Source organism: Giraffa tippelskirchi, chromosome X (genome assembly GCF_054371585.1).
Source record: "Giraffa tippelskirchi isolate mGirTip1 chromosome X, T2T-mGirTip1v1.2.pri, whole genome shotgun sequence".
Taxonomy (NCBI): domain Eukaryota; kingdom Metazoa; phylum Chordata; class Mammalia; order Artiodactyla; family Giraffidae; genus Giraffa; species Giraffa tippelskirchi.
Window position 1 is genome coordinate 33,594,313 of NC_137289.1, and position 55,262 is coordinate 33,649,574.

At 42.9% G+C, this 55,262-nt stretch overlaps 4 protein-coding genes and 1 pseudogene across 12 annotated transcripts; 2 read left to right on the top strand and 3 right to left on the bottom strand.

Annotated features, from left to right (window-relative positions):
- Positions 1–854: 854 nt before the first annotated feature.
- LOC145536767 (NF-kappa-B-activating protein) lies at positions 855–18,729 on the top strand. 4 transcript variants are annotated; one of them, XM_081566568.1, is made up of 9 exons: positions 855–1,375; positions 3,956–4,036; positions 6,013–6,083; positions 6,392–6,532; positions 8,284–8,347; positions 9,753–9,862; positions 9,961–10,036; positions 11,104–11,253; positions 14,404–18,729. In XM_081566568.1, exons 1-9 carry the CDS (start codon positions 990–992, stop codon positions 14,576–14,578), a joined length of 1,254 nt encoding a protein of 417 aa, XP_081422694.1. In that variant the 5' UTR covers positions 855–989; the 3' UTR covers positions 14,579–18,729. The 4 variants fall into 4 exon arrangements, with proteins under 4 accessions (XP_081422694.1, XP_081422696.1, XP_081422695.1 ...); XM_081566570.1 differs by having other exon boundaries at positions 17,601–18,729; XM_081566569.1 differs by having other exon boundaries at positions 6,395–6,532.
- AKAP14 (A-kinase anchoring protein 14) lies at positions 18,568–34,399 on the bottom strand. 6 transcript variants are annotated; one of them, XM_081566572.1, is made up of 7 exons: positions 30,303–30,377; positions 29,878–29,951; positions 28,030–28,196; positions 27,854–27,945; positions 22,042–22,221; positions 19,525–19,577; positions 18,568–18,773 (listed from the first exon to the last, which is right to left on the bottom strand). In XM_081566572.1, the coding sequence occupies exons 1-7, from the start codon at positions 30,315–30,317 to the stop codon at positions 18,644–18,646; spliced, it is 711 nt and encodes a 236-aa protein (XP_081422698.1). In that variant the 5' UTR covers positions 30,318–30,377; the 3' UTR covers positions 18,568–18,643. The 6 variants fall into 6 exon arrangements, with proteins under 6 accessions (XP_081422698.1, XP_081422700.1, XP_081422699.1 ...); XM_081566574.1 differs by lacking the exons at positions 29,878–29,951; positions 30,303–30,377 and adding an exon at positions 34,148–34,399; XM_081566573.1 differs by lacking the exons at positions 29,878–29,951; positions 30,303–30,377 and adding an exon at positions 31,105–31,401.
- A 5,796-nt stretch (positions 34,400–40,195) lies between these two features.
- NDUFA1 (NADH:ubiquinone oxidoreductase subunit A1) lies at positions 40,196–43,684 on the bottom strand. Its single transcript, XM_081566579.1, has 3 exons — positions 43,501–43,684; positions 42,088–42,177; positions 40,196–40,798 (listed from the first exon to the last, which is right to left on the bottom strand). The coding sequence occupies exons 1-3, from the start codon at positions 43,600–43,602 to the stop codon at positions 40,778–40,780; spliced, it is 213 nt and encodes a 70-aa protein (XP_081422705.1). The 5' UTR covers positions 43,603–43,684; the 3' UTR covers positions 40,196–40,777.
- A 147-nt stretch (positions 43,685–43,831) lies between these two features.
- RNF113A (ring finger protein 113A) lies at positions 43,832–44,983 on the top strand. Its single transcript, XM_081566578.1, has one exon. It carries the CDS (start codon positions 43,904–43,906, stop codon positions 44,930–44,932), a length of 1,029 nt encoding a protein of 342 aa, XP_081422704.1. The 5' UTR covers positions 43,832–43,903; the 3' UTR covers positions 44,933–44,983.
- Positions 44,984–51,092: 6,109 nt separating this feature from the next.
- LOC145536759 (oxysterol-binding protein-related protein 1 pseudogene) lies at positions 51,093–52,474 on the bottom strand (annotated as a pseudogene).
- Positions 52,475–55,262: the final 2,788 nt, after the last annotated feature.

Here is a 55,262-nt window from a genome sequence, read left to right on the forward strand (position 1 = left end):
CCCTGGTGGCTCAGAGGTTAAAGCGTCTGCCTCCAATGCGAGAGACCTGGGTTCGATCCCTGGGTCGGGAAGATCCCCTGGAGAAGGAAATGGCAAACCACTCCAGTATTCTTGCCTGGAGAATCCCATGGACGGAGGAGCCTGGTAGGCTACAGTCCACGGGGTCGCAAAGAGTCGGACACGACTGAGCGACTTCTCTTTCCTTTCTCTTTCAAGGCAAGAATACTGAAGTGGTTTGCCATTCCCTTTTCCAGTGGACCACATTTTGTCAATTTAGATAAATCCCCTTTAATTTGCTTGGAATTGGAAAGAAAAAAAACGGTGTGTGTGTTTGTGCCTTCTAAATCACTTCAGTCGTTTCCGACTCTTTGCGACACTATGGCCTGTAGCACGCCAGGTTCCTCTGTCTGTGGCATTCTCCAGGCAAGAATACTGGTGTGGGTTGCCATGCCCTCCAGGGGATCTTCCTGACCCAGGGATGGAACCCACGTCTCTTATGTCTCCTGCACTGGCAGGTGGGTTCTTTACCACTAGCGCCACCTGGGAACTCATACTTACATGCATACATACATAGACATACAATTGCTTATTTACTTAGTTATGCAGTACTTATTGTTCATACAGCTGTTCAGTGACACGTGTCCTGTGGTCTGTCGTCCTTCCCTTAAGGTCTTTCAACTCAAAGATGAAAAAAGTACAGTCTCATGTAGACCTTAGAATTGAGCGGCCTCATTCGGAACCCGAAGGATGAGGGAACCTTGTTGCCCCACCGGCTTCTTTACACGGCTACACACATCCCGTCCCTGCGTCAGTAGGGCCGCCTAGGTCTGGGGAAGGAATTTGCCGACGTACCCGGAACTGTTTCCAAGGTTTCCTCGGGTTCTGGCGGTGGTACGGCTGCCGCTTCTGGGAGCCAAGGCAACGGAGAATTTTCCCAGGCTCGCGCGAGCGCCCCCTTCACGTACGGATTCAGGGACCCAGCAATAGCGATGGCTCCGGTGTCTGGCTCCCGCAGCCCGGAGTGGGAGGCCTCGAGCTCCGGGGGGAAGCGTCGCAGTTCTTCGAAGAGCCCTAAGCCTAGCAAATCTTCTCGCTCCCCGCGCGGCCGCCGCTCTCGCTCGCGCTCTTGTTCTCGGTCCGGGGACCGGAATGGCCTCAGCCATCAGCTGAGTGGCTCCAGCCAAGGCTCCCGAAACCAGTCCTACCGTTCGCGCTCGCGGTCACGCTCTCGAGAGCGGCCCTCTGCACCGCGCGGCGCCCCTTTCGCTTCTGCCTCCTCGTCCGCCTATTATGGCGGCTACTCACGCCCCTACGGGAGCGACAAGCCGTGGCCTAGCCTCCTGGACAAGGAGAGGGAGGAGAGCTTGCGGCAGAAGTGAGTGATACGGACGCACGTTTTTTCGCAAGCCCACCAGCCTTTAGAGTCCGATTTATTGTTCATTCCGCTGCCGACTATTCGCATTTCGCTCTGTCTTCCTGACTTGCGTGTATTTTCATCTCTTCCTTCAGTCCACCCACGATAACGCCTTATTCATCCCTTTCCATCGTTAGGTTTTTCGCTCATCCTCTGGCCCCTTCATCTAATGCCTGGTCTCCTTCCCGCTACCCCTTCCAGCCTCCTGGCTTGTTGCCCGCATGGCCAAGAGCCTTGGACCTGCCGGAATTACAGCATTTACTTGGTTGTGTCGTTGTCGTTAGTGATCGTGTTTTCATTCCCCAGTAGACTGAGCCCCCGGAAGAGCCCAGTTTATTGACCACAAAATTTACAGTGCAGAGCACTTTGTAGGTGCGCAACCATTGCTTGTTGAATGATCAAACAGGTTTGAGACAATAGGATAAGTGAGTGGAGTTGTTTTGCAGCGACTTGGGAAGGGTTGAGATTTAATGTTTAAATTGGAGGGTAGGAGAACCTCTGAAACAAGATGTTTGACTAAATGTAGGAAAAATGATCTGCTAAACTGTAACGTTGGACTACATTGAGAAAGATCTTAAGCGGTCTCAATCTTGACCATGAAAAATGAAGTCAGATTGAGATCAGATCTCCTTTAATGACAGTGAGTGTTGGAGAGGAAAATGAATAGTTTAAGGAGAAAGGAAAAGAATTATAATTACTATTTTGTAAGTTTTAATTTTTTTTTACTTTAAAAAATCGAAGTATAGTAGATATACAGTGTTTTTAAGTTACCGGTGTACAATAATATAGTGATTCACTATTTTTAAAGGTTATACTTCATTTATAGCAATCATATGCTTTGTAAGTCTTAATATCTAATGATTATTGAATGTTAAATTGTGTGTCAGGCACTGTACTGATCATACTGTATGTGTTTAAAAATACAAGCAATTAAAAAGTGTAACAGGCATTGAGGGGCAGGTTAAGGTTTCAACAGTTGGGAGATAGCCTGAGTCTTTTTCTTCCAAAAGTGGGAGGCACTAAAGCCTATTGATTAAGAGGACAGGCTCCAGAATCAGACTGCCTGAGTCTGAAGCCCTCCTTTGTTACTTAATAGTTGTGTGACCTTGGGCAAGTTGCTTAACCTCTCTGAGTTTCATTTATTCACCATGTAAAAGGGAATAAAATTAGCACAAAAGCTTTTTAGAGCTGTAATGATTTAATGCCTGGAACACAATAAATTTTGTGCATGGGAACAGAAACAGTAAAAACAGTCCTGAGTTAGGTTGGAGACCGACTTCTCCAAATTAAAATTTCCAGAAAGTTACCCCCAGGCTGCGTCCATCAAAAAGCATCCAGTTTCCATACTAGACATTCCTCACCAAAAGATTTCAGAATTTCTTGGATGAAATTTTCATTTGTACATTTAGGAGATAAATAATTTTAAAGTATCCATGAAGTCGGTGGCAGGAGGGATAAGAACTTAACTGCTTGGTCTTTTTAGCCTGTCAAGCATTCTTCATCCTGTGTGTATGTATTCCAAGTTTAGCTATAGGTATGTCCTCTATTAGATTTTATGTTACTTCGAGTAGGAAACCTGAGTCTGACTCTGAACGATTTTACCTTTTCCCCTAAATAAGGAAGAAAAAAATAATTTGTTTTAAAAAATCAAAAGGATTTTATTTCTTTAGTAAGGTTCTTTTTTTAAACAAGTGGAGTCACAGCAGCTGAAGTTTGAAGAAGTAAACCTTAGATTTTGTTGTGTATTGTTTGTGTGTTTGTAAGGAATATCAAAAATTAAGAAATCACAAACATAAAATAATTTTGTCTTCCAAGGGTAGTAGAGAATTTACTCCTTTTTGAAAAAAGAATTAGGGGAAAAACAGAAAACAAACACTATATCTCATTGAGTAAAGTTTTTGTCAAAACTTTTCTTTTACTTTCAGAGCTCCCTTTATTTTCTACTTCTAATGCTTCATTTTTATTTTCTTCATTAATTCCTGACTTTTTGAAAATGAAGGTTTAACCTTGTCAGAAGTAGAGAATTCTCTTTACTTTCATAAGGATACACAAACAAATGAAGTTATTTCCAAATGTAAGACCATTTTTGTCACATATTGCAGAAGATGAAATGAGCAATTGGGAACTGTGTGATGCATGTACTGGAAACGACACACTGGACAGCCTCCCAGGCTGAATCTCTGGCCAGGCCTATCGGGCTGTCTGCAGTTTGTACTGTTTGATAGAACATCAGATACATCAGAACATTAGATCCTAATGTTGAGTTAGATCCTAATGTTGAGTTTACTTTTTAAAAAAAAAAAAATTTTGGCCACCTCTTGTGGCATGTGGGATCTTAGTACCTGAACCAGGGATCAAACCTGTATCACCTGCAGTGGTGGCACAGTGTCTTAACCACTGGACTGGCAGGGAAGTTCCTGAGTTTAAACCAAGTTTTTATTAGTTTAAAGTTTAAAATGTAGAGGGAAAACAGGACTTAACTGGACCCCTTTGAATCTTATAATACATTTAGGAAACATTTTACCTGCCTATCTCTTCTAGGAGACTAAGTGAGAGAGAGAGGATTGGAGAATTGGGAGCTCCTGAAGTATGGGGACTTTCTCCAAAGAATCCAGAACCAGAGTAAGTGATTAAAAAATATATCTTTTATATGGCAGAAACCAACACAATATTGTAAAGCAATTATCCTTCAATTAATAAAAATAAAATTTAAATATATATATATTTTTTAAATGCAACATTTGTTTAAATCCAGAGTCTGTGGTCAAAATTCTTGTTAAGTGAAGAACTTTAACTACAGCTCTTTTTTTTCTCCTCTTTCTTGTGATTTATGCTATTCTATGCCTTGAGTTTTAAAAACATTAAACATACCTTAGGATTAAAATATGCTCCTAGTGGATTTTAGCATGCTAATTGTTCCCTTTAAATTGTAATTCATGGGATGCTAATTTCCTATTCATAGAAGGGTTCATTGTTGAAACAAATTCACTTATATTATTTTGAATTATTTTTTCTCAATCCAGTAACTGATTAAATGTCAGACATTAGCATTACAAAAAGTTTTTAAAAATGGATATACTGAGTCTGTTTAGTTTCCTGTATTCAGTATTATTAAAGGCCTAATGCATTTTCCTTTTTCTTATTTTTTTTCCTCTGTGGTGGTGGTGTTCAGTCGTGTCCAACTCTTTGTGACCCTATGGACTGCGGCTTTTCTCTCTTAGGTGCCATTCAGAAGCTGCATCTACCCTCTTCTCTATTTCTGTGTTTTCTTTAGAGTTGAGACAAGGTGCTTGACAGGTAGACCTGTAATTTGCGACAGGGTGATAAAGCATTATTATCTGAAAGTTCTTTTTTCTTCTTAAAAAATTATTATTTTTTCCCACCCCCTATTATTTTTTGAGGTATATTTGACATACAATATTAGTTTCAGGCATACAACATGATGATTCAATATTTGTATATATTGCAAAATGATCACCATAGTACGTCTAGTTAGCATCCATCACCATATATAGTTATAAAAGTTTTTTCTTGTGATGAGAACTTCTAAGATTTACTTTCTATCAACTGTCAGCTATGCAATACAGCATTATTAACTGCAGTTGCCATGCTGTACATCACATCCCCATGACTTACTTATTTTATAACTGGAAGTTTGTACTTCTTGATCCCCATGATGTGTTTTACCCATGCCCTGCCCCCACCTTCTGCGCTCTGGCAACCATCAGTCTGTTCTCTGTATCTGTGGTGTGGTGGTTTTTTGTTTTTTAGATTTCACATATAAGTGAGATCATGTGTTATCTTTCTCTGTTTGACATTTCATTTAGCAAATGCCCTCACAGGCTGTCCATGTTGTTGAAAATGGCAAGCTTCATTCTTTTTTAAAGATAAATAATATTCTTCTGTAGGGTATGCATGTGTGTTTCTCATAGTTCCTTTATCCATTCATACATTCATGGATATTTGGTTGTTTTAACATTTTGGCTATTGTAAGTAATGCTGCAGTGAGCATGAGAGTCCAGATATCTCTTTGAGATATTGATTTCAGTTCCGTCAGATATATATCCAGAAATGAGATTGTTAGGTGATATGGAAGTTCAATTTTTAATTTCTTGAAGAACCTCCATTCTGGATTCTATAATAGCTATACCATTTTATATTCTCACTAACAGAGTATAAGTGTTCCCTCTTTTCCATATTCTCACCAACAGTTGTTATCTTTTGTCTTTTTGATAATATTCATCCAAACAGGTGTGAAGTGATATCTCATTGTGGTTTTGATTTGCATTTCCCCAATGATTAATGATGTTGACATCTCTTCATTACCTACTGGCCATCTGTGTGTCTTCTTTGAAAAAATGTCTATTCAGATCCTCTGCCTATTTGTAAAATCACATCGTTTTTTGGTTTTTGGGGTTTTTTTTTAATATTAATCCCTTCTCGGATATGATTTGCAAATAGTTTCTCTCATTCAGTCCATGCTGCAGTCCCCAGGGTTGCAAAGAGTCAGACACAACTGAGTGACTGAACAACAACAACATTCAGTAGGTTGCCTTTAACACTCTTCTGATTCTTACTACCATTTTCTTTAAATTCAGCTCTGATGAACATACACCAGTAGAGGATGAAGAGCCAAAGAAAAGCACCAGTTCAGCTTCTACTTCAGAAGGTATTTTTTTAACTGAGAGCTTTTTTATTGAGAAATTTTTAAAAATATGTTTATAAATAGTTGAACATTAGACTTTACTTTTACTCAAATTGCCTGTCATCATTTCCTTTTCAGTATTTCAAATGAAATAAAATTGATACTCAGAAATACTTCTGATACTTGTATGTGTATGGCTGAGTCCCTTTGCTGTTCACCTGAAACTATCACAGCATTGTCAATTGGCTATACCCCAGTACAAAATAAGTTTTTTTAAAAAATTTAAAAAGAAATACTTCTTTAGAAGTAATTTTTATTTGTATTTTATGCAGAAGAAAAGAAGAAGAAGAAAAAGTCTAGTCATTCAAAAGAAAGATCCAAGAAAAGGAGGAAGAAAAAATCATCTAAAAGAAAGCACAAAAAGTATTCTGATGATAGTGATAGCGACTCTGATTCTGACACAGACTGCAGTGGTAAGAAAGCTAATATCATTCTGCCCATCTTACTTCAAAACTAGTTCTACTTCTTAAAGTTTATTTTACTTTTATTTATTTTTGGCTGTGTTGGATCTTCGTTCCTACGCGGGGGCTTTCTCTAGTTGTGGCAAGTGGAGGCTATTGTTCGTTGCGGTACACAGGCTTCTCATTGCAGTGGCTTCTCTTGTTGTGGAGCTCAGGCTCTAGAGTGTGCAGGCTTAGTGGTTGTGGTGCACGGACTTAGTTGTTCCCTGGCACGTGGGATTTTCCCAGACCAGGGACTGAACCTTTGTCCCCTACATTGGCAGGCGGATTCTTAACCGCTGGACCACCAAGGAAGTCCAAAGCTTATGCTAGAAAAAGGTTCTTTAAAACAATAATAACCAAGAGTTTTGAACATGCACTGACTTTGTGTCGGGCACCTTGCTAAGTGCCTGATAGGCATTATTGCTGTTTAATCCACACAGTCACTGTTGGACACATCTTAGAGTTGGGGAGACAGAGGGCCCGAGCAGGTTATAAGTACTGCTAGTACCCAAGGTCACACAGTTGGGATTAAGAGCTAAATGGTGTGACTCCAGAGTGGTGGTGTGTAGCTGCACAAGGTGTGTGGCACCCAACCAAGTTGGGGTCAGTCTGTGAGACGTGTGGTGCCAAACCAGGCCATAGGGGGCTGCATCAGCTCAGTGGAGCGGCTCTTTTGAGAGATTGTCACATTCAGTGGGCTGCTTTGTACGATTTTCCAAGAGGCACAACATAGGGGACACTTCAGGCCAGCAGCTGACTTCTGGAAGACACTTCCTATGGGTCAGTGCATCACAACAAAGCCGTCTTTTGGTGCCCTCCCCTGGCTGGTGATTGACAGAGGGTGCCTCTTCTGGGGACACATTTCTGTGGATTTCTCATCACAGGTATCCTATCACTCTCCTGCAGTGTCCTGTGTGGCTTGAGAGTGACTTTCATCTCCACATATTGCACGTCGTTTCTCCTGACTCTGCCATGTGGTACAGTCTGGCTGCCTACAGTGCCGGTCTCTCCTTGCACATGGCTTGGCTACTCACTGCATGGATGGACGTGCATTACTTTTGTAATAAAACTGACTTTAGAAAAAACTAGCTTAAGAGTCACCTTTTCACGGTCAACCATTCCACACCCACCCTCTCCAAACCAACCTGATGGTGAGACTCCTCTGTGCACCCAGAACACCCCCCCCACTTCCCTGTCACTCAGATCTACTGACCCCCTTCCCTCTGTCTCCTCCACTAGACTGAGCTCCTGGAAAGCATCCCCTCAAACATCCAGAAAAGTGAAGGGAGTAGTGTCATTAATGCCATCTACAGTGCTTGTCACTCAGGTGTACCATCTGTTAGCAGCATTTTGACATGTTTGCTTCAAATATGGATTTTGTTGTTGTTGAGATATTCAAAGTAAATTACAAATATCACACTGCCACCCTAAATATCTTTGTGTACATCTTTAAACAATAAGGACATTTTCCTATCTAATCACAATACTATTATCTCATGCAATCAAGTTAATAATAATACCCTATAGAACCAAATGCTTAGTGCAACTTTAATTTCTATGTCCCTCATTCCTTGCACATTTCCTAACAATAAATGTTTGAATGAATTAAATTCTTTGTAACAACAAATAGAAGAGTTATAAGGTATTTATATACTCAAAAGTATTAAGGTTTTAGAGTTAAAATTTTTTTAAATTATAATATAATATGCTTTAATTTGCAGATGAAGATACAAAGAGGAGAGCAAAGAAAGCCAAGAAAAAGGAAAAGAAGAAGAAACGCAGATCGTCGGTTTTTTTCTTTAATTTTTATTATGGAAAATTTCAAAAATATATACAATTATATAAAATAGTATAATGGACTTCTATGTAACCATCACTCAGCTTGAACAATTGTCAACTTATTGACAGTCTCTGCTGTCCACCCCCACTGTTATTTTGAAACTGGTCCCAGATATCATTTCATCCATAAAGCTGCAAGTTTCTCTAAAAGATAGGCATTCTTTAAAAAAAAAAAAGTTCAATACTGTTAATCCACATAAAATATTTAATAATTATTCTTCATTCAGGTCTCAGCAGTTTTTCAAATAGTTTCCTCAAATTAGGATCTAAACAATGTACATGAATTGTATTGGTTGATAGGTCTTTTCCATCTCTTTAAATAGACAGCTTTCCCTTCCCTTTTTGTTCCTGCAGTTTAGTTGTAGAGGAAACAATATCATTTGCTCTAGAGAGTTTCCTGCAGTGTGGATTTTGCTGGTTGTATTCTTACGGTGTCCTTTTAACATGCTTTCTGTCCTTTATATTTCCTGTAGATTGATAGTTAGGTCTAGACACTTGATAAGATTCAGATTTGAGTTTTTGGTAGGAATACTTCGTAAGTAGTACTGTATACTTCCAGCAGGAGGCAGATAATGTCTGGTCATCTCTTTTTGTCATATTAACCAGCATCAATAGTCATTGTTTAGGTCTCTTACTTCATTAGGGATTGCAAAATGACTCTTCATTTATTAGGTAAAATAATTCTATATGAGAAGCCTACCCTCATTAACTATTTGGTTACCCTGAAGTATAGTTGGTATAGGAAGGGTGAAATAATTGCTTACTTGTTTTATGAGTTTTCAAAATAATGAGTTGAGGTTTTTTGAGGTTTTTATCATCATGAGGCCAAGGATTCAAACATATTTGATGTATTTTAATCCATTATACTGAAAATTACTGATGTTCAAATTGATAAGAGTTGTTTTCTTAAACTGATTTATTTCTGCTATCTTTCTACAACATGAGAACTATATTTTATTGTTCCCTTGAAAGTGAAAGTGTTTGTCGCTCAGTCTCGTCTGACTCTTTGTGACCCCATGGACTGTGGCCCGCCAGGCTCCTCTGTCCATGGAATTCTCCAGGCAAGAGTACTGGATTGGGTTGCCATTCCCTTCTCCAGGAGATCGTCCCAACCCAGGAATCAAACCTGGGTCTCCGGCATTGCAGGCAGATTCTATACCATCTGAGCCAGCTTATAATGAAACACGATTTGGTTAAATAAGTTAGATTTTTAATACAAATTCTTCTCTAACACATTTGAATAACCTGAGCATCCAAATCATTTCAATCAGTCTTTCATTGCTTAAAAAAGTAAGATGCCCTTTAGTCTGGGAATAGTAAATCAATTTATATCAAATTATAATCAATGCAGGAAGAAATATAAGAAAAAGAAGTCTAAGAAGAGCAGAAAAGATTCCAGTGACTCAAGTTCTAAAGAGTCCCAAGAAGAGTTTCTGGAGAATCCCTGGAAGGATCGATCAAGTAGGTTCTTCTGATAGACTTTGACTTCAGAACAGATAAAACACTGAATTAACTGATTAGTCGAAATGTGAATATGTTTCTGAATATCTTTCCTGCAGAGCCTGAAGAACCCTCAGATTTGATTGGCCCAGAGGCTCCCAAAACACTTGCCTCTCAAGATGATAAACCTTTGAAGTAAGTAAGAGCATGTTTATAATCTCTAAAGTGCCTTCCCAAAAGTATGGTCCTAACTTACTCTTCCAAGTATATCTTTCACTACTCCCTTATTTAGACCCAAAGTTTCTGTGGACTTGCACCTTACTTCTTCCTCCAACATGCCTTCCCTTCTTTTCCCAGTCCTGGTTTCTTTACTAACCCCAATTCCTTCCTGTTAAAATCCTTAACATTTCTCAAAGCCCTTTTCAAAAGGAGGGGCATGCACTGATTCCCAATACCTTCCCTCCACAGGTAGATGTGACTCCTACCCCTCTTTAATCCTTTAGTACTCACAGCATTTTCTTTTGTGCATTGTAATATCTATTCTACATTGTATTAGTAGTATTATATCCTTATTAATATATAAATTCCACAATAACAGATTATTTTTACTGTATATTACAAGCTTTGAGTTTAATAGATACGAAGAATTTAGTGAATTGAATGAAGGGGTGGTAGTTTTTGTTTTTTTGTTTTTAAAAAATTTTTATTCAAGTGTACTAGGTCTTAGTTGTGGCATTTGGGGTTTAGTTCCCTGACCAGGGATCGAACCTAGGCCCCCTGCACTGAAACATGGAGTCTTAGCTACTGGACCACCAGGGAAGTCCCAGGATGGTAGTTTTCAAAGTCCTCTTGAATGAACGTTAATAGGGAACTGTTACTGTATAGCATTATTATTGGCTATAAGTCTAAAAAATATGTTAATTTGAGATATATTATTTCTCTACTTTGTATTTAAAGGGAAAAGGAATTCACTGGAGGCAGAAGCAATAAAGACAACAGCTGTAGGGAAAATTGATCCATAATTGTAAACCATTAATATATGCTCACTAACATCAGTCCTTTTATTCTTCCAAAGTATCTCTGCATTTCTGGGTTAGTAATATAGGTCACAGTGCAGTGTTCCCTAATTAAATTAAGGTAATTTACATTAGGCTTCCCAGCATGTTGCCCAGCAACTGTTATTCCTACTATTTTCTGAGAGAAATGTTTTTTTGTGCTTTCTTTTATAATGAACCGTTTCTTAATTCTATATTACTTTGTAGCTATGGCCATGCTCTGTTACCCGGTGAAGGTGCAGCTATGGCTGAATATGTAAAAGCTGGAAAACGTATCCCACGAAGAGGTGAAATTGGCTTGACAAGTGAAGAAATTGCATCATTTGAATGTTCAGGTTATGTAATGAGTGGTAGCAGGTATGTTCTTGGTAATGAGGTCAGTTTCCTTTATAACTACCAAAATTATATTTTGGTGATAGAATTTCATTAAGTGCCCATTTCTAATGAAAAGTAGAGTATAAATGTTGGTTTGTTATTGGTTTTATTGATATAAATATAGTTGTCTAAAATTCCAAGTAGGTATGCAACTCAATTGTATCTCCAGCTTCAAAGAATTAGTCTTTCCAGTGTCCTTTTCTAGTTCATAGTCTGATACAGGTAGTTTATCTTCTGGAGGAGATAGTTAAATTCAGTTACTTATCAGTGCCCCATGAGCAATGGTCATTCTTGTAGTTAAGAAAGCATTTTCATAAGACAGTAAAAGTTTCTGATACTGCCTCTAGTTCTCTGTGGAGAACATGGACTCTCTAGTCCTCTGGACACTGAGAGTGAAGAGTGAAAAAGGTTATGATGGAGATCAGTTGCAGCGTGAGAAAAGGAATATAAAATGGGGAAGAAAAAGCAAAATACCAGGAAGAACAAGGAGAGTGAACTAATAGGGTTTCAATACCAAGATCAAGCTGAATTTTAAAATTTCATAAACTTTTAAAAGTGGGCAAATATTTGCAGGACCCCTGAAGCATCTTCAGAATCTTGGAATTCTGAGGACTAACATTTGAAAACATTATATCTAAGGACCAATAAGACAAGAAAAAGAAATAAGAGGCACAAGAATTGGAACAAAGGATGTAACACTGTCACTTTTTGTGAATGATAGAAAATCCTAAGGAATCCTCAGATGAATTATAAATAATAGGAATGTTTAACAAATGGTTAGATATAAAGTTAATATACAAAAATCAATTGCATTTCTATGTACCAGCAACAAACAACTAGAAAATGTAATTAAATGAAAGGAAAACATTTATAACAGTATCACCAGAGAATATGAAGGACTTAGGAGTAAATCTTAACAGAAGAAGTCTAAGATCTTTACAGGGAAAACTATAAAACATTGAGACATTTAAGAAGACCTAAATAAATTGAGAGATACCATGTTCATGAATAGGAAGGCAATACTGTAGAGTTATCAGTTCTTGCAAAATTAAAATGTTAGACTAAAGGGCCAAGAGTTTCTGAAGAAGAGCAGGAAGGTGATTTTTCCTACTGATATGAGGGCTTATTATGAAGCTTGCAGCACTTCACTTCAGAAAGAGTGGGGAAACAAATGAGCTGGTCAGTGGAATAAAATACAGAGCCTGGTAGAGTTATGCATGTATGGAACTTCATTGCATGAAAGAGCTGCTTTCTCCAGTCAGTGGGGAAAGAAGGAACTAGGCAGTAAATGGAGCAGGAAGAAAATGGTCACCTGTATGGAGAAAAATGAAAGTAGAACCCTTTATCACTATATTTAAAAGTCAGTGCAGCTAGATTGTGGACTTAAATGTCAAAAACAACTTTATTACTCTTGGTATAGAATATGAACAGATATCTATTAGATCTTGGGGTGGGGAAGTATTTCTTAAAGAAGACCGAAAAATGCACCAACCACACAATAATATATTGATAACTTTACCTGAGGTAAAAGCAAGAACTTTTGTTCATCAGAACATCTTGAAATAAGTGAAAAGACAAGTTCAAGCTGGGATAAGATCTTGTAATACACACAACTGATAAAAAGTTAGTATGAGAGTATTTAAAGAATTTCTGTAAACAAAAGGAAAGTGAGAAAATGACACAAACAGGCATTTGTCAGAAGAAAAAAATATATGGCTACACATAAAAAGATGTTCATTATCATTGGAAATGGAAATCAACATATGGATATATGGTTTTACACCCATTCGATAGACGTTCAAAGTTCTAACAACTGCAAGCATTTGATAGGATATGGGTCTATAGGATCTCTTAAGTATTGGTAACATTACATTGGTAACAACCATTCTGGAAAACAGTCTGATGTTGTCTTGGAAAGTTAAGCATTCACATATTTTATGACCCAGCAATTCCATACCTGTGTACCCAAGAGGATCTTTCCCATGTACTGGGAGATGTGTATATGGATGTTTGCTGCTGCTAAGTCGCTTCAGTCGTGTCCGACTCTATGCGACCCCATAAACGGCAGCTCACCAGGCTCCGCCGTCCCTAGGATTCTCCAGGCAAGAATACTGGAGTGGGTTGCCATTTCCTTCTCCAGTGCATGAAAGGGAAAAGTGAAAGTGAAGTCACTCAGTCGTGTCCGACTCTTAGTGACCCCATGGACTGTAGCCTACCAGGCTCCTCCGTCCATGGGATTTTCCAGGCAAGAGTACTGGAGTGGGTGCCATTGCCTTCTCCGATGTTTACTACAGCATTATTCACATAGCACTTTCTGTTCCAGATCAATTCCTCTACCCACTGTACCCTGAGCAACCTAAATACACTGTCATCTCTTTGACACCTTGACCTGCCACTCCCCTACCTTCACACTAACCTGAAATGAGTCTCCCCTCTTCGCCTTACTCAGTTTGCTGTTTTTCTAGGCATAGTTCAAGCTTCATCTGTAATTGATTGTGTAGGTTTGCGAACATACACATAAAAGCAGCAGGTTTTCGTGAAGTTTTCCTTCTAAATAAGCAGACCTTTTGAAGATGATCTAAGAGTTTCCCTCTGCTTCAGAGCCTATGCTTTCCTGATTTGGCCCTTGAAATCCCGCCTTTCTTTTCTGTGAGCTGCTACTGGATTCTAAGGAAGTTAAATCTACCCACAAAACATCCAAAGATTGAGTTGTAGGTTAAAACCTAGTTCTTTTGGTTATAGGATAAATTAGAACTCTGAAGAAATTCCACCAGCTAGATGACAACTTAAATCTTATCTGTCCTATTATCAAGGCTGCATACCACTTAAGAAGTTTAATAATTTGCCTGTTTGCTTGTCTTACTGGAAACAACAGAACTAGACTTACGCCCTTAGAATTTGAAATTAATAACTTCACTCTAAAACCTCAGAGATCATTATTTACATACTAGAAATTAATCAAAGGACATGTCAGTGGATAAAATGAATGATCCTTGGAAAATCTAACCCATTAGAGAAAGTTTCTGTTTGTCAGCATTTTAAATTGACCACTCTGTATTAGGAAAGGATTAGTAAGGAAGCACTGTGAGAATAATTACTGAGAAATAAAGCCAAAAATACAATTATCTCCAGGCATCGCCGAATGGAAGCTGTGCGTCTGCGAAAAGAGAACCAGATCTATAGTGCTGATGAGAAGAGAGCCCTTGCATCCTTTAACCAAGAAGAGAGACGAAAGAGAGAAAACAAGATCCTGGCCAGTTTTCGAGAGATGGTATACAGAAAAACTAAAGGGAAAGAGGACAAATAAGGATTTTCTGATTGTTCATCAGACGTTTTTAACAACAAAAAAGAAAGTTTGGGTTCCATATATACACACACAAAAAGATGATGATCTGAAAAAGCTTTACAGTGCTACTGTGCCTTCTATTTAATTCTTTCAGTCCTGTAAAAAAGCTGCGTATTGATATAACTTTAGCAAGCTCTTTGGGCTATTTTGGATTAACCAAAACAACTTTCTGGTTTAAAAATCCAAATTATGAGTGAAATTCTACTGTGTTGGGGGAGGAGGCATTGAGAGAAAATGCTGGTGAGATGAGGAACTGAACTTTTACATTATGGGACAGTGTTGCCACGAGCTCTACATGATGCCCACCCCAACTGAACTTGTGGGAAGTTATCATTCCTCTATGTTGAATGTCATAAAGGGACTTGATAGAAACATACAGGAGGCCGCTTTTGTTAACAGAAAGAAGGCATGGCTGAAAAAAAGCAAATCTAGAATATGAAGATTGACTTGTATATTACAATATGTTGTCCGCTCTGGAAATAATGTATTTTGATTTTAGTCCCTACCTCCACCCCAAAACCAACCAAGAAACCAAACAGCAAACTGACCCACAGACTTACTGAATTGAAAATGTGAACATTAGGTTTGAAATTCCTAACAGGTTACTTAAGAATGGCTCTTTCAAATATAAGATATTGGAAAGTCTATTGTGTAAATGTAAGTACATTATTTCCATCTGAACTGTGTTTAGATCATTATTTGAACACTGTAAATGAATAGGAATCAATAATAATCAGGAGTTTAATAAGGAAAAATATAATGAATCATTGCTTTAACTTCATTGTGTCATAAGGATGAAGATAATGTGATATTTAAAATTTTTAAAGTCTGTACTTCATGTAACATGCAGATTTCATTTTAAACATTCTTAAACTTTTCAGTTTCTTTTTTACATCTGTCATTCAGTGTAACTTCTCACTTTATCACTTTTTTTATGGCTACTATTGACTTTTGACTGCGAAAAAGGAAAAATTCTAGGACTATGAGATCATGATCTTTTTCTTCCCTCCTTTTGTTCAAGTTTAGTTGTTAAGACATGGGAGGGAAGCAGGGAGGGGATAGTAGAAGTTTTGGCTATTTTTGTTAAGATTGTTTTGAACTGCATTATTATGTGCCTAAGATAAGTTTAAATTATCTGAATTATGGGGAATTTCAGACTCTGCTGTTATAAAATGCCCTCTCTCCTTATAAGCTAACTTCCCAGATGACTCAGATGGTAAAGAGTCCACCTGCAATGCAGAAGACCTGGGTTCGATCCCTGGGTCAGGAAGATCCTCTGGAGAAGGGAATGGTAACCCACTCCAGTATAATAATTGAAAGTATTTTTTTAAGTTTTAAAACAAAGCAGTGAAAGTATACTTGATATACTTTATTAAAGTATAGATTACAGATTTATTACTTAACATATATTCTAGGAAAATGTCTACCTTTAACCCACAATTAATGAACTAAACAGCTAGTTGGCACGTGGCAGCATTTATGATGCCTGAATTTGAAGTGATTGTGATTTATCATCATTGCTGCCAACCTAATCTATTATTTCCAAAAGTTGAAAGGAAACTAGGTCCCAAATTTGTGAGTCATAATCTGTCCATTTCCCTGTGTAATAAAACATAAATTTTTATTTCCCATTTAAAATTTTTATTCTCAGGAATTCCCCAGTAGTTCAGTGGTGAGGACTCCGTGCTTTCACTGCTGAGGGCCCAAGTGCAATCCATTGTCAGGGAACTGAGATGCCACAAACTGTGCAAAAGGGGGCCACATTTTTTTTTAAATTTTGTTCTCTAAGAACATTAGTTTTTGTTACTAGTTCCTAGAGACTGAATGGGGTTGTTCTCTGATTTTCATTCAGTAGGCAAGGTAGTTTAAATGCAATGGTTGTTAAAAACTTTTTATTTTGTATTGGACTAGAGCTGATTAACAATGTCATGATAGTTTCAGGTGGACAGCAAAGGGGCTCAGCCATACATATACATGAATTCATGCTTCCCCAAATTCCCCTCCCATCCAGCCTGCCATATAACATTGAGCAGAGTTCCCTGTGCTATACAGTAGTCCTTGTTGGTTATCCATTATTAAATATAGCAGTGTATTTGTGTCAATCCCAAACTCCATAACCCTTACCCCCGTCCTTCCCCCTAAATGTAACAATTTTGTGATATGTGAATATTATGGATTTCCATTGGATTCTCCTGTCTCCTCCACAGAGTAGATACTCATTAAATGCTTATTGAGTAAATGAAAAAATATATATTAATTTATTTCAGAAATATATCATATCTTTCATCAAGATTTTTTCAGGAAAGATCTGCCAAAGAATAGCTTCGGTAGCATATTCTTTGGGAAAGCGGAGGGAAGAATAAAAGTGCTAAGAGTATTTTATTTTCAGCCCATTAGAGTTACTGCTTCAAACTGTGTTTTAGTCACCTGAGCCATAGGTCAAATAGGAGGGCTGTTGTATTTGAAATATATTTTTTGTTCTCCAAGGAGACTTACCTAGTTTTCCCACGTCCTCACCTGTTGCTCTGATAAGATTTTCCCTCCTTTTCAATTTATTTCACAAATGTAACAGTTGAAGAAGAAGAAAGAAAAATTACCCACAGTTTTACCCCATCAATTGTCTTCAGTGTTCTGTGTTCCTTTCCAGTGCTTGTCTAAATAAATACATATTCTGAAATCCAGTTCCAGTTCCAGTTCAGTCGCTCAGTCGTGTCCGACTCTTTGCGACCCCATGAATTGCAGCACGCCAGGCCTCTCTGTCCATCACCAACTCCCGGAGTCCACCCAAACCCATGTCCATCGAGTCGGTTATGCCATCCAACCATCTCATCCTCTGTCGTCCCCTTCTCCTCCCGCCCCCAATCCTACCCAGCATTAGGGTCTTTTCCAATGAGTCAACCCTTCGCATGAGGTGGCCAAAGTATTGGAGTTTCAGCTTCAACATTAGTCCTTCCAATGAACACCCAGGATTGATCTCTTTTAGGATGGATTGATTGGATCTCCTTGCAGTCCAAGGGACTCTCAAGAGTCTTCTCCAACACCACAGTTCAAAAGCATCAATTCTTCGGCACTCAGCTTTCTTCACCGTCCAACTCTCACATCCATACATGACCACTGGAAAAACCATAGCCTTGACTGACGGACTGTTTTTGGCAAAGTAATGTCTCTGCTTTTAAATATGCTATCTAGGTTGGCCATAACCTTCCTTCCAAGGAGTAAGCGTCTTTGCATGGCTGCAATCACCATCAGCAGTGATTTTGGAGCCCAAAAAGTAAAGTCTGACACTGTTTCCACTGTTACCCCATCTATTTCCCATGAAATACCTGTAAGTAATCACTCGTAATTTTGTTTTTGGTGTTTTAAAATCTTGCAGCCAGGCAAGACAGCTTCACAGGATGGTAGGAACAAATGATGATCTGGTGTGAGGATGGAAGAAGGCCAGAAATAGTAAGGGTGGTGATTGAACCTTCCCTGTTTGATCAAGCCAATCCTCAAGCCACCCTGGTGCCATCACAGTTGTGACACTGTGTTGTGGTAGGCAGCATGCCCAGTTGCCGAGTTTCAGAATGTATTGTTTAACAGTGAGGCTTAACTTGCATTAAATAAAGGGAACTGTGAGTAGGGAAACCCTTCAGACTGGTTATATTATGAGCTGTAGAACTGTTGCCATTTTTCTGTTCCCCAGTTGTGCCCATGAAAGAGGTATGTTCAGGCTGGAGACTTGGGCTCAAATGGGGGAACAAAGAGCCAAGGACCAATCTCAGTTTGGTCTGACAGGTGAATTTTATCTACTCCCTAAGCTCAGCTTTTGTATCTGTAAGACTCTGAGTGATACAGATAGTGACAGGAAAAACCTTTTAGAAAACAGAAGACAACTTAGTGGTTACTCTGCTAATGTAATAGAAGTTGCCAATTGGAAAATGAATGCAAAGAAAAACAATGCAGCTAGATTGTGTGTCACAAGTTTATTATTCAATAAATATTCTGTGGTTTGATGTACAGTATCATATTTTTAATATTCTCTGATTAGAAATCTCCTAAAATATTCTGGAAGATTCCAATACTGTTGAATTGGAAGATATTTGGATTCATTAAAACACACTTGGCCTCAATAATGTCCCTTAGCCATTTTTCTCGAAAGCGAATCACTCCTGGTCTGCAGAGGAAGAAAAACAAACACAACAAAAGCTTTTAAAGGGAAACAAAACACTGAGCCAGGGATCCGTTGATTCCCTGTTTCCTCTGTTACATTCCTAGTGAGCAAAATGCCTTTTGGGGGTGGGGGCAAAGATTGTCTCCATTCCTTAGGCCCAGTCAATAAAAGGGTGAGTTTATATGTAAAGATTCTGTAAGAGAGCTGCTGTACAAATAAAAGGAATTATTGAATATTTTTTATGAGTGAGTTCCATGTGATTGTGAAGTTTCCCATTGAAACAATAGACAGGACCTACTTTGGCCCCACCCTACTCCAGCAGCTAACCTCAAGTTGCTAATCACTGAAAAGCAGACATTACAGATAAAATCCATTTTCTAGAACAAAAGCAGAATCTTACTTTCAGCCCATCTTAATGGAGTAGGTGGTCCAAAGAAGAAAAGTGACCATTACATAAATTATCTGTTGCTGAGGGCTTCCCAAGGTGGCTCAGTGGTGAAGAATCTGCCTGAAATGCAGGAGACTCAGGTTCAATCCCTGGGTTGGGAAGATCCCTGGAGAAAGATTTCCCAGTATTCTTGCCTGGGAAATCCCAAGGACAGAGGAGTCTGAAGGGCTACACTCCATGGGGTTGCAAAAGAGTCAGACATAAGGTAGCAACTAAACAACAGCAACAACAGAACAGTCACACTGGCTTCTTGGAGTGTGATGACCTTGTCCTACTACCCTTTTAAAATCTCTTAATTTTCTTTACCTGTGAACTAATGAATGGCCCTCAAAGACATAAGAGACATCAATGGGTGTGTCCTAAGAGAAAAAGACAACTGTCAGCCAAGACCAGTCATACCAACTCATGATTCTTTCCATTGTTACATGTATCCATAAGTACACTCTTTAATTTCTAGAATTCATCTTCCCTGTGAATTGGAGATCTGTGGGTAGTAGTTCTTTGTCACTTCAAACCTGTGTTCCCCCAAAAGATCTTTTAGGCAATAAATACCTTAAGAGTCTCCACAAAATTGAAAACAAGTCAGGAGAGGCTGTGCTCTCATTACTAGGAGCATGAGGAAGTCATGTGCCTTCTTTACGAGGTCCAGTTTACTTAGCCAACAGCACCAACTTACCTTGTAGGGATAGCCTAAGAATGAAACCATATAGATGAACACGGTTCAAAGACATTTTTAAAATGTCTTTTACAGTTATAATACTGTCTCAGTGATCCCCATCCAGTGTCCCCTCCAAAATTATACTTGGAATTCTGAGCAAGAGCCTAGCTCCCAAGTCCTCTCTCTGTGTGGTCTCGTTTACCTCCAGCAGCCTCCCTTTCCAATCTTAGAGCTTGCCAGTTAGCAAGATAGCTGATATTGGACTGTATGACCAGGAGAAATGAGAACTCCTTGTAGTCTACCTCTTTAGATCACTCCAGGTTCCAAACTCTCCAAATAGGTAAGTTTGTACTAGGATAGGATGAATATAGGACATGGTTGGCTCACTATGGTGTGGTCAGCTATAAAGCCTTAGAGTCAGGAGAGTCTCAAATAGCTTATGAAAGGATGAAAGCAAAGGGGAAGTAACACTTATGTCTCCTGTATTCTAGGCATCATGGTTAGTACCACCCTGGTTCTAAGGATCCTAACCCTGGATTCATGGGTGTCATTTGGACTCCTTTCACACCAGCTGTCAACATATTTCATATTCACAGTCAACCTAGTGGCGACAAGCAGTCATTCCTTCAAATACTCAGTGCCGACTATTTGCCAGGTCTTGTTTTACAGCAGCACCAAAATCCCTGCCTTCATGGAGCTTACATTCTGGTGGGGGTGCATAGTATAACAAGGTAAGAAATTACATAGACGATCAGAAGGTGGTAAAGTATTAGGGAGGGAAGGAGGGTTCCAGTCAGAGGGACCAGCAAGTACGGAAACCCTGAGGTGGGACTCTACCTGGCTTATTTGAGGAGTAGCAGGACCAGAGTGGCTGGACCAGAGTAAGTGAAGGGGCAGGGGTAATGGGAAAGCAGAAATAACAAGGGACCAGATTACACAAGGCCTGTAGGCCCTCACTACTCAGGGTGTCGTCTGTGGATCTGCAGCATCAACAGCTCCTGGGAGCTTCTTAGTAATGCAGAAGCTCAGACTTGCTGAATCTGAATCTTCCTTTTAACAAGATCCCTGAGTAATTCACGTGCATTTTGAAGTTGGAGAAGCATGGTGGAACATTAGAGGTGTGACATAACTTAATTTTTCCAAGACTCCCTCTGGCTGGCTGAAAAGAGACAGGATGCGGGTCAAGGTGGAAGCAGAAAGACTGGCTAGAAGGCTATTGAAATAACTTTAGTGAGTGGATAATGGTGTCTTGGCCCAAGGTGGTAGAGGTGCAGTGGGAAGAGAGGCTTGGATTGAGTGCCTACTTTGAAGGTAGGGCCAACAGGATTTCCTAATGGATGTGAATGAAAAAGAGTCAAGGAAGATGCCAAGGATTTTGGCCATCAGCTGAGATGAGGAAGACATAGGTAGGTCGGACTTTGAAAGGAGAATCAGAAGTTCAGCTTTGGATATAGTAAGGGAGATGTTTAAATATCCAAGTGACAAAAGTCTGGGTTGGAGACAGAAATTTGGGAATCATAAGCTAGAGGTGGGGCTTCCCTGGTGGTCTAGTGCTTGAGAATCCTCCTGCCAATGCAGGGGACACAGGTTCGATCCCTGGTCTGGGAAGATTACACATATTGCAGAGCAGCTAAGCCCATGCACCCTAGGCCTGTGCTCCACAATGAGAAGCCTTCACACCACAATGAAGAGTAGCTCCTGCTCACCGCAACTAGAGAAAGCTCGCACACAGCAACAAAGACCCAATGTAGAAAAAATAAATGTTTAAAAAAAAATAAGCTAGAGGTAGCATTTAAACCCAGGAGACTGGATAAGATTGTACAAGAAATGAGGCTAGAGAAGAGATCCAAAGGCTGAGTTTCGAGACATGCAAACATGAAGACGTCAGTGAGAGAAGAGACCAGAGGACCAGTATGTACAAAGTGGTCAGTGAGGCAAGAGGAAAACCAGGAGAGAATGTTGTTGTTCTAGAAGCCAAATGAAACATTTCACAGAGGAGGGCGTGATCAGCGATGGCAAGTGCTACAGATGGGCTCCACCAGATTGAAGACAGAAATATGACTGTTCAGTTTCACAAAGAAGGGGCCATCAATGGCCTTGACATGCAAAGTCTGTTCTCATTGAAGTCTCACTGAAGGGAACAGGGCAGCCAAGGAAGCGCTTACCGGAGGTTTGTTTTTGTTGAACTTGATGGTGAAGTACACACTGGCAGTGATTTGGGCTATGGGTCTCCGAGCAGTTGGGATGCTCCACCGTACACGGTAGATGTAGTGGAAGCTGTGAAGCACATCTTCCTTCCTTAAAAACTCTGTGTAGTGCTCCCAGCGGCCTTGATACTCCCAATTCTATTTCACAGTAGAGGAGAAAAAGCACACAGAGGAAGAAAAGCAGACTTCTGTTCAAGTCCTCTCAGCGCACCCCAACCTTTTTGGCACTAGGGACCAGTTTCGTGAAAGACAGTTTTTCCACGGCCAGGGTGGGGGTTGAGGGGATGGTTTGGGGCTGATTCAAGTGCATTACATTTATTGGGCACTTTTATTTCTAATCTAATGCGGCTGCTGATCTGACTGGAGGTACCTACTGGTCTGTAGCCCGCAGGTTGGGGACCCCGGCGATGAAGGCAGCACACAACAGTAGGGATTATAGACCCACTTCTGGAGTCCCTTTCTAACCTTTTAGACAGGGGTTCAAACTACAGTCAACTCTCACTTATCTCCAAGGGTAGAGGAGAGAAAAGGTGGAGCTAAAATGGGAAATAAGCTAACAGTGCAGACATTGCTTGAGATTGGACTTTGGAGCGCCGGGGCGCACAGTCAGGTGTGTGTACATACACACTGCATGCATGTCCACAATGACCTCCTTCCGGACCCTTAGTTGGAAGGCAAGTTTGGTTAATTGGCAAATAATTAGAAAGTGCTTAGAACATGTGTTCTGCTCACTCCAGGAGACCTAAATGTGTGACTAGAAAGTAATGAGGCTGGGACTTCCCTGGTGGTCCAGTGGGTTAAGACTTCACCTTCCAATGCAGGGGGATGCAGGTTCAATCCTTGGTCGGGGAGCTAAGATCCCACATGCCTCATGGCCCAAAACATAAGACAGAAACAATATTGTAACAAATTCAATAAAGACTTTTTAAAAAATAAAAGGAAAGTAATGAGACTGATTTCATCACCTGTTTGGGAAAACCAGACTCACTTCATTGCAGCCATAGGTGGTAAGTAAAATAAGGTCAGAAAAGGAATAGGTAAGGATCATCCAGATGGCTTGGAGAAGCTTCCCCCTCCAAAGCACACACCTTAATAACACCTCAGGTCCACACAAGTCACGTTGCACCCTTGAATCTTAGCACCAGGCCTTGAAAGCCAGAGGTATTCATCAAGTTCAGCAAAGCCCCCTGCTCTGGCTCTTGGGGCACAAAAAGCTTCCAAATTGAAAAAGATCCTAAATTAAGATGAAGGTCCACAGAAGGACGGGAGTAGGATTCTCTAACAATCCCAGTTATATCAGGAGAGAGTTTGGGAGGAGATGGTAAAAAGACTTCAGGCCTTCCTTTAAAAAAAATAAATATTGGGACTTCCCTGGTGGTCCAGTGGTTAAGAATCCATCTCCCAATGCAAGGGACATAGGTTCGATCCTTGATTGGGGAACTAAGATGCCACATGCTGCAAGGAACCTAAAGCCTGTGCAACTGCATGCTGCAACAAAGACCCAGTGCAGACAAAATAATAATAAAAAGAAACAAAAACTGTAGGCTGGCCTTCTGCCTCAGCTGATTTTATTTCAAACTTATACCCAATTGGCTGTTAGAGTTGGCCAGAGAGGAACACCAGACTCTAAATTTCTTGAGATCAGATCTGTGTCTTCTTACATAGATCATTATTGCTTTGAATGAAGGAGTTGACAGTCAACCCTATGAGGACCATTGGAGCAGGCCTTTTATTTTCAACCTTTCTGTGTTATACTTGATATACTTTTTTAGGTATAATGTTTAATCTGTTACAGGGACTTCCCTGGTGGTCCAGTGGTGAAGACTGTACTTCCAATGCAGGGGGCGTGGGTTCGATCCCTGGTCAGGGACTAAGATCCCACATGCCTCACAGCACAGCCAAAATTTTTTAAAAAATAATCTGTCACACAGTCACAGGCTCTGTAGCATTGGAGTGGTCCCTAAAGATCATCTAACAAAGCCCCTCGTTTTGCACATGAAGATCCCAGGACCTAGAAATAGCAAAGGACAAACAAAATAGCTGGGACTGGGACCCGGGCTCCCAGGCAGCCAGCTCAGTGCTCTCTCCACCCCATCAGATATCTCAGCTCTAGGATATTCTAAAGTGGGCTTAGACACAGTAAATTCAGCTGTCTCCGTCAAGCCAATCTCTTCCCATTTTTATCTCTATGCTGTGAGTGTGTGTTATCCCATGTTTTGTCATTTTTACATAACATTGCTTTATATACTCACTTCCAGGAAAAGAGTATCTCATTGTGCTACTCTGCCATGGATGGCTTAGACAATTACATACTATTGGACACTCAAAATCAACAGGCACCTGGAAGTATATGCACAAAACTGTTATCCCTGGTAAGTGACATCTGAGGGAGTAGAACTGGATATTGTGGGGATAGAAGGGGGTTTTCATTGTCTACTTTGTGTCTTTTTGCTCACTGAGTTTTTTTTAATAACGCTATCTTAATTTTATTATGAAAATATTGTAAGTGTGTGATAGGCATGAGGGATTTTCCAGGTTTTCTTGTATAAAGAACTTCTTTGTGTATTCTTGGGACTTCTCAGTGGTCCAGTGGTTAAGACTCCATGCTGCCAATGCTGGGGGCATGGGTTCAATCCCTGGTCAGAGGACTAAGATCCCACATGCCTTGCAGTGTGGCCAAAAGATAAAAATAAATAAATAAATAAAATTTTTAAAAAGAACTGCTTTGTAGACACAGATGCATAGAACAGTCTTATGGACTCTGAGAGAGAAGGTGAGGGTGGGACGTTCTGGGAGAATAGCATTGAAACATGTATATTATCATATGTGAAACAGAACACCATTCCATGTTCGATGCATGAGACAAATGCTCAGGGCTGGGGCAATGGGATGACCCAGAGGGATGAGATGGGGAGGGAGGTGGGAGGGGGGGTCCAGGAAGGGGAACACATGTAAACCCATGGCTGATTCATGTCAATGTATGGCAAAAACGACTACAATATTGTAAAGTAATTAGCCCCCAACTAAAATAAATAAATGTATTTTAAAAAAAAAAAAGAACTGCTTTGTGTGTTCTTGTTACCACATTGCATTGCTGAAGAAAATAAACCAGTTATGCCCACTGGCAGTGTATAAGTGTACCTGTTCCCTCCCCACAAACACACAAGCCTTCTAATACCAGATTGAATCATTCTTATTCACATTGCAATACCTTAAAATCTTTTGAATTTGCATTTTTTATTGATAGTAAACTGTATTATTTTTGGCATCAAAAAGGACTCTTCCTATCATGGTGAGAAAAGTATATCAGATAGACCTACAGTCAAAACTTCATTTTGCTGATTAATCAGAAAGACTGGATAAATTGCCCAACCTCTCTGACCCTCAAGATTCATCATCTGTAAAATAGGTACACTGAGGTACCTATACCCAGGTTTGTTGTGAGGATTAAATGAGATAATGCATGTGAAGTGCTTAGTGGTGCTTGGCACATTGCAGTGCTCACTCAGTAAATGGTAATAACTCCTAATTTGCCATCCCCTGGTGTATGGTGAACTCTAAGAAATCTGCAGTAAGCTTGAGAAAGCTCTCCATTAGAAATGCCTGGCACTTAGATGGTAGACTTTACTTCTAGGGCTTGCTGCATTAGAAGGACTAGAAATGGTGGTTTTATGTCAGGAGTTACATAGAGCTTCTAGCTTTTCCATCACTTTCTACTATCTAATTTGTCTCTGTCCTCACAACAGTCCTACCAATGAATAAGACAAATACTTTCACTTAGCTTTTCATCTGTGAAGAAATAATGGCACAGAGAATAAATCTGTTCATATATTCAACACATATTTATAGAGCAGCTACCCTGGTGGCTCAGCTGGTAAAGCATCTGCTTGCAATGTGGAAGACGTGGGTTCAATCCCTGGGTTGGGAAGATCTCCTGAAGAAGGGAACGGCTACCCACTCCAGTATTCTGGCCTGGAGAATTCCATGGACGATACAGTCCATGGGGTCGCAAAGAGTCGGACGCAACTGAGCGACTTGCATTTTCACTACTATGTACCTGACTTTTCTAAGGCCTGGGGACATGACAGTGAAGAAAAATCTCTGCCCTCATGGAGTATGTGCTCTGATGGCAGATAAAAGGCAATAGGGTAAATAAAATCTAATATCCTAGATAGAGCTGAGTTCTGATGAAAAAAAAATAAATCAGAGGAGAAATGGGTGCAATTTTAAATCAGATGGCCAGGAAAGGCCTCAGTGAGCATAAGCCGTCTTAACAAAGACCTGAAGAGAGGGAAAATGTGACCCGTGAGAGTAGATCTCAGGGGAGAGGGTTCCAGCTGGAGGGAACAGCAAGTGCAGAGATCCTGAGGTGGGAGCATGCCTGTCAGTTGAACTGCAAGTACAGCTGGAGTAAGAAAGGTGACCAGGGTGGTAGGTGATGGGGTCTGAGCAGTCAGTTGGGAGGAGGCGGGGATGGAGACTCAGATCACATGGGGCCCTGTAGCTCAGGCAGGACTGACTTTTCGCCTTTTACTCGGGACCAGTAGGATCTCCAGAGGCACGTTTTCCTGCTTGTTCTCTGTCCCATTTCAGTCCGATTCATAAACCCTGGGTGCAGCAGGCAGAACCTTTGGCCCAAACCCAAATGGGAGATATTCTCCGAGTGGGAAGGCCCAAGGGGAACCAGAACTTTGCACCATTTGTCTTCATTGTGTTCCTGGTACCCTTTGCAATGGCAACAGCAGTCGTGCTGCTGGATCACAAATGGAGGGTGTGGAGTCCTGAACCCCTGACCTTTCCTCTTTCCCAACTCACTGGGGCCTTCCTGGGCCTGGGAAAGTGCCCTTAGGCCGGAAGGCTTGGATGGACTGACCAGAGGAACAGAGACAGCTGGACACTTCCAGGCTCCGGGAGTTTGACTCCACCAGTTTCAACTGGTTTCTTTTCCAAGGAAATAGAGCGAGTGGGGGTTTCAGACCAGTCTTCTTTCTCCACCCCACCAGTACTCAAAGCAACCCAGGGCCTTCTCCCCAGAGCTGCTGGGATAAGCCCCACAAGTAGGTCAGAGCCAGGACCAGGAGGAAGAAGAAAAGGAGTTAGGAGCATGTGCATCTGACTGTACAGTGAACACATTCCAGAGCTAAGTCAAAATGTGTTGTGATCTCTCTACATCCCCTCTGTTAACGTGAGAACTCTAAAGCTGGGACTACAGAACCCCTGTTTTTAGAGAGGCATCTCCCTCCTTAGAAGGGCTTCCCCAGTGGCTCGGTGGTAAAGAATCTGCCTGCCAATGCAGGAGATGCAGGTTCGATCCCTGGGTTGGGAAGATCCCCTGGAGAAGGGAATGGCAACCCACTCCCATAATCTTGCCTGGGAAATCCCATGGGCAGAGGAACCTGGTGGGCTACAGTCCACAGGGTCGCACAAGTCAGACACAACTTAACAACTAAACAACAACTCCTTCTTAGGCCATTAGGCCCCCATTTAGGGCAGCAGCATGGGAAAATTGCTTAGCTGAGAATATCTCATTTTCTTAGAGAAGTGTACGGTAAAGACAATACAAACACTGGGAAATACGATTGTGCTGTTCACCTTCAAAGACTATCCCATCTTGATTTTGAAATCCAGATGAGACAGTTTTTATTTATTCAAGTCGCCTGTGGTATCATCACTTAGGCTTTCTAGCAGGACTTCCAACTTTTCATCAAACAGGAGACTTTTTGTCATTCTTCGCCCTTGTGTGCAAAGCTGGAGTGGCCAAAGGACTTACCAAAACAAACTCCTCAACTTGCTTACGGCCCTTTTCTTCTGTGAATTCACCATGGGTGATCCAGTCAATATTTCTGACAGGGTTTTCAGCTTCTGCAAACAAAGTATGAATGTATTAGTTACCTCCTAGTGGAGCATTACCTAATGAGACCATAGACACCCAAACAGGTTTACTACCTTCCGCAGACTTGACAGCAGCAGCGATGGCATCCTTGACTAAAGTTAGAGCTATTTCTGTTAGGTCTTGAGGGTCTTCTGTAGCCATCGCCTGGCTTGTAGAACCTTTATCCTCATTTGCTTCCTTCTCAAATTTGACCTTTTTGGTCACATCCATTTTCTTTTCGCTGGAAAAAGAAACTCAAGAAGTTACTTTGTGTGTGTGTGTATGCATGCCTGTATAAACTCATCTGAAGTACAGACTATCTCTTGAAGAATCACAAGACACAGGAAGTGGTTGTTGCCTCTAGGGAGGGTATTAGGTGTTAGGGTAGGAGGGGTCTCACTGTTTACCTTCTGTGCCTGGATGCTGAGATCCACTATTCCTGAAAACCAAGGATTTTCTGATTCTCATAACCATGAAGACTTAAGTCAAGGAAGATGTAGCCAAATGATTCCTAACTTCTTATAGTTCTAACAGTATTGATTTCTAGTTGAGTCTTTATTAGAACTTCAACCCCCAGGTTTCCCTGGTGGCTCAGTGGTAAAGAATCCGCCTGCCAATGCAGGAGATGCAGATTCGATCCCTGATCTGGGAAGATCCAACATGCCACGGAGCAACTAAGCTCTTGTGCCACAACTATTGAGCCTGCACTCTAGAGCCCAGGAGCCGCAACTACTGAGCCCATGTGCTGCAACTACCTAAGGCCCTAGAGCCTGTGCTCTGCAACAAGAGAAGCCACCACAATGAGAAGCCCGTGCACTGCAACAAAGAAGAGCCCCCACTTGCAGCAACTAGAGAAAGCCTGTGCAGCAACGAAGACCCAGCACAGCCAAAAATAAATAAATAAAATTATAAAACAACAACAACTTCAACCCCTGCTTTAGGCTACTGAGGGCATGTGGCTCTTTGAAGGTAAAGTGAATTAAAAGGATATAAGGCAGTACAGTAGAGGAGGGGTTTGCTTTTCAGTTTTTTTCCTCTTGGATTTTCCAGATATGCAATTATCTGTCTTTTGCCATCTCTTTCCCTGCAATATAGAAGTGTTAGCTTTGGGTAACACTTCCAGAAAAATGGAAGGGAAACGAGACAGTGGCTTCTTTTGCTTCAGGCTTCAGGGGGTGTGCTTTTTGGTGTGGCACCAGTAAGTATGATGCTGGCTCAGAGCTTGAAATTTGTTAAGAAAATATTTGTCTGCTCCTATTTTAGTAAGATGTTTGTGCGTGTTAGTCACTCAGTCGTGTCTGACTCTTTTCGACCCCATGGACTGTAGCCCGCCAGGCTCCTCTGTCTATGGAATTCTCCAGGCAAGAACACTGGAGTGGGTTGCCATTCCCTTATCCACGGGATCTTCCCTACCCAGGGATTGAAGCCATGTCTCCTGCACTGTAGGCAGATTCTTCACCGACTGGGCCATCAGGGAAGCCCGAGATGTTTGTAAGAGATAATTAAAATGTTCCAAGTGTGTTTAACACTTGTCTAGATTCTGGAAATTAGTTATCAGGACTGTAAAGTGTTCATCACAGAGCTAGAAGTCTTTGCCCATTTTCTATCTTTTTCCCTTGAGTCTTGGAGTCTTTCTTTCCCTGCTGTGCTGAAGTCTCCTCACTGAGGAGCACTCACTTCTAGCGTAGTTATAAACCCCCTGCAGGCAATCCCTGCTTGGCCAGTGCTGCCTGAAAGTGGCTCTCTCGCTCCTAAGGGAGCTATTTATTTCTCTATAAATAGCAACTCCCAATTTGGGCGGTTTAATGTGCCTCATTCCATTTAGCTCTCAGCATGGCTGTGAGATCATGGCTGGACACCTATCTTGTGCCTTCCAGGCCCACTTTCCCCACCTCCCCTGCTCTCCAGCTGGGAATACTGACCTGCCGGGACTGTTACAGTGGGCTGTCCCGTGCCCTTTAGCTTCCAGGAGGTGCCACACAATGGGGAGATCAGGCTGAAAGAAGGAGAGTGAGCTCCAGGCAGGTATTTCCCCGGGGCTCTCTGCCTCCTGGGTCACCTCTGACTGGCTACATGGAGAAGGTGGCCACCAGTCCCAAGGCAGCTCGCTCACAACTTCTCAGTCTGGTGAGGGTAACCATCCTCTCCCCTCAACATCATGGCCCCACTGTTACCAGCCCCAAGGAGCCGTCCTCACCCTCCTTTCCCTATCCTCTGCCCATAACTTTGTAAATATTCCCTTTACTTAACCCTTCTCTCCAACTTTCTGTATGCCAGCAGTTTCCCCACTGGGGCCCTGAGTCATAAAAAAAGGGACTCTAGTTACCATGTGAACCAGGAAACCAACCTCACACCAGGTCATCCAGCTCCACAGCCCGCCTCTTCTCCACCCTGCCCTCCCCCCTCCCCTCCATGCTTCACAATGAGTGATGACCTCATCACTGTGAGCCTCTTTCAAGAAGGTCATCCTTTGTTCCCTTTCTGGACATCATCACTGGTCCCAGGCTGTGGTGGGTACTAAACTAGGCAACCCAGCTCCCCTGGGTGCAGTGGAGGGGTGGACAGGGTCATCCTTTGGGGAAAAACGGAATCTTCCCAGGCAGCCCATCCCAGAGTGAGGAGAGACTGAAGGGTGGGGGTAACGGTGTCTGGAGGCCCTTAGCCCTCGAGAACTGGCTCTCCCACCCGAAGCCCATGCCAATCTGGCCAAAGCAGTTTGTCGTAAACCCCATCCAGCGACGTGATCCTTCAGAAAATGGCCCATTTGGCTACTTGGTCATTCGGTGACTTGACTTTCAGTGAATTGCCTCTTGATGAATTGACTAGAAGCCAAATCTGTGCCCTTCAAACCCAGCAAATTAGTGGGGGCCTTGTCTATAGAAGGACCCCGGGAGCCCTGTGCTCCAGTGGGGAGCAGGGCTCAGGAGGCAGTTCCCATCTTATCCTCACATGCCTGTGGACCACAGACCCAAAGCCTCCCTCCCACCGGACTCTCCTAGCTCTTTCTCCCCCTCCCCTTCCTAATGAGAGGCCAGAAGGCAGAATGGCTATGAAGGGCCGGGGTCAAGTTTGAGGTGTGAGTGACGAATGGGGAAAACAAGTGCAGGCCCCTTTTGCAGAGCCCTCCCACCCTTCATAATCCTCAATACCTGGGTGACCACATCCTTGGATCCTGGATCGTCGTATGAAACAGCAGAGGCCCCAGGAAGCCTCAGAAAGAGTCGCTGGGCAGCCTTTCCCCAGGCTTCCTGGCTGGAATGTTTACACGTGCTACCAGGGCAACACCAATTTCAGCCAGTAGGAACCAAAGCCCAAGTGATTGACTTCTTCTGTTAGTGAGAGAGGGGGCTAGTCGGGTCACAGCAGCAATCTTACCTATGGATCAGGACTAGGCTGTCCTGTCCACGCTAGCTTCCCCCCAGCAGGTGGGCTTGCAGGGCTGCGCCAGGAGTAGTGAGCCTCGCAGCTGGTATATACTAGGAGTCCTTATTGTGTGCCAGTCACTGGGAAGTGCTACATCACAATAGCCCCAAGAAGTAGGTGTTGGTGTTTTCATTACAGTTGAGCAGGGGAACAGAGTGTATTACATGCTGCTAAGTCACTTCAGTCGTGTCCGACTCTGTGCGACCCCTAGACGGCAGCCCACCAGGCTCCTTCGTCTCTGGGATTCTCCAGGCAAGCATATTGGAGTGTGTTGCCATTTCCTTCTCCAGTGCATAAAAGTGAAAAGTGAAAGTGAAGTCACTCAGTCGTGTCTGACTCTTCGAGATCCCATGGGCTGCAGCCTACCAGGCTCCTCCGTCCATGGGGTTTCCCAGGCAAGAGTACTGGAGTGGGGTGTTGGCTAAAACTCAAACCCAGAGCTGTCCACCTTCATTGACTGAGCTTTCACTTATTTATTCCCAACTTCTGAGGTTAGGATCTCCCTTGTGTGCCTGATTGTTTTCAAAGATGTCTTTTATGAATCCAGGATGAGCTTATATTGTAATGGTTATCAGCACATACCCAGGAACAATTTACTTAACATTTCTTAGTTTGTCTATAAAATGGGGATGACAGTGCCTGCGGATAGGATTCTTAATGAGCATCAAATCACAGTTTTACAGAAAAGGCTGAGAACAGTGCTTGGTACATCAGAGCCAAGGCAGGAGGAGGGCTCGTGTGGACACTGGCATTGGGGAGTACAGAGGCTCCTGAGCTATGAAAACACTGGATGATGAGGACTGGCCTGGGTTCTGTTTGTTGCTCTGACTCCCATGTGGCCCATCGGACCAACTGCCATGAACCTTCTAGTGCCTCAGCAGGCCCTGATCCACAGCCCTTCCCTCCTCCTGAATTCCCTGGGAGAAAGAGGGGGAACTGGAAACACTGGGCCAGGTAGCAGCTGCGCTCCAAAAGGACAGAGCTCCAGCCGCCTATATGCGGCAGGGGCAGCAAGACCTAAGAAGCCCTGGGGCCATTGGTGCGTGGCCCAGGGTGAGCATGGAAGTGTAGGCAGTGGGATTCTTAACTGCCCAGAGGAGAGAGACGTGCAGTCCACCGATGAGACGCTCTTAGAAGGTAAAATTTTCTCGCGGGGGAGCCAGGAAAGCTTTCCCAGCCGATTAGAAAGGCTTTGAAGCAGAAGCTTCAAGTGGGTGGCCAGAACGTCACCTTCTACCCCCAGCCAAGCCCCTCACTGAAGCGACAAATTCTGGCCTCTGGGCCGAACAGATTAAGAGACCTTTTGAACCGTCATCAGCAATGAGGACAGAGTCTTCCAAACCATGCCCCCCTCAGATGCCTCCTCCCCGGGCGGCGCCGCAGAAGAGTGTTGAGAGGGCGGGCAGGGGGTGGGGGTTGGAGAGGGGAGCACAGATGGGAGAGAAGCAGGTGGGGCAGGAGGAGGAGCAGGAAATAAGCCTCTGGCCGCACCCCCATCCCCAAGCTCTTGCCCTGGAGAAGGGGCCGGGCCCGGGGAGAGAAGGGGCAGAGCCTGCTCCAGCCGCGTGCCCGCCTGCGCCTTCGCGAACAAGGAGCCTGTGCAAAGACATGCCCTGCGACCCCACCTCGGGGCCCTTCTAGACCCTGCGGGCGGCCTGGTGAGTGGGCGCGGTCTGCTTGCGGGAGACCTTGGACACGGGGTCACACGGGGTCAGACGGGGTCAGAAACGCGCCGTCTCCCTGGCTTCGTCCCTTGCTCCAGCCAGGGGAGGGAGAAGGGGCGGGGCCTCGCTTGCCCCGAGTGTGGAAAGTGGGGTGAATTGGTACCCAGGATGCGGTGCTCAGTGGGGGGTGTTGCTTTGGTCGCTGTCAGCTTCTTCCTGACTTGAGGACAGTTAGGGGAGGAACAAATGGGGGATGGGGGCAGAAGCGGGCAGGGAGTCCTGCAGGGGCAGTTGACATCAGCACAGGAGAAAGGACAGCCACACCCTGGGCCTTGGCTTTTCTTCCTTCCCACCTGTAACCTGTTGAGGTTTGCCCCAGGCCACAGGTGCGAGGCCTTGCACCAGGGCCACAGAATCGAAGCCGAGAACCAAGGACACCTCCCAAGCTAACTGAGCCCCTTTGTAATGGTTGCCAAAAGCACCCCCCACCCCGATCATCACTAACAAGTTCCTGACTCCCAATTAGGCCAAGGTGCCCACTGCACTAAACACCCCATAGCGCCCCAACCATCACCTAACACCAGCCTTCCAGCAGGAATTTTCTTTGCCTTGAGGCTATAAAAATTGGCTATTAACTCACAAAAACTGTCAGCTTTCCCTCCTCTGTCAGGAAGTCGTCCTGCTGCATTCACAGTGCCCACATCATCTCTGCTCTTTGTTCTTAATAAAAACTCACTCCCTTTTCAAATGCCCTGTGTCTGGAAATTCTTTTCCAACCCGGAATCAGACGGCCTCAACATAGCCCTTCAGTCATGTTCGTTCCCTCTCAGCTCCTGCCCTCACCTCTCCTGGTACCTTCATGCTCAGCCTGTCACCCCTTCCCTTGTTTATCTTCTTACTCCTACAACCCCGGCCTATGCCCCACAAGGCTGTCAGTTCTCAGAGATGAAGCTCATGCTATACGCTGACGATCCCCTGGCAAGTGATCCCAGTCAGCTAGCACGGGTCTTCTGAGTACTGCAGGCCCTGAGGTAAAGTGAAGCTGAAACAAGTTTCCCACCCTCAGTGTACCTACAGTCTATTTGGGAGGATAAACTGTGCTCACCTGAAAAGAGAAGGAGAGAGTCAAATGTAGCAAGCCACCATGGGTTTGGGCAGCTTCTCAGCAAGTGTGGCTGACTGACTTCACTTCCACCATAAAAGGCCTAACCAGGCTGTCCAGGGAAGGGAGAGGAGGTGATAGGAGCCCAGGGCCTTTCCTAAACAGAGGCCTGTTCTCCATCCATAAAGGCCACACACCCTGAGTACTGTGCCTGTCAGCCCCAGGTGGGCAGATCCCTGAGAGCTGTGATGTCACAAAGACCTCTTGCAACATTCCAGTAGTCCTTGAGCATGCAGGTCTGCCACCGGGGGAGTGCCTCATTGAACAGCTTCCTGCTCAGAATACAAGTACTATGGCAGAACTGTTCCCAGATGGCTGGCCTTTTGATGGAGATGCCTAGATGGTCATTCTCACGCTGGGCCACCCTTAACAGACACTGGATGAAAACTCCAGAGTTGCCCTAGAGACCTGACCCAGCTTGACCCAAAGACTAGGCTCTTCAAGTTAAGAGATGGGAGTGGGCTTCTGGGGGCCTACACTGTTTTCTGGCCTCTAGAAACAAAGAGTATTAAGCCTAGAAGGAAAACAATCTGTCTGCTAAGTGAAACAGACATTCTCCAGCCACGTGGTAGGTGGCACATAGGGGGACAGGCAGGTATGCCAAAGAAAATCTTAAACACACAGGAAAACTTCTTGTTTCTTGGAGGCAAGTGACACTCAGTGTTTCCATTGTCTTCCCTTTTCTCCTACTGCCTTAGGCATTATAGTTCTTTGGTGTCATAATTGAATTTGCATACTTGTTGGACTTACCTGGTGGCACAATGGATAAGAATCCCCCTGCTGGTGTAGGGGACATGGGTTTAATTCCTGGTCCAGGAAGATTCCACAGGCTACGGAGCAACTAAGCCTGCAAGCCACAACTACTGAGCCTGCATGCTGCAACTACTGAAGCCTGTGTGCCCCGGAGCCTATGCTCTACAACAAGAGAAGCCACTGCAATGAAAGCTCATGCACTTCAACTAGAGAGTAGCCCCTGCTTGCCACAACGAAGACCCATTGCAGCCAAAAATAAAAAATAAAGTTAAAAAAAAGAAATTGCATACTTGGTTGTAAGTTTTATTTCCCAACCACCCTCTAGCCCATATAATAATTGATTTCTCCATGTTTTCTGGAATTGAGGAAGACACCTGCTACGAAATAAAACAACAGATGAAACAAAATGTCTGCAAACGAATAAAGCGGCATTTACATGGGTTAACACAAGTCAGATCTGCTAGGCCATTTTCTCAATGATGCCCTGAGGAGAACAATCAGGTCTTTAGTCCTCAGTCAAGATTTGTGGAAATCCCCAAACTGGTGATTTGGCTCTTTATTGCCAAAGAGACTTTGGAGGTGGCCAACATCAGACACAGAGGACACGCAAATATACCAAAGAAACCTTTAACAATGAAAGATTATGCAAACATAGCCTTGGATTGATTCTTTCCAGAAATGTCCTCCTCTTGTCTTTTCTCAACTGTGCACCAAGCTGTGAAGGTCCTAAGAACATTCTCCTCCGCAGCTCAGACTCTACTCCAGCTTCATCTGGGAAGCATAAGAAGAGCATATCCCAAAAAGAGCATTCCCGAGTATGCGAACCTCAGAGATGAGCTATTTAGTCAGGAGTATGTGGATGTGGCGGGGGGAGGAAGGCAGCATTATACAAGCACACAGAGACTCAAATCAAGAAGTTGAATGCTAGCGTCTTTGAAAGTGAAAGTCACTCAATCATGACCAACTCTTTGCGACCCCATGGACTATACAGTCCATGGAATTCTCCAGGCCAGAATACTGGAGTGGGTAGCTGTTCCCTTCTCCAGGGGATCTTCCCAACCCAGGGATCGAACCCAGGTCTCCCACATTGCAAGCGAATGCTTTACCAGCTGAGCCACCAGGGAAGTCAATATCTTTGGACATGCAAAATCTGCATCAACACACTTGGGAAAGAAAAACCTCTATAATCGTTCCATATGTCTTGTGTGTCACAAAAGTGTGAAAGTACAAAAGTGTAGTAGAATAATTTTGAGTTCTCAGGTCACAAAAGCATCAGGGTGATGTGAAATCTTGAAAACCAAGTGATGTTTAAGTCTCCCCCCACCCCCGCCCATCCCGAAGTTTCCTGCTGAGGACGACCAGCTTCAGTCACCATCTTCCCCTGGAATAGAGCAGGCAGCGTCTACCTGAAGGGGTAAACCAGGACCTGGGTTCACACAGTGGCAGGAAATTGCATCTTTCTCTCTTTCAGAACACTTCAGAGCAATTCATGTCCTTATCAAGGTTAGTGCCATCTTTGCTGCAATGTTCTGTGAACCCCCAGGCTGTAATCACTGGTTCCAAGAGAGAAGCCAAGACTGCTGCCACTGCCTACACCTGGTTACACACTGGGTCTGAGGGTCCTCCCGACACCACATTTGGGTGCCTTTGGGGGAACTGGGGGCGGACTAGACAGCTTCCACAGGCACAATGCCGTCCAGTTACAAACTACTCCACAGACACGACGTCCTGACAGAGATACCCAGGGATGTGTGCAGAGTGCCGACTATCCTCCCTTAAAAGATGGGAGAACTGAGGCTCAGAGTAGTGAAGTGACTTGCCTGAAGTCACACAGCTGACAGGGGGCGGAGCCTCCTGATGTGCTGGTACCCTCAGTGTTCCCAGTCTCCAGCCCTTCGGAAAAGAAACGGTTTTTTCTTTGCCCTTCTTGACCTGAGATGCGTCACTCTTGGCGAGTTGGGATACACCTGTGGGAAAACAAAAGCCTCCGGGGATGGGATAAAGTTCAGGTTTACAGATGAGCGGAGGGAGAACCGGGGCTTCTCAAATGGTGCTAGTGGTAAAGAACCCATCTGCCAATGCAAGAGACGTAAAGAGGCGCAGGTGCAATCCCTGGGTGGGGAAGATCCTCTGGAGGACGGCATGGCAACCCACTCCAGTATTCTTGCCTGGAGAATCCTATGGACAGAGGAGCCTGACAGGTTACAGTCCATGGGGTTGCACAGAGTGGGACACGACAGGAGCAACTTAGCACGCACGCACGAGGAAGAATCTGGGATCTGAACTTGAATGAGAAAAGGACGAGGAACAGGAGGAAGAAGCCGTGTTGCCTGATGGAGACTTGGCAGTTTTCAGGGTTTCTCAGTCTCAGCAGTGTTGATGTCATCATGGACTTCTTAAAACAGCCCTGGGAGGGCCAGCCCCTGCGCTCAGGCTGTCGAGGAGTGTTGCCGGCCTCTATCCACTAGATGGCAGTAGCACCTCCCCAGACTCCCCGGATGATAGTGAGACCGTCTCCAAACTTTTCAAATATGTCCCTAGGGACAAAACTCGCCCTGGCTGAGAACCACGGCTTGTAGTCAGTGCTCCGCAGAGCAGCCCTGCAGACGGAGGCGGGTCCCCACCTCACTCTCCTGCCTGCCGCTCGCAGAGCTCCCAGCTGCCCCGGAGAAAGTCCAACACCCGCGGGAGACAGATCAGCCTCTCCCGTCTCTCCTCCCTCTCCTTCCTGCCTCGCCCTCTTTGCTCTAGTTCTGCACGACTTGTGGCGCTTTCTCACGCAGCCATACTAGTGTGATGTGCCCACACTCATGCTTTTTTTTTCCTCACCTCAGTTGCTTATCTCCTAAATGCTCCCCAACCTTCAAGACTTGGCTTGGTGTGGGCATCACCTGGAACTTACCTGAAGCCCTTTCCCTTCCCCCCATCAGAAGACTGAGTCAGGCCCCCACTCTGTGCTTGCAGCACCTTCTGCAGACCTGTCACAGTGCTCATCCTGTAATGGCCTTGCAGTCCTACTGACTGAGCTCCAGAAGGGCGGGGCTGTGTCTTGTTCACATCTAGGGCATAGTGCCTGGTGTGGCATTCACTCAGCAGGGTTTAGTGAAAAGAAAGTGAAAGTCGCTCAGTCGCATCCGACTCTTTGCGATCTCATGGACAATTCCTCAGGCCAGAATACTGGAGTGGGTAGCCTTTCCCTTCTCCAGGGGATCTTTCCGACCCAGGAATTATTCCCGGGTCTCCTCCTGCACTGCACGCAGATTCTTCACCAACTGAGCTATCAGGGAAGCCCAGATAAAAGGAAGGGTTTACTGAAGTGAGCCACAAAGACTAAAAGCACACTAGGTTGGGAGTCAAGACACCAGGATTCTAGTCCCTAGGTCTGCTACTAGCTAGCCAGGTGACTGATTTCCACCCCTGAACCGGTTTCCTCATCTGAAGAATCAGAATTTGGACTAAATGTCTTAAGGGTCCTTATAAGTTGGAATTGCTGATTCTAGAATGTCTTTTTTTCCATAAATATTTCACTTAAAAGTGTTTACCAAAGGGTAGGGCCATCCTCTTCCTCTCCCTTTTGAAAGTGTATGGCTTCCTCTAACCTTTTTCAAAGTCTTTTCCTAGTGACAATTTCATTTGACCCTAGAAATAATGATGGCAGCCTGGTAAATATAATTTCAAACAAGAACCATTCTTCCAAACAAGTGACAGGTAAAATATTTGTCAAGTGTTACCATCACAGAAGACAGAAGAACATGTGTTTATTTTTCTATGTGCATAGATACCCTTCAGGGTAGTGTGACAGTGGGGAAGGTGATGGGCAGGGAACTGGAACAAAGTCTTTTCACTGAATAACTTATATTGTTGGATTTTTGAGCTATGTATGGTATCTATTTTAAAAATTAAAGAATAAACCAGGGAAGCCCTAAAGAATAAAACCATATGTATAAAATCAGCTACAAGGATGCCTTGTACAGGACAAGGAACATAGCCCATATTTTATAACTATAAATGGAGTATAACCTTTAAAAATTGTGAATCACTTTGTTGTGTACGTGAAACTTATATAATATTGTATATCAACTATACTTCAATCAAAAAGGTAATAAAACCAAATGAATGGCATCATTTCCCAAGCGTCCTTTCAACTGGCCTTAAAAGCAGGTGAGTAGTGAATCTGAGATCAGTAGCCAGACCACATCTGTCAGAGCTGCTATTAAGAAAACCCTTCTGGCTAACTGCACTTTCAAAAAATCAAGAGAAACATGGGCTGCAAAGCATCACTATAGTCTTCTGGCTTCTAAGTGTTTTAATCCGGTTCACTCCCTGGCAGTAGAGTATAAAAATAAGGCTAAATTTCATACCAACTGCTACCAAAAAGGAAGTTGAAGAATTTGGATGCTAATGCTGAACCTGACCAACTGATTTCTGTCACTTTGCAGCTCCTTGCTGTGACAAGCCCTGACATTTATCTAAGGATGAATCTGCTAGTGGATGGGCCCCATCTAGAGGCCCGTGGACAGAGTACAGACCTAAAAATCAATATATTTAGTGACAGACTTAGTAATGTTGTTAAGTCTCCTGTATTACTCTCTGTACTACCTGTCCTCTCTCTTCCTTTCCAGATATTCTCGTAACAATCATAAAACGAGCCCTGTATAATAGCATTAAATAAAGACCAGAGGTTGTATTAAATTTGTAATCATGACCACAGCTTTCCTTTAATAGTTTCATCAGCACAAGGTGGCACAATATAGAGTATTCCTAAGTGTGACCACCACCTCCATCCTCTGTAAGCCCTGTCCTATAAGATGAGGTCAACAGAAGCCATACAGTGCAGGTGTGTTTAAATTCATCAGTAGATCAAATGTTAAACTGGATAAAAAAAACTGTTGTTGTTTAGTTGCTCAGTCATGTCTGACTCTTTTTCGACCCCACAAACTGTAGCCCACCAGGCCCCTCTGTCCATGGGGTTTCCCAGGCAAGAATATTGGGGTGGGTTGCCATTCCCTTCTCCAGGGGATCATTCCGACCCAGGGATTGAACCTGCATCTCCTGCATTGGCAGGTGGATTCTTTACCACCTGGGAAGCCCCTGATAAAAGATGGAGAAGAAAGGTAACTTAATTTTCTCACCTAGAGGTTCCATGGTCACCTGGGGTGTTGATCTATAGACATGGATTATCACCTTCTTCACAGTAGTTACCCCTTTTCAGATCTTAATATTATCTGGTTACCTTCAGCACTGGACATGCAATTCTTTATTTCAAACACATTCATTTTAATAAACATATAATCATTGTTGCTCTTCTACATAATAAGCTAAAATAAGAATCAACACTTAAGGGACTACTATATGTGGATACAGGATGCATGGATGATGAAGGTGCAGTCTGGAATTTTAAGCATATAGGGATTCACCCAAAAAAGGAACAAGATTAAAAAAAAGTACTAATTTTTCTGTATTCTTCTAGCTCTCTCCGAAGAAACACTGTTTTCCAATATTTTAATATCTACTACAAGAGTAGGAACTACCTTTGTGACACATTATGCGCTGGGCAGTTATTGGTGCTTGGTGAATATTACAGCTGTAATTTTACAAGCCTCGGTTGCCTTCTAGTTTTTTTTTAAATGATAAAGCTACATCAGGTAGATGTCTTGATCTTGTGTAGTACTATTTTAAAAAGAAAACCTCTGATTTTATTTATTATTTTTATTACACACTACAAAATACAATGCGTGCTACACAATATGCTGCATAATCTACTAGCAGGGATAGAAGAGCATGACTGAGTTGTTCTTCATCAACCAGGAAAACGTTTCCTTAATCAATGTTCTCCAAACCCTGAAAAAGTTTAAAAAGGAAAATGAGAGAATTCTGTTCCTCTCAAAGATGTACAATGACTTCTAGAACCTGTAACGATTCCCAGTTTTCATTTTCTGACAGTAGCAAACATATCACTTAAAACTGTTTTATAAAACAACAGCCAACATCAGGAAGAGATGATTAGCCTTATTCTAGTTTTTTACAAATGAAAAAAAATTTAAAAAAAAACAATGGAGGCTCAGCCAGGTTACAAGTCCTTTGCTTAAGTCAGTCAGGAAGTAGTAGAGTCAGAATTCAAGTTCAGGGACCACCCTCCCTTCTCCAGAACTTTTGCCCTGTAAGCATGACACTGTTTAGAAGACCATTCTATCACACTGAGTTCACAACCAAATGCTTCAGAAACTATCGAGTAAAAGTGTCATCAGTGATGACATTTCCTCCAGGTTGTTAAAATAACACAGTCCAAGTATTCTGTTTCTATTGTAGGAATAATCTTTTTAAAGAATGAGGACGAACTCCTACAACATATAAGAACATACTATTAGGCCGAATCATATGAAAATGCTACTGCTTGACCATTTTTGACCCACAAAAACAGTCGTTTCGTGATTCAATCAAATATAAATTATAGTAATTGTTTAATGTACCGGTGCATGAACTGGCAAACCAATGGAGTATAGAAGAGTACATTAGTGAAACAGGCCCATGTGTATACGGAAATTTAGTTTACTAGAGTGGTATCTGAAACAAACAAAAAAATGGACTGTTCTATAAGATAATTCTGACAACTGGCTGTTTCTTGAAAAAAAAACTAAAGTTAAACCCTTGCTTCACATTATACCCCCAAGTGACCTGTATACAGGTCAGAGTACTAACTGTAAAAAAGGGGAAAGGACTGTTAATTGTATTTGGAGAAACTGTAGAAATATTTTTTGGAATCTTGGATATGAAAGTCCTTTGTATCAATGCAAACTATGATAAACAGAACATCCAGATTAAAAATCTATCTGATGAAAGCCAGGATAAAGTAAAAAAGCAGGCAGAAAAATATTTGCCACATATAAAAGAGACAAAAGATTAACATCTGTAATGTATAATAAGAACCTCTATAAATCAAAAAGAAAAAGACAACAGAACAAGAAAGGATATAGGCAGACAATGCAGAGAATAAGATGATCAATAAGTATGTAAAAGGCACTGTGCTACTTCAATTTGCATTTTCCCAGTCTGCTGTAAGCCCTTTGGCAAAACATTAACCAGAATGCACCTCAACCCTGACAGGTGGGCTAGCATCAGAGCCATCTTACCTTTGACACATAGTAACGGTTTACTCCAGAGATGCGCCTATCTCTTTCCAGCAAATACCACTGATACGAATAATGGGCAACCCTTTTTTCCTACAATGAAAGGAAATCATTATTGCAGTTTATAAAGGTGAGTGAGCCAATAGACAGATATTAGAACTTTAATTAATAAGTGACATTCCAGAAAAATGGAATCATCTCTCATATAAAAACCAAATTAAGACAGAATCTTAAATAAAATCGGACCACTAAACTTTAGAATTAAGGTGGTAACCATGACTTCTTACACTTTCTGTTTTAACCAGCATCATTTTTTTTCTTTCCTCTTTTTTTTTTTTTTAAAGTCATGACTACTTGTTCCTTTTGGGGACGCTGAGATGAAAGAACAGCGGTAGGTCACAAGTGAAAGACAATCACAAAACCAGAAACCAGATACATTGATACTTTGTACTTTAGAGTTAAGGTAAAGAACAAGTTAGGAAAATCACAATCCTAAAGTGAAAACCAGGAGCTTGAGCTAAATTCCTAAAGGCTTGCAAGAGAAAGTGGGGGATAAAAAAAAAAAAAGGTCAAGGTAAAAACCTAATTAAGGGGAATTCCCTGGCCGTCCAGTGATTAGGACTCGGCGCTTTCATAGCCAGTTGCCCAGGTTCAATCCCTGGTCGAGGAACTGAGATTTCACAACCAGCGCGTCAAGGCCAAAAAAAAACAAACAAAAAACCAAACAAACAAAAAAACCCCTAAACAAACTAATTAAATCAAGACTAGGAAAAAGTGAAAAACGAAAAGCTACCGAGATATGGATGCGAGAAATTAAAATCAAAATCCAGCCAGAAGGGAGACTTGCGGTGGAGACAAGACTAATTGACGCCTCTCTCCTCTGCCTAGGTAGGGCTTCCCTGGTGGTTCAGATGGCAAAGAATCCGCCTGCAATGCAGGAGACCCCGGTTCGATCCCTAGGTCGGGAAGATCCCCTGGAGAAGGAAATGATAACCCACTCCAGTATTCTTGCCTGGAGAATTCTATGGACATTGGAGCCTGGCGGGCTACAGTCCATGGGATTGCAAAGAGTCGGGCACGACTGAGCGACTAATACTTTCTATTTTCTTTCTCCTCTGCCTAGGAGTTGGGACTTAACCTCTTTTAATCTGCTACCTTTCCAGCCCCCAGTTTCTACTCCACCCTCCCGCCCTGGCTTCACCCAGCAACTGGCTGATCCTTACTAAAGTGGAATACGGTTCCGGACGGGTTTCGTTCCGCAAGTCTCCGCTTTTAGGCAATAAAGACTGGCGAGGACGGATCTCAGTATTCCCCATCTCGGAGAGAGACTCCGGGTCCTAAGGGCTTCCCGACGCCACTATCCATTATGTAACGGCGGCGATGGAATCAGCCGCCGGGCCGGAGAAGCCGCCTTACCTTGCCCCCGTTACTGAACCTGTGGATGCGCGCGGTGGCCATCCCCGGGATGAACAAGCACACGCCCATGACGGCGATCCCGGGGAGAACCTCGAACCACATCGCGAAGCCGTTCCCGAGGCCAAACACTCCCTTCCAGGTCTCTTAAAGGTGACCCGCCTTCGATCTCTTCCGGGTAAGCTCTGCGGCTGCGCGCGAGCGGCGCAGGAGTCACGTAAGCCTCCAGAGGAAGCGACGGGGCGCGGCGGGGCTCAAGATGAGCGCGCGCCCGCGCTCTCGCACACTTCCTGCTCCCACAATCCTCTTCTGGCCGCAGATTTTGCCTCAGCTCGCAGTCGTGCGACCGACGTGCAGTAACGCCAGCCAGCAGATCACCGCCGCTTCGGACCTAAAGACTCTAAAAATGGCAGAGCAACTTTCCCCAGGAAAGACGACAGACCAGGTGTGCACCTTTTTTTTCAAAAAGCCTGGGCGAAAAGTGGCTGCAGGCCGCAGAAAGCGCCCGATCTGCAACCGGGAGTCCGGAGACAGCAGCAGCAGTAGTGACGAAGGGAACACTGTGGTTCGCCCGGAAAAGAAGCGAGCGGTCCACAATCCGATGATACAGAAGACCCGTGGCAGTGGTAAACAGAAGGTGGCATATGGCGACCTGAGTAGCGAGGAGGAGGAGAACAAGCCCGAGAGTCTCGGCGTGGTCTATAAGTCCACTCGCTCGGCGAAACCTGTGGGGCCAGAAGATATGGGGGCGACTGCTGTCTACGAGCTAGACACAGAGAAGGAGCGTGACGCACAAGCCATCTTTGAGCGCAGCCAGAAGATCCAGGAGGAGCTGAGGGGCAAGGAAGATGACAAGATCTATCGGGGAATCAATAATTATCAGAAATACATGAAACCCAAAGACACGTCTATGGGCAATGCTTCTTCCGGAATGGTGAGGAAGGGCCCCATTCGAGCTCCCGAGCATCTGCGTGCCACTGTGCGCTGGGATTACCAGCCCGACATTTGTAAGGACTACAAGGAGACTGGCTTTTGCGGCTTCGGAGACAGCTGCAAATTCCTCCATGACCGTTCAGATTACAAGCACGGGTGGCAGATCGAACGCGAGCTTGATGAGGGTCGCTATGGCGTCTATGAGGACGAAAACTATGAAGTGGAAAGCGACGAGGAGGAAATACCATTCAAGTGTTTCATCTGTCGCCAGACCTTCCAAAACCCAGTTGTCACCAAGTGCAGGCATTATTTCTGTGAGAGCTGCGCGCTGCAGCATTTCCGCACCACCCCGCGCTGTTATGTCTGTGACCAGCAGACCAATGGCGTCTTCAATCCAGCGAAAGAATTGATTGCTAAACTGGAGAAGCACCGAGCTGCAGAAGGGGGTGGTGCTTCACATTTCCCAGAAGACCCCGATGAGGATCCAATTCCCATTACTTAAATTTTCCCATTATTCTCAAATCTCAAAATAAATGTTTTGTTGTTTTGGAAATCTTAACTCGTGTCCTTCCTTTCTAGGGAAAGTGAGAGGAAAAGGTGGGTGGTGAAGTGGGGTCCTGGATGGATGGCTTGCAAAAGCATCAAGGTAGGTAGAATCTGGAGTTTTACCTGGCATAAATGCTGCCTGTGTGTAATAGTTACTTTTCATAACCCTTTTATGCTGGGAGCCAGCCCACGAGATCCCACCCATGACAGAGTCATGGGAAAGAGGAATGATTGAGCACGGCTTCTCAGGCCTCAGGGATTCTCGGAAGGCTGCCTCAGCGCTCACCTTAAAGATATCTGTCTTTCTGATGTTGACTATAAAAAACCTCTTCTTATTTTCTATGACTTAAGCAAAAGGCCTTTCCCGATTTCCTTCTAAAATAGATCATTCTGAAACCTCAAATCAACAAGACCCCTGAATGGTAGCACCCTAAATAAAATTATCTGGGATATAGAGTATGCTGATCTAAATTCCTTTTGCTAACATATTAGTTTGTTTAATAAATAAGCCTGTGCCTTTAGAGCTAATATACATGACTGCTCCTTAATAATAAAACAGCATTGAGAGCCTCCACACAGAAAGCCCCTATGGGCACAAAACCCTTCGCAGGAAAAAAGGCTTGTTAGGAAATATAAGAAATATTGCTTTATGAAACTGTTACTTAATCTATATTTACTCACTATGTTTTTACTCTTAACGTATTTAGCCTATATAATAAAAGCATAATAGTTAGAGATTTATATACGTAGAAGTTCAGCTTTAATACAAATAATAAGACAATTGTTGATTTAACTGATGATTCTTACTTAAAGCTGAACTTCAGCTTGCTGTTCTTTGACTTTATGGAACTGCATTCTTTTCTGTTAAGCTCAAGGCATAGAGTAAATTACTGAAAACAGGTTTTACCTTAAAACTTCCTGTTGATGAATTCTGTCCTGTTGTGCCTGATACAAAAGTGTTCTGACTGATCAACCCTTATCAATGGAAGAGTCACAAGATGTTAGCAGGCCCCCAGGCCAGAAGATGATGTAAACAAAATGAGGCTTTTGGTAACTAAAAACATGCAAATGGTTTCGATGAAGGTCAAAACTGCTGGCCTATTAAGCTGAATTGATAGGCCCATTAAGCTGAATTCATATGCCCATTAAGCTAAATTAGTATGCCCACTAAGCTGAATTGGTATGACTATACTTTACATTTGTTTCTATGTACCACAAAAAATATAAAAGCTGTCTTAAAAATAATAAAGTTGGAAGACACTTGGGAGACACTTGGAAACGCTGAGACTTGCTGTGTCTTCTCATTCGCATCGCCGACGCCGTTCCTCCTGAGGGAACCCCTGGACCTGCTGGAGCTGGACTCCGGCAAGTGGCGCCCGGGACAGGGACCTGAAGGTAATCCCCCCCAATCGTTCAGCTTTCGGGACGGATAGGCCCCCCACTGAGGGTACTGCAGACCCCCCTGCATAAGAGAGGTAGGGTAAGGATAGTGGGTAGGTCAGAACTTTGAGAAGAATTTAAGGCCTCGAGAATAATTCTCGAAGAGAGAAGTTTTGAAAATATTTTTTGAGAAGATTTTAAGGCCTCGAGAAAAATTCTCAAAGAACATTTTTGAGAAGAAAACTGAAGACTTTGGAAAGAATTTTGAGAACAAAAAAGAGATTAAGATGGGTAATAGCGAGTCAAAAAAACGACAACTTTTTATACAAGTAATCTTACAATTATTGAATAAAAGAGGAATTAAGGTGAAAAAAGCTAGCGTTCAAGAACAATGTCCTTGGTTTCCAGAAGAAGGTACTGTTAATTTAGAAACTTGGGGAAAAGTAGGAAAACAATTAAAAACTTACTATACTCTGCACGGTCCAGAAAAGGTGCCTACTGATACCTTTTCCTTATGGAACATGATTAGAGATGCCTTAGATCCCGTGCATGAATCTAAAAAAATACCTGTTAAAAAGAAAAAAAGAAAGGTATGAGATAGACATCAGAGAGAAAAAAAATACAAAAAGAGAAGCAAAAAAGGCAAATAGACATTTTAAATTTGAAGTGGAAAACTGTGAGGTTTTTGTCTGTCCAGATTCATGTGTGTCTCAGTGTGTGTCTCTGTCGTTGTACAACATTGCTGAAGCCTAATTAGTCAATGAGCTCTATTTAATTGGCCTAAAAGAAAAGTAAGCGCTTACAAATCAGACAATTCTAAACACAAGAAAAATTAACCTAACTAAATTTCAGATTCACGTGAACTGAAAAATATTCAATATTAAGTATCTAGTATTAATGTTTATTTGCTAATCTAATATAGACATGTCTAATAGTCATTAACATTAAGCATATTTTATTGTACATAGGTTTACTATAAGTTAAATATTGTTATATTGTTATATCTATCACAAGTTTGTCGGCAAGGAAGGTACCTCGAGTGAAGAAACTTAAAAAATATATATATAAATGAGATATGAACTTTTAGATAAACTCTATTAAGATTAAAAATGTCTGTCTAAAACAGTCTCTCTAAGATTTTGGTAACCTGAATTTCTAGGGTTGTGCTAAACTAAATAACAGAAGTTTATTAAATAGCTAGGGTCCATCCTGAGGGAACCCCTGGACCTGCTGGAGCTGGACTCCGGCACTTTTACATAAATGTGGGGGATGGGAGAAGTTCAACAAAAGAGCTAGAATTTGCTTGAAGTGACCAAAGCTGTGATGAAAACAAGAACTGAACCTATTTATTATATCACAATTATGCATCACTTAATAATTTATGAAAGTGTTTTCATGCACGATCTTTTGGGAGCCTGTAGTACTTCAAAATACACCCCAGCCAAGGTGTGTGTGTTAGAGGTTGGGGGAGCAGTGAGAGTGGGAGAAAGGATGGGGGACGGGTAGCTAGCCCTGCCACCTGTGTGTATGGGGAATGCTCCTTGCAGCATAGGTAACTCCTTCCATGGATGATTGAAATGGTCTATGCTCCAGGGTCCAATATGATAGCCACTAGCTTCATGTGGCTGTTGAACATTTGAAATGTAGCTGGCAGCAACCCTATGCAGTTCTGGACTGAACTTGTGAACCTGCAGAAGGCAAAACCTAACATTTTATACTCCAGTGTCTGAAACTGTGTTTTCATAGAGCTGATCATGCCCTATTAATCTATGTACCTGTTTTCCCAACTAGCCTGTGAATTCCTCAGTGACCAGGCCAGTGCTTGGCATATAATAAGCACTTAATAAATAAACTCAGAGAGGTCTGAAAAAGGAGAAGCCTTGAACCCTAGCCAAGGAGCTTTGACTATATTCTGTAGGTAAGGAGATTTGGGGAGGGGAACACAATCAAACTATTTTTTTAATGTTACTATGGTTACAGGCTATCAGACTGCAGCAAGAAGGAAGGCAGGGAGGCCAATTAGGACAAATGACTAGTAAATTTTTATTGATCTGACTAGAATTTGGGCTGATCCCAGGGAAAAGATGTAAGAATAAATTGTGGGTTAGAGTTTTTATATTCATATACATTAATCTATTTAAAGATATTCTTTGAGGAGCCACTCTTGTCAGGCACTGTGCCTAGCATACAGGATATTAGCAAAGAAGATAGACATAGTCCCTGACCTCATGGAGTTGGACATCACACAGTGCAGGTTTGATGAGTACAAAAACAAAAGTGCACTGGGCTGACCTCTCAGGATTAAGCCAATTCCAACCCTTGAGAGAATTCAGAATCAAAGTCATTTCATACAATGTCATATATTCTTCAACAGAATGTATTAAGTACAGTGGGGATACATGAGAAGCCTAGCGGGAAAAGGGCTTAAGAAAGTATGACACAGAAAATAGCATTTAAGGGATGAGACCCCCCCAAAAAACAACAACAACAACAACAAAAAACCCAGGAGAACAGGAAAGAGAAAGTTGTAGAGGCACTTGGAGAAAGAGAAACTTAGGTGGCGCTAGTTGTCAAGAAACTGCCTGCCAATGCAGAAGATGTAAAATGATGTAGGTTCCATCCCTGAGTCAGGAAGATCCTCTGGAGGAGGGCATGGCAACCCACTCCAGTATTCTTGCCTGGAGAATCCCTTGGACAGAGGAGCCTGGCGGGCTACAGTCCATAGGGTCACAGAGAGTCGGACACAACTGAAGCAACTTAACACACACACTGAGGTGGAAGGCAAAGGAAGACAGTGTTCTAAAAAGTGTTATGGAAAGAAACAGGACAATGAGTAGCAAAAATCGTGGTATGCTCAAGGTATTTTTCATGTTTATGGTCAAAGTTTATGGTTAAAATTTTTAAAAGAACTATTTTTATCACTAATTAAATGGTGCAACTTCATTTCATAGGTGAAAACTAAATAGTTATTCTTACAAATTAGAAAAAAATTAAATACGGGGGTGGTTCCCTGGTGGCCTAGTGGTTAGGAATCTGGGCTTCCGCTGCCATGGCCTGGGTTCAATTCATGGTCAGGGAACTGAGATCCCATAAGCCTTGTGGCATGGCCAAAAATAAGTAAATAAATATGGGGGGATAAAGAGCATGCCAGCCGAGATGAGTTGTGGCTGGACCCTAAAGGTGCTAACCTAGTCTGAGAGTTCAGAGGAAGCTCCCCTAGGAAATGACCCTCAACTGGAGACCTGTAAATGGGGGTTAGTAAGAGGATCCAAGTCAGAGGGTCAGTATATACCAAGGACCTGAAGTGAGAGACTAGCTTCAGCTAAGAGCTCCAAGCAGTCCAGGATGCTGGAGGAAAAAGACAAGGTGGCCAGGTAGTCAGGGCCAAAGAACAGCCACCTTGCTCTCATGTTAAGGACTTTGGACTTTATCAGAAAGGCAAAGGGATGCCATCAAAAGGTTTTAAGAAAGAAAGTGAGCTGATCAGATCTGAATTTTAAAAAGATAATTCTGCAGTGTGGGGAAAGGACTGTAGAACCTGGACACAAGACAGATCAGTCTGGAGGCTGGTGCACCAGTCCACGTGATATCATGGCAGACTGGACTAGACAGGGGACTGTGGACATTTATTTAATAAATAGTTTTTTGTTTTTTTTTTTTTTACCATTCTAAAGCCTTTATTAGCATCAGGTAGATTATTTCATTATAACTTCTTAACTTCAAGACAGCCATTGAAATAACTTGCTGGAGGTTACCTAAGGCCCCTAGAAGCAAAATCTCAGTCTCGGATTGAGTAGATAAATACCAAAAGATTAATGTACCCCAATTAAAGGGGCAAAGCTACTGTACAGTAGGTCTCCATACATATCTTACGTACACAGGTCTCTTGCAAACCTGAAATGCACAAGACCTCCTTTTATATAGTTTGATATTTATAATACATGAATACAACTGAGTTTCTCTGGTGGCATTTGTCAATGGAAGTTGAAGCATTTAAAAAGGTTTGTCGTTATGTAATGATGGTGCCTAAAACCTCTATTTCTATGGTATTTTTGTGAATTGCTAGGTTTTATTCACCTTTTAATTCTAATGACAATAATTATAGAAAACTGTACAAGTAAGTTCAGAGTACTAAAATAAGCAAATGAAATACTTTTTCCAGTTTAGAGTTTTCAAATCAGGAATGTCTCTTTCAAACATTCAGGCATTTTTTGTCTTTTTAGGAATGAGAAGGAGTAAAATTGATAGGATTAGTGTGAAGAAAAGCCATCTTTTCAACGTAGTCTTTACAAAAATGACATAAAACCTTCTCTATATTTGAGCATATAAACCTCGTATAGGAGAATTCTAACCACTACAAAGTTAAATCTAAAACATTCAAGCATGACAGCATAAAAATATTCAAATAACTTGATTTGGGTTACTATGTAATTCCATAAAGCTAAAGTTACATTTAAGTATAAACTTTCAGTAAATATGGCAACAGCAAACATCAAAAGCATATTTGCCAGCAGTTTCCCATACCTCTGTATAAAATAGTATTCCAAAGAAGCATGACTGGATAGCAGAATTACCCATTTTTCCTAAGACTTTCATCACCAGTATCACCCTATGCCCCACTATTGTTGGGTGAAGTGCAAGTTATCATGAGATGGTTTTTCCCTTTGAAAAAAGATGAGGAGAAACTAAGGAAGAGGATTTTAAAACAAAGGTTTAAGACTTATCTTGTCTACATTTTAATAAATGTCAGGCAAATTGAAGTAGTTTCTGTCCCAGTAGCTGCCGGAATAAAGCCAGTCCTGGGCTCTGCTGTAGGGATTAGGGCCTTGATGGAACCACCTCGTCTTCCAGTCCTCTGACTTGGACCTGTTCTTGCATGCCACTCTTTGTTTCTCCTCAAGTCGCTTTTTTTTCTTCACTGGCTTGATCCATTTCCCCGTTCTCCATGGCTCTGATGTCAGGCCGCAGCCTCCAGTCTGTCTTAGGGAGCGTGCTCTCCATCTCCTTGTCTACTTCATTCAAAACCATTGCAAAGCTAGTAAAATTATACATTTGAGCTGAATTCGGAGGCTGCATGGCTATTTGCCACAGGAGAACACTCCCAGGGACGACAAACACGCTCTGGAATTCTGGCACTGGCATTTCATCCGACTCCTCAGAAGCACTCACCTGTTTGCTGTTCTTCTTCTCTTTAGTATTTTTCTTATCATTTTTTCGGTAAGCATCAAATGTGGCCAGGTCAACACTGTACGAACATTCTGTCCACTTCCCGTAGAGGGCATAGAGCTTCTTTTTCCTTTTATCTTGAATGTAGCCTTCAACTATGCGTAATTCTTTACCGAAAAGGCCGCATGGCTTAAAATTCAACACGCATTTGTCCCCAGTCTTGTGGTTTGTGATCTCCACATTGCCATACTGCTCAATCCAGAGCTTTCCCACGATGATGTTGCGCACACAGCAGGTAGGATTCGTCCACGTATATGCTTCATTGTGTTCAAGAAGCTCTAACGTGATGGTTCCTTTGGGTTCTGTTTCTATGCTTTTCCCCCAGAACTTCAGTCTGGGATAGATTGATCCATGAAAGATGAAATCATTGTTTAATCCTTTAGCATGAAATGCACTAATGGGTGGGTGATGGCTGACCTGCTCAGAAATGAGTCTGAAACAAGGTCATCTCGAACTAATTCATGTTTCTCCCAGAAGTGGGTTGAAAGGCTTTCCAGTGCGTTCCCACTGAGAAGCAACGGCAGAGACAGCAAAGGCAGCTACCCACTGCATCCTTTCCACAGGATCTGCAAACGAACTGGCCTTGTGGATGAGGTATGCATGCTCCATATATTCAGTGAGTCGCTGGAGGAAGCTCAAAGGCTCATTAAATGAAACTGGCATGGTGATCTTGGAGAGTTCCATTCCGATACATTTTCTGAGGCTATTCCAGATACTGAAGTCATTTCTGGAAAACATAGGGGAGGGCAGGCTTGTTCTGTGTTTTTTGATGCCTTTGGAGAACACGTCTCCACCACCAGAGTCCTTGCCTTCTGACATTCTGTGCTGTCTACTGCTTGGGCGCTCTGCTTCCTCTTCCAAGGAGTGCATGGTCGGTCACTGCTTCCAGTCTGCTCAGGGACAGAACTTGCGCTCACTAAAGATGCTCAGAGGCGGGCAGCCTTTGACCAGAGACTGCTCTAATTCGTGATGTTCAGTGGCTAGAGTCGCCAGCACTTCTGATAAAATTCTGGGTTTTTTCCTTGTTCCTGTTCCAGTTTCAAATTCCTCACCTGGGCCGGGGCCGGGGCTCTCCCTGGCGGCGCACTCCGCCTGGTGCTGCTCGCTCCGCCCGGGGCTGCTCGAGGCTCCCGCACGAATGCGCTAGGCCTTTTCTTCCGCCTTTTTTCCAGCCCAGCCGGGAGGCGCGACCCAGGGCGGCACCGCAAGGTCTACCTAAGTCACCTTCGTGCAGCCAACACCCGGGTCCGGAGAGGTCGAACAGGGAGAGAGGCGCGGCCCAGGACCAACGCCCGGGCCGCCAGCGGTCCACGCTGGCCCCTCGCTGCCCTCCGGGGCTCCTGCCGGCCTAATAAATAGTTTTTGAGCACCCACTTTATGCCAGGCGTTGAGTTAAGCACTGGAGATACAGCCAAAGCAAAGGCACTCGAATCCTCACACTCTAGAACTTACATGAGAGCGCGTAGCAGAATCGCACATGCATAATATATAATAAATGGAACTAAGTGCTATAAAGAACACTGGAGCAAGGTAAGGGGATGAGAGAGCAGTGGGCAGCGGGGAGGGGGCATGTTATTGTATATAGGGTGGTCAGGGAGGGCCTCTTTCTGATAAGGTGACATTTGAGCAGAGACCTAAATGAAGCAGATAATCTGGGAGAACAGCATTCCAGACAGAGGACACCAAGTACAAAAGCCCTGAGGCAGGAAAGTGCCCAATTTGTCCTGAGAACAGTGAGGAAGAAATTTAATGATCTGTTTTGGGGAGCCCATACAGAGTGAACTCAAGGAAGAGGAAAGAACTCTAAGATGAGATAAGAGAAGTAAAGGGGGGTGAGGGCAGACTGTGTACAGCTTTATGAGCCATTGCAAGAACTTGAGGTTTTATTGTCAGTGACAAGGAGGGTCACCGGGAGGTTTTAAGCAGAGGACTCACATGATCTGACACTGGCTTTAGAAAGGATCCTTCTGGAACTTATGGGGGGTAGTGGAAATGTTTTATATCTTAACTGGGGTGTTTGTTACACTAGTGTGTACATTTGTCAAACTCATTGGAATGTACATGTATGTGCATTTCATTGTATGTGATTAATATTTCATTAAGAAATACCTTCAAGTCAAAGGAGAAAAAAGAAGCTGGTTGCTATGTAGAAAATACTCCAGGGTAGGCAGATCAAGGGATGAAGCTGAGAGATCAGAAGGCTACTGCTGTTGTCCAGGTGAGAGATGGCAAGTGCCTCAAACCAGGTGGTAATGAGAAGGGGTCAGATTCTAGATGTAGTCTGAAGGTAAAACTGACAAGGTGTTTTGGCAGGTTAGATATGAGGTGTAAGATAAAGAGAAGAGTCAAGGTGACTCCAAGATTTTTGACTTGAGTAACTTGGTGGAAAGTGGAGATGGAGAGAGGTACATACAGAAAAGTACATAAAACACAACTTTGCAGTATAACAAGTAGCTACATAGGAAGCCTTGGCATAACCACCACCCAGGTCAAGAAATACAAAACTAACAACACTCAAGAAGCCCCTCAAGTATCCGGATTCTCCAGATCACACACACAGGTAACCACTCTGCTGATTTTTATGGTAATCACTCCCTTGCTCTTTTTCCATTGATCTTCCTCTTTAGCTATTTCTCTCTGCTTCCCTCTCGCCAAGCCAAGAATAATGTGTACTTAGTATCTTTCATTTTCTCATAACAGCTCTACTGAGACACAACTTATATATCATATAATTCACCATTTTAAAATATGCCCTTGAGTGGCTTTTATTCACAAGTATATTCACAAGGTTGTGCAACCATCCCCACTATAATTTCAGAACATTTTCTCAATACTTCAAAAAGAAAAGCATACCCTATATCTGAAACTAACACAATAGTGTAAATCAACTATGTTCCAATAAAATTAAATTTTTTTAATTAAAAAAAATTTGCTAATAATAAAAAAGAAAAGCATACCCATTAGCAATCACTCTCCATCTCCCCAGTCAACCAGTAATCTTTCTGTCTCTATATATTTGCCTCTCCTGGACATTTCATATCAATGGAATCATATTGGGTTGGCCCAAAAGTTCATTTGGGTTTTTTATGGAAAAATGGACTGAACTTTTGGGCCAACCCAATACAACGTGTGGCCTTTTGTGTCTGCCTGCTTTCACTTAGTGTGTTCTCAAGGTTCATCCATGTTATCGAGCATATCAGTACATTCCTTAATGTGGCTGAGTAGTACTCCATTTTACAGAGATACTACCTTTTGTTTATCCATTTATCAATTGACGGACTTTAGATTGTTTCCACATTTTGGCTATTATGAGTAATGATACATTCATGCGCACACACTTCTGTTTTTATGTGTATTTTCATTTCTCTTGGGGAGATATATAGGAGTGGAAATGCTGTTATATGGTTAACTGTTTAACCTTTTTAAAACTGTTTTTTAACTGAAGTGAAATTCACATAACATGATATTAACCAGTTTAAAGTGAACAGTTTAGTGGCATTCACAATGTTGTGAAACTACTGTGCGTGTGTGCTCAGTAGCTTCAGCCGTGTCCGACTCTTTGTGACCCCATGGACTATAGCCCGCCAGGCTCTGCTGTCCATGGAATTCTCCAGGCAAGAATACTGGAGTGGGTTGCCATGCCCTCCTCCAGGGGATCTTCCCGACCTAGCAGGTTTTTT

Bases quoted from the DNA above. Each gene is read 5' to 3' on its own strand.
- LOC145536767 (XM_081566568.1), top strand. From the start codon at position 990: ATGGCTCCGGTGTCTGGCTCCCGCAGCCCGGAGTGGGAGGCCTCGAGC. The intron at 10,037-11,103 runs GTAAGTAAGAGC...ATTACTTTGTAG, and splicing joins CAAGATGATAAACCTTTGAA to CTATGGCCATGCTCTGTTAC. The intron at 11,254-14,403 runs GTATGTTCTTGG...AATTATCTCCAG, and splicing joins TATGTAATGAGTGGTAGCAG to GCATCGCCGAATGGAAGCTG.
- RNF113A (XM_081566578.1), top strand. From the start codon at position 43,904: ATGGCAGAGCAACTTTCCCCAGGAAAGACGACAGACCAGGTGTGCACC.
- AKAP14 (XM_081566572.1), bottom strand. The intron at 22,222-27,853 runs GTAAGTCCTTTG...ACTGTGAAATAG, and splicing joins AAGTTGAGGAGTTTGTTTTG to AATTGGGAGTATCAAGGCCG. The intron at 18,774-19,524 runs GTAAAGAAAATT...CTTCCTCTGCAG, and splicing joins GGCCATTCATTAGTTCACAG to ACCAGGAGTGATTCGCTTTC.
- NDUFA1 (XM_081566579.1), bottom strand. From the start codon at position 43,602: ATGTGGTTCGAGGTTCTCCCCGGGATCGCCGTCATGGGCGTGTGCTTG. The intron at 42,178-43,500 runs GTAAGGCGGCTT...CTTTCATTGTAG, and splicing joins GGTTCAGTAACGGGGGCAAG to GAAAAAAGGGTTGCCCATTA. The intron at 40,799-42,087 runs GTAAGATGGCTC...AAACTTTTTCAG, and splicing joins ACCGTTACTATGTGTCAAAG to GGTTTGGAGAACATTGATTA.